Here is a 64,063-nt window from a genome sequence, read left to right as displayed (position 1 = left end):
TTCTTGATGTCCTCTTTTTCCAGATTAGGGATCACCCTACACACAAGCAGTATAAATAAGTGAACATTCAGCATTCACAGAATTATTAACACATCCGTGTCTTGCAGCAAGTTGGTACATAAGCATTTTTAGACTACAAATTGTACAGTAGGTAATATACTTTTCAGGCAGTTTACCTTGCAAATCACATGCAAATGACAGTATCTTGTTAGTTTGTATTACAGGCAGTAATCCAATTAAAGTATTCAGTGTGCCAATCCATTTAATTAATTTAAGCTCCATCCGTTCCAAGGACACATGATTAGTAATGCTGTTAGTGAATGGGGAGCACTGCAATACGCAGCATAACTGTGTTGAATATAAAACTAGAAAGGCTGCAAGATTCCTGTTTAGTGGTTTAATGTGAATGGACAGGTCTACCACCTGTGCCATAGTTCTGACTTAACTTCCAACAGGACTTCCAGAAAGAACCAGAGATTCACACACAAGAGGCAGTTTTAAGCATCTTGCCTGCAATGAATGAATCAGCATAGTGGGTTAACTGTTTCCAACCATGCTCTCCTTCTCAAATGTGAGCGTTTGTTGCATTTCTTTGTTTTCACATCATTGTAAATTGAAGATCTTTTGATTTTTGGATTGAAGAAATAATCAGCAAATTAATCAGTAAGGAAAAATAAGCTTTCGTTGCAATAAATCTTACTGTGCACGTTCAGAAGAATGGATAAAACGACAGTAATGCATTTATTATATTACCAAAAATGCTGTAGAATCTACACCTCAGACCGTGTCTGACAATTAAACATTTCAGAAGCTTCTCAGTGACGATTTTTACTGCAACACTGTTGTATTTGATTGCAGTTCAATGTACAGTTGTGTCAGTGTTTCTCCTTTTCTGCATTCAAATGAAAGAATAGAGTTGATGCCAAATGTTCTTTTGCAGGATGGTGTCGATGTCTTTCCTGTGTCTGAGCTGCTCCTCCATCCTGCTGTTTGTGTCAGTGCCCCTTTAACCTCTCTTGGCTGCAGCAATCCCAATAGCCTGATCCCTCCTTTCTCATAAAGACAAGATTAGCTGGAGGTTACACATCCTATGTTCTCTAAATTTCGTCCATGTCAGCGTGCCACAGAAATCTCTTAATCTCATCAAGGAGCTGTTTGCTAAGGAGCACACACAGAGTGAATGAGGCATCAGAGACAGCTCGCTGCGTCATCTGAGCTACTCACCTCCAACACGAAGCCTCCTCTGACAGTTATTCATCAGTTCAGACTTTGAAACCTCCTGAGATCTATTTTTTCCTTCTCAATACATCTATGAATAGTTGAGAGATTACAGTTTATATTTAACAGTACTGACTAAACAAAATGTTTTTCTGGTTTTCTTAGTCTTTTAGAAACGTAATGTCTTGGCTTTTAGACTGTTGATAACACAAAACGAGGCCTCATCTTAGGAATCTTTCCCTCTTTTCTTAAAAAATAGTTATAGCACCAGTGTAAACAGTCATGAATTGATAAACTTTCGCATATTGAACATGATACAGATATATCAGATGTCCTTCTTGCTCAGAGGACAAAAGAAATTTTCAGTTTTGGTCCTTGAAGGTTTATTTGAATTGGCATTTACATCGAAGATCCCTGTAAGCATGTGAAAAACGGTAGAACGTAATCTGCTGAACTTAACATTTTAACCTGCTGCAGTATCGACCCATTGTAGTGAAATCAAATGCACATATTCTGCAAACATGTTTCTTACCTGTTGTTATGAAGTGAAGTGAGTGTAAAAGTTCCTAATGTTCGAGGATTATTATCCAGTGGAAAAACACCCAGCTCCTCCAGCCTATTAATCAGCCAAAACAGTAAATACAGATACTTCTAATATGTCCTTCCTTATGTTTAATTGGCAGCCACATTAACTGTGTTGATCCCATTCAGCGAATACGAGAGCGAATCCTGTTTGTCGCCCCTGTGCAGGTCCTGAACAGTGACTTCAGTTCACAAGGGACCACCAGTTGCTCTGAGCCAGCGTTAGCTGTCTGCTGTCCCCGGTCAGTTAGTCAGTATTACTTACCAACACCAGGAAAGACCATTAACTACTCCTAATGGCTTAAACTAATCCCATCAGCTCTATAAGCCCTTCTGATTCAGTTTAGAGACAGCTTACAGTATGTATCAGCAGGAGGGCTTTTCCAAAGGGAGATGCTGCTGAAAATCTGACACACAAATGAATAAATAAACAGACCTCCATATCACCTTATAATGTGCAGTTTACATATGTGGTATAAGTGGAAATGCACTGCTAATGTGTCTAAATATTATACATAATTTAGTGCGTCATGTCTGCTAATAATAAGTAATTAAATATATATTTAGTTTTTAGTTTTTTTTTTTAGGTATTTTAATATGTTTAGGTTTTTCGACTTCTAAATTACAAACTTTTCATATTTTAAAATTTATTTATTTTAGTCTATCTTTTTTTTTAAATTTTTGTATTCGTGCTACTTTGTGTAGTTTAATTTGTATGATGGCTTTATTATTTGTATTTATTGCTAGTATGTTGTCTTGTGTGTCCTGTTGCACTGTGAGCTTGCCGTAAAGTTTATTTATTATAAACTGATATTTATCAGAAGTAATTATATTTTAAAATTCAATAGATTATTTTACATAGTTTGGTTTCTTTGGACTTATGGTATCTGTTAGAGCTGCAACAATTAGTTGATTCATCAATCGATCGATCGCTAGAGAGATAATCTGTGACTATATTGATAATTGATACTGATGAAAGGGTTCCGGTAAATTAATTTAAAAAAAATTAAATATCTTATTCTGTGCTCATACCGTTAATATAAACTACACAAAATTTAAACCAGTAAATATCTGGCCCCTCTAACTTCAGTTTCTTAAGGATCAAACTGAGTTGTGTGTTTGTTTGTTTTTTGTACTCTTTAAAGGTACTTATTCCCTTACTGCTCTGTTGTGTGCTATTCTCTCTGTCAACTGTCAAAGTGAATCACATGCAAAGGACAAACAGGAGGCTGGTTTTTCAGTCACAAATCTGAATGTAAGGTCAGTGTGAAGCACAGACTGTGGCACTGAACATGACCAGTCCAAGGAAATCTGTCTGCTGGCTCCAAACACATCAGCTCCTTTAAATGTTTGGGTTTCCTCATGAAATGCTTCCAAATACTGAAATAGATTCTTTGAATTGTGCGATCTGGCTCGAGCTTGTTGTCCTGAATGGCCCCAGACAAACTGGGCTACCCTTCAATTGGATCCCATAAGCAGAACATAAGACAGTGATTGGATGAGGCTTTGGAATGACATGTTCTCCTTGATTAGCTAATTCCATTCTCACTAACCATCCAAATCCTGTTAGTATGGGCAGGGTTAAAGCTGCTGCTCCGTCGAGGAACCGTGTTCAGGTGGCATCGAACTATAACCTTATATAACCCTCAATTCACTTGTGTGCTAAGACTCATTAGACAACTTAAAGCGGCTTTTTTAGCCACAGGCAACAATTTACATTACTGTAGACTGATTGTTCATTCACAGCTATTAAAATGTTCTTTCTATATACGTGTTGGTGAGCGACGCTCACTAAATTACTTTAGTGTTGTTTAGAATTTGTGTAGACATTTCAATGGTGTTATTTTCAGCCACATATGTTAAGAATACCAGGATGTCCTTGGTTAAATATATCCTGGTATTTGTGGATATATATATATATGAAAAAGTTAACTTTAATGGACATTTGTACTTCGAGTGAGTTGTGTTTAGGTGACTACATGTGTCATGTGGTTACAAGAAAGTTGCACGTTAAGAAAAAGTACCGTGAGGTTTGTCAGAGGATAACTCATGCAGTCAGTGTTCAGTTTGAGAGATGTTGATGAAGCAGGTTAATGGAGCCTGTTGTTAAAAGTTAGACATTGTTTTTCCAAGCATTGTGTAATTTGTATTTTAACCATACACATTTCATGATTAAATGTGGGGAGCTGGGACTTTAGTTGAGTGGGACTAGTTGTTTGGTTCAGTGGTGTCTTATGATTGATGAATGATGTCTGTGGCCACACCCCCTTTTGTTTAGGGAATTCTGCCAAAGTGTGAATAAAACAAGGTCAGTTTAGGTAGACATTTTTGCCATGTGGATGATTTGGTAATAGTTAAAGCTTTGTATAATTTGTACAGTGTGTTGGTTTTTGATTAGATGGGGTTCATTTTGGCAGTACAAATGTTGATCTGCATTGTAAGATGAATTATCTGTGCAGATAAAACATGTAATTTGGTTTGATGGACAGTGTTATTTGTAAATCACCTTAGTGTTGGTTAGAGTTTGTGAATGGAGGTTGAGAATGTTTTAGTGATTAAAAGCAATTTTACAATGGTCGTGGCTTGTTGATGTACACAGGTGTTATTAAAACACATTTAAACAGTTCTAGCTTTGGTGTATTTGAGATGATGCAGAACAGAGATATGTTGCAGTCTTTTTTTTACCTGTTTTTCTGAACTTTTTTTTTATATGTACTGTGTTTTTATTGCTGGAGCACAACAGAGCTCTGGTGCATTTTCTACATTTCTACTGTGTTTGTGTGCTCTTTACACATCCAGATCCTTTGCTTTCTCAACAATTAAGAACTATTTCAAATCATATACAATCATGTACATCACCACTTACCCACAGACGTAACGCAAAAATACATAACACATTATAGATTATATGTCATAAATCCACGCTTTGATTCTATAGCAGTAATACCTACATATATGTCATATACATTATTCAAAGTAAGGTTTTCTTTCCTACTTTACAACAGCATTTCCACGAATGCCATATCTCATTCTAACTAGATATGTTGATAACACAATATTTAAGAAATGCTGTTGAAATATAGGTTTTGCTTTACCTTTACCTTTGCATCACTTCAAAAGCAAAAGGCACTGGTTATGGTACACCTAGTACACTAGGGTGGGGTTCAATTCCCTGCAGTGCCCTGCTAATAGATTGATGATGTAAGATCCACACAAAATCCTAAATCTACACAGTTTGTCATGACAACTCCATGTTAACACATCTATGTAGAATGTATTTCCATTATATAGCTAACATGGCACACTGACAAACAGCTCCAAGTAAATGGAGCTCAACTGCACTAATGCCCCCACTATCTTCTCTTCTTTCCAACAGCCCTAATCTCATCTGCTCTCCAGATATACAAAGACATACACATGTACAAAAGACATGTCTTCTCCCCAGTAGGTGCTATATGTGTGTAGCATAATATGAGCATGTCACTGTGTTCTCTTTTGTATGCTGATCAGTTCCTCCCCCTTCATCTGGTCTGCTTTCCAGTGAACTACATGAAAAATACACATAACTACATGAAAAATACACACATTTCCTATTCCCAGTAGTTGGCGCTATTTGTGTATCATGATATCAGTACATCAATCTGTTCTGAATCACATGATCAACATGACTGTAAAGTTTGATCCACACTGGATGAAGTATGTGGGAGATAAAGGCACAAATACATCCATTTCCAGTGTGTTGGCAAAGGGTCAATTTTGTGGTAGCGCCATGGCCAGACCGTGTAACCCAGACCAAAGCTTTTCACAACTTTTAGTCATGAAGACCTTAATGCATGATCGAACCATTCTACAAAGAATGGTGGCATTTTTCCAAAATGGCGGACTTCCTGTACATCGTAGAATTTTCTTCCAAGAGACTTTTTTTTTCGTATGGACGTGGTGCATCAGTGTACAGAATTTCAAGTCCGTGGGTCTTACTTTGAATATTTTCACGCTCTAGTGGGCGCTAGAGAGCCGTTTGGCCACGCTTGATCACACAGAATGTGTATAACTAACTTTCGTTGGGGGCAAAGTTTGGTGAGTTTTTGAGCACGTTCAGGGGGTCAAATTAGCCGACAAAGCTGCAGGAGAAAAATAAAAGAGAGTAATAATAATCCCTACAGTTACAACAAGGCTTCGCACGAATTTTGTGCTTGGGCACTAAGAAAAAAGTCAAAAAATTTTTTGGCCTCAAAATATCATAAAAAACGTCATAGTATAGTAAGGCGTCAAAATCGGACAAAAAAGTCAAAATTTTTTTGACCTCAAAATGTCATAAAAAAAACGTCATAGTATAGTAAGGCGTCAAAATCTGACAAAAAAAGTCAAAAATTTTTTTGACCTCAAAATGTCATAAAAAACGTCATAGTATAGTATGGCGTTTTTTTCGGGCAAAAAAAGTCAAAAATTTTTTTGACCTCAAAATGTCATAAAAAACGTCATAATATAGTATGGCGTATTTTTCAGGCAAAAACAGTCAAAAATTTTTTTGACCTCAAAATGTCATAAAAAACGTCATAGTATAGTAAGGCGTCAAAATCGGACAAAAAAAGTCAAAATTTTTTTTGACCTCAAAAAGTCAGAAAAAACGTCATAGTATAGTATGGCGTTTTTTTTCGGACAAAAAAAGTCAACAATTTTTTTGACCTCAAAAAGTCATAAAAAACGTCATAGTATAGTATGGCGTTTCTTTCGGAGAAAAAAAAGTCAAAATTTTTTTTGACCTCAAAAAGTCATAAAAAACGTCATAGTATAGTATGGCGTTTTTTTTCGGACAAAAAAAGTCAAAAATTTTTTTGACCTCAGAAAGCAATAAAAAACGTCATAGTAAAGTAAGGAGTCAAAATTGGCCAAAAAAAGTCCAAATTTTTTTTGACCTCAAAATGTCATAAAAAACGTCATAGTATAGTATGGCGTTTTTTTCGGGCAAAAAAAGTCAAAAATTTTTTTGACCTCAAAATGTCATAAAAAACGTCATAGTATAGTATGGCGTATTTTTCGGGCAAAAACAGTCAAAAATTTTTTTGACCTCAAAATGTCATAAAAAACGTCATAGTATAGTAAGGTGTCAAAATCGGCCAAAAAAAGTCAAAATTTTTTTTGACCTCAAAAAGTCAGAAAAAACGTCATAGTATAGTATGGCGTTTCTTTCGGACAAAAAAAGTCAAAATTTTTTTTGACCTCAAAAAGTCATAAAAAACGTCATAGTATAGTATGGCGTTTTTTTCGGACAAAAAAAGTCAAAATTTTTTTTGACCTCAAAAAGCCATAAAAAACGTCATAGTAAAGTAAGGAGTCAAAATTGGCCAAAAAAAGTCAAAATTTTTTTTGACCTCAAAAAGTCATAAAAAACGTCATAGTATAGTATGGCGTTTTTTTCGGACAAAAAAAGTCAACAATTTTTTTGACCTCAAAAAGTCATAAAACACGTCATAGTATAGTATGGCGTTTTTTTCGGACAAAAAAAGTCAAAATTTTTTTTGACCTCAAAATGTCATAAAAAACGTCATAGTATAGTATGGCGTTTTTTTCGGGCAAAAAAAGTCAAAAATTTTTTTGACCTCAAAATGTCATAAAAAACGTCATAGTATAGTAAGGCGTCAAAATCGGCCAAAAAAAGTCAAAATTTTTTTTGACCTCAAAAAGTCAGAAAAAACGTCATAGTATAGTATGGCGTTTTTTTCGGGCAAAAAAAGTCAAAAATTTTTTTGACCTCAAAATGTCATAAAAAACGTCATAGTATAGTAAGGCGTCAAAATCGGCCAAAAAAAAGTCAAAAATTTTTTTGACCTCAAAAAGTCATAAAAAACGTCATAGTATAGTAAGGCGTCAAAATCGGCCAAAAAAAGTCAAAATTTTTTTTGACCTCAAAAAGTCATAAAAAACGTCATAGTATAGTATGGCGTTTTTTTCGGGCAAAAAAAGTCAAAAATTTTTTTGACCTCAAAATGTCATAAAAAACATCACAGTATAGTATGGCGTTTTTTTCGGACAAAAAAAGTCAAAGTTTTTTTTCACCTCAAAAAGTCATAAAAAACGTCATAGTATAGTATGGCGTTTTTTTCGGACAAAAAAAGTCTAAATTTTTTTTGACCTCAAAAAGTCAGAAAAAACGTCATAGTATAGTATGGCGTTTTTTTCGGACAAAAAAAGTCAAAAATTTTTTTGACCTCAAAAAGTCATAAAAAACGTCATAGTATAGTAAGGCGTCAAAATCGGAAAAAAAAAGTCAAAAATTTTTTTGACCTCAAAATGTCATAAAAAACGTCATAGTATAGTATGGCGTTGTTTTCGGACAAAAAAAGTCAAAAAATTTTTTGACCTCAAAAAGTAATAAAAAACGTCATAGTATAGTATGGCGTTTTTTTCGGACAAAAAAAGTCCAAATTTTTTTTGACCTCAAAATGTCATAAAAAACGTCATAGTATAGTATGGCGTTTTTTTCGGCCAAAAAAAGTCAAAAATTTTTTTGACCTCAAAAAGTCATAAAAAACGTCATAGTATAGTATGGCGTTTTTTTCGGACAAAAAAAGTCAAAAATTTTTTTGACCTCAAAAAGTCATAAAAAACGTCATAGTATAGTAAGGCGTCAAAATCGGAAAAAAAAAGTCAAAATTTTTTTTTACCTCAAAAAGCTATAAAAAACGTCATAGTATAGTAAGGCGTCAAAATCGGCCAAAAAAGTCAAAAAAATTTTTGACCTCAAAATGTCATAAAAAACGTCATAGTATAGTATGGCGTTTTTTTCAGGCAAAAAAAGTCAAAATTTTTTTTGACCTCAAAAAGTCATAAAAAACGTCATAGTATAGTATGGCGTTTTTTTCGGGCAAAAAAAGTCAAAATTTTTTTTGACCTCAAAATGTCATAAAAAACATCACAGTATAGTATGGCGTTTTTTTTCGGACAAAAAAAGTCAAATTTTTTTTTCACCTCAAAAAGTCATAAAAACATCATAGTATAGTATGGCGTTTTTTTCGGACAAAAAAAGTCTAAATTTTTTTTGACCTCAAAAAGTCATAAAAAACGTCATAGTATAGTATGGCGTTTTTTTCGGACAAAAAAAGTCAAAAAATTTTTTGACCTCAAAAAGTCATAAAAAACGTCATAGTATAGTAAGGTGTCAAAATCGGAAAAAAAAGTCAAAAATTTTTTTGACCTCAAAATGTCATAAAAAACGTCATAGTATAGTATGGCGTTGTTTTCGGACAAAAAAAGTCAAAAAATTTTTTGACCTCAAAAAGTCATAAAAAACATCATAGTATAGTATGGCGTTTTTTTCGGACAAAAAAAGTCAACAATTTTTTTGACCTCAAAAAGTCATAAAAAACGTCATAGTATAGTATGGCGTTTTTTTCGGACAAAAAAAGTCAAAATTTTTTTTGACCTCAAAAAGTCATAAAAAACGTCATAGCATAGTATGGCGTTTTTTTCGGACAAAAAAAGTCAAATTTTTTTTTCACCTCAAAAAGTCATAAAAACATCATAGTATAGTATGGCGTTTTTTTCGGACAAAAAAAGTCTAAATTTTTTTTGACCTCAAAAAGTCATAAAAAACGTCATAGTATAGTATGGCGTTTTTTTCGGACAAAAAAAGTCAAAAAATTTTTTGACCTCAAAAAGTCATAAAAAACGTCATAGTATAGTAAGGTGTCAAAATCGGAAAAAAAAGTCAAAAATTTTTTTGACCTCAAAATGTCATAAAAAACGTCATAGTATAGTATGGCGTTGTTTTCGGACAAAAAAAGTCAAAAAATTTTTTGACCTCAAAAAGTCATAAAAAACATCATAGTATAGTATGGCGTTTTTTTCGGACAAAAAAAGTCAACAATTTTTTTGACCTCAAAAAGTCATAAAAAACGTCATAGTATAGTATGGCGTTTTTTTCGGGCAAAAAAAGTCAAAAATTTTTTTGACCTCAAAATGTCATAAAAAACGTCATAGTATAGTAAGGCGTCAAAATCGGACAAAAAAAGTCAAAATTTTTTTTGACCTCAAAAAGTCATAAAAAACGTCATAGTATAGTATGGAGTTTTTTTCGGACAAAAAAAGTCAAAATTTTTTTTGACCTCAAAAAGTCATAAAAAACGTCATAGCATAGTATGGCGTTTTTTTCGGGCAAAAAAAGTCAAAATTTTTTTTTGCCTCAAACACTCATAAAAAACGTCATAGTATAGTAAGGCGTCAAAATCGGACAAAAAAAGTCCAAAATTTTTTTGACCTCAAAATGTCATAAAAAACGTCATAGTATAGTATGGCGTTTTTTTCGGGCAAAAAAAGTCAAAACATTTTTTTGACCTCAAAAAGTCATAAAAAACGTCATAGTATAGTATGGCGTTTTTTTCGGGCAAAAAAAGTCAAAAATTTTTTTGACCTCAAAAAGCTATAAAAAACGTCATAGTATAGTAAGGCGTCAAAATCGGCCAAAAAAAGTCAAAATTTTTTTTGACCTCAAAAAGTCAGAAAAAACGTCATAGTATAGTATGGCGTTTTTTTCAGACAAAAACAGTCAAATTTTTTTTTGACCTCAAAAAGTCATAAAAAACGTCATAGTATAGTAAGGCGTCAAAATCGGCCAAAAAAAGTCAACATTTTTTTTGACCTCAAAAAGTCATAAAAAACGTCATAGTATAGTAAGGCGTCAAAATCGGACAAAAAAAGTCAAAAATTTTTTTGACCTCAAAATGTCATAAAAAACGTCATAGTATAGTAAGGCGTCAAAATCGGACAAAAAAAGTCAAAAATTTTTTTGACCTCAAAATGTCATAAAAAACGTCATAGTATAGTAAGGCGTCAAAATCGGCCAAAAAAAGTCAAAATTTTTTTTGACCTCAAAAAGTCATAAAAAACGTCATAGTATAGTATGGCGTTTTTTTCGGGCAAAAAAAGTCAAAAAATTTTTTGACCTCAAAAAGTCATAAAAAACATCATAGTATAGTAAGGCGTCAAAATCGGACAAAAAAAGTCAAAATTTTTTTTTACCTCAAAATGTCATAAAAAACATCATAGTATAGTATGGCGTTTTTTTTTCGGACAAAAAAAGTCAAATTTTTTTTTCACCTCAAAAAGTCATAAAAAACGTCATAGTATAGTATGGCGTTTTTTTCGGACAAAAAAAGTTTAAATTTTTTTTGACCTCAAAATGTCATAAAAAACGTCATAGTATAGTATGGCGTTTTTTTCGGGCAAAAAAAGTCAAAAATTTTTTTGACCTCAAAATGTCATAAAAAACGTCATAGTATAGTAAGGCGTCAAAATCGGCCAAAAAAAGTCAAAATTTTTTTTGACCTCAAAAAGTCATAAAAAACGTCATAGTATAGTATGGCGTTTTTTTCGGGCAAAAAAAGTCAAAAAATTTTTTGACCTCAAAAAGTCATAAAAAACGTCATAGTATAGTAAGGCGTCAAAATCGGACAAAAAAAGTCAAAAAATTTTTTTACCTCAAAAAGCTATAAAAAACGTCATAGTATAGTAAGGCGTTTTTTTCGGGCAAAAAAAGTCAAAACATTTTTTTGACCTCAAAAAGTCATAAAAAACGTCATAGTATAGTATGGCGTTTTTTTCGGGCAAAAAAAGTCAAAAATTTTTTTGACCTCAAAAAGCTATAAAAAACGTCATAGTATAGTAAGGCGTCAAAATCGGCCAAAAAAAGTCAAAATTTTTTTTGACCTCAAAAAGTCAGAAAAAACGTCATAGTATAGTATGGCGTTTTTTTCAGACAAAAACAGTCAAATTTTTTTTTGACCTCAAAAAGTCATAAAAAACGTCATAGTATAGTAAGGCGTCAAAATCGGCCAAAAAAAGTCAACATTTTTTTTGACCTCAAAAAGTCATAAAAAACGTCATAGTATAGTAAGGCGTCAAAATCGGACAAAAAAAGTCAAAAATTTTTTTGACCTCAAAATGTCATAAAAAACGTCATAGTATAGTAAGGCGTCAAAATCGGACAAAAAAAGTCAAAAATTTTTTTGACCTCAAAATGTCATAAAAAACGTCATAGTATAGTAAGGCGTCAAAATCGGCCAAAAAAAGTCAAAATTTTTTTTGACCTCAAAAAGTCATAAAAAACGTCATAGTATAGTATGGCGTTTTTTTCGGGCAAAAAAAGTCAAAAAATTTTTTGACCTCAAAAAGTCATAAAAAACATCATAGTATAGTAAGGCGTCAAAATCGGACAAAAAAAGTCAAAATTTTTTTTTACCTCAAAATGTCATAAAAAACATCATAGTATAGTATGGCGTTTTTTTTTCGGACAAAAAAAGTCAAATTTTTTTTTCACCTCAAAAAGTCATAAAAAACGTCATAGTATAGTATGGCGTTTTTTTCGGACAAAAAAAGTTTAAATTTTTTTTGACCTCAAAATGTCATAAAAAACGTCATAGTATAGTATGGCGTTTTTTTCGGGCAAAAAAAGTCAAAAATTTTTTTGACCTCAAAATGTCATAAAAAACGTCATAGTATAGTAAGGCGTCAAAATCGGCCAAAAAAAGTCAAAATTTTTTTTGACCTCAAAAAGTCATAAAAAACGTCATAGTATAGTATGGCGTTTTTTTCGGGCAAAAAAAGTCAAAAAATTTTTTGACCTCAAAAAGTCATAAAAAACGTCATAGTATAGTAAGGCGTCAAAATCGGACAAAAAAAGTCAAAAAATTTTTTTACCTCAAAAAGCTATAAAAAACGTCATAGTATAGTAAGGCGTCAAAATCGGCCAAAAAAAGTCAAAAATTTTTTTGACCTCAAAATGTCATAAAAAACGCCATAGTATAGTATGGCGTTTTTTTCAGGCAAAAAAAGTCAAAATTTTTTTTGACCTCAAAAAGTCATAAAAAACGTCATAGTATAGTATGGTGTTTTTTTCGGGCAAAAAAAGTCAAAAATTTTTTTGACCTCAAAATGTCATAAAAAACATCATAGTATAGTATGGCCTTTTTTTTCTGGACAAAAAAAGTCAAATTTTTTTTCACCTCAAAAAGTCATAAAAAACGTCATAGTATAGTATGGCGTTTTTTTCGGACAAAAAAAGTCTAAATTTTTTTTGACCTCAAAATGTCATAAAAAACGTCATAGTATAGTATGGCGTTTTTTTCGGGCAAAAAAAGTCAAAAATTTTTTTGACCTCAAAATGTCATAAAAAACGTCATAGTATAGTAAGGCGTCAAAATCGGCCAAAAAAAGTCAAAATTTTTTTTGACCTCAAAAAGTCATAAAAAACGTCATAGTATAGTATGGCGTTTTTTTCGGGCAAAAAAAGTCAAAAAATTTTTTGACCTCAAAAAGTCATAAAAAACGTCATAGTATAGTAAGGCGTCAAAATCGGACAAAAAAAGTCAAAAATTTTTTTTACCTCAAAAAGCTATAAAAAACGTCATAGTATAGTAAGGCGACAAAATCGGCCAAAAAAAGTCAAACATTTTATTGACCTCAAAATGTCATAAAAAACGTCATAGTATAGTATGGCGTTTTTTTCGGACAAAAAAAGTCAACAATTTTTTTGACCTCAAAAAGTCATAAAAAACGTCATAGTATAGTATGGCGTTTTTTTAGGACAAAAAAAGTCAAAATTTTTTTGACCTCAAAATGTCAAAAAAAAACGTCATAGTATAGTATGGCGTTTTTTTCGGGCAAAAAAAGTCAAAAAATTTTTTGACCTCAAAATGTCATAAAAAACGTCATAGTATAGTAAGGCGTCAAAATCGGCCAAAAAAAAGTCAAAATTTTTTTTGACCTCAAAAAGTCATAAAAAACGTCATAGTATAGTAAGGCGTCAAAATCGGCCAAAAAAAGTCAAAAATTTTTTTGACCTCAAAAAGTAAGAAAAAACGTCATAGTATAGTATGGCGTTTTTTTCGGACAAAAAAAGTCAAAAAATTTTTTGACCTCAAAAAGTCATAAAAAACGTCATAGTATAGTAAGGCGTCAAAATCGGCCAAAAAAAGTCAAAAATTTTTTTGACCTCAAAATGTCATAAAAAACGTCATAGTATAGTATGGCGTTTTTTTCAGGCAAAAAAAGTCAAAATTTTTTTTGACCTCAAAAAGTCATAAAAAACGTCATAGTATAGTATGGTGTTTTTTTCGGGCAAAAAAAGTCAAAAATTTTTTTGACCTCAAAATGTCATAAAAAACATCATAGTATAGTATGGCATTTTTTTTTCGGACAAAAAAAGTCAAATTTTTTTTCACCTCAAAAAGTCATAAAAAACGTCATAGTATAGTATGGCGTTTTTTTCGGACAAAAAAAGTCTAAATTTTTTTTGACCTCAAAATGTCATAAAAAACGTCATAGTATAGTATGGCGTTTTTTTCGGGCAAAAAAAGTCAAAAATTTTTTTGACCTCAAAATGTCATAAAAAACGTCATAGTATAGTAAGGCGTCAAAATCGGCCAAAAAAAGTCAAAATTTTTTTTGACCTCAAAAAGTCATAAAAAACGTCATAGTATAGTATGGCGTTTTTTTCATAAAAAACGTCATAGTATAGTAAGGCGTCAAAATCGGCCAAAAAAAGTCAAAAATTTTTTTGACCTCAAAAAGTAAGAAAAAACGTCATAGTATAGTATGGCGTTTTTTTCGGACAAAAAAAGTCAAAAAAATTTTTGACCTCAAAAAGTCATAAAAAACGTCATAGTATAGTAAGGCGTCAAAATCGGCCAAAAAAAGTCAAAATTTTTTTTGACCTCAAAAAGTCATAAAAAACGTCATAGTATAGTATGGCGTTTTTTTCGGGCAAAAAAAGTCAAAAATTTTTTTGACCTCAAAATGTCATAAAAAACATCACAGTATAGTATGGCGTTTTTTTCGGACAAAAAAAGTCAAAGTTTTTTTTCACCTCAAAAAGTCATAAAAAACGTCATAGTATAGTATGGCGTTTTTTTCGGACAAAAAAAGTCTAAATTTTTTTTGACCTCAAAAAGTCAGAAAAAACGTCATAGTATAGTATGGCGTTTTTTTCGGACAAAAAAAGTCAAAAATTTTTTTGACCTCAAAAAGTCATAAAAAACGTCATAGTATAGTAAGGCGTCAAAATCGGAAAAAAAAAGTCAAAAATTTTTTTGACCTCAAAATGTCATAAAAAACGTCATAGTATAGTATGGCGTTGTTTTCGGACAAAAAAAGTCAAAAAATTTTTTGACCTCAAAAAGTAATAAAAAACGTCATAGTATAGTATGGCGTTTTTTTCGGACAAAAAAAGTCCAAATTTTTTTTGACCTCAAAATGTCATAAAAAACGTCATAGTATAGTATGGCGTTTTTTTCGGCCAAAAAAAGTCAAAAATTTTTTTGACCTCAAAAAGTCATAAAAAACGTCATAGTATAGTATGGCGTTTTTTTCGGACAAAAAAAGTCAAAAATTTTTTTGACCTCAAAAAGTCATAAAAAACGTCATAGTATAGTAAGGCGTCAAAATCGGAAAAAAAAAGTCAAAATTTTTTTTTACCTCAAAAAGCTATAAAAAACGTCATAGTATAGTAAGGCGTCAAAATCGGCCAAAAAAGTCAAAAAATTTTTTGACCTCAAAATGTCATAAAAAACGTCATAGTATAGTATGGCGTTTTTTTCAGGCAAAAAAAGTCAAAATTTTTTTTGACCTCAAAAAGTCATAAAAAACGTCATAGTATAGTATGGCGTTTTTTTCGGGCAAAAAAAGTCAAAATTTTTTTTGACCTCAAAATGTCATAAAAAACATCACAGTATAGTATGGCGTTTTTTTTCGGACAAAAAAAGTCAATTTTTTTTTTCACCTCAAAAAGTCATAAAAACATCATAGTATAGTATGGCGTTTTTTTCGGACAAAAAAAGTCTAAATTTTTTTTGACCTCAAAAAGTCATAAAAAACGTCATAGTATAGTATGGCGTTTTTTTCGGACAAAAAAAGTCAAAAAATTTTTTGACCTCAAAAAGTCATAAAAAACGTCATAGTATAGTAAGGTGTCAAAATCGGAAAAAAAAGTCAAAAATTTTTTTGACCTCAAAATGTCATAAAAAACGTCATAGTATAGTATGGCGTTGTTTTTCGGACAAAAAAAGTCAAAAAATTTTTTGACCTCAAAAAGTCATAAAAAACATCATAGTATAGTATGGCGTTTTTTTCGGACAAAAAAAGTCAACAATTTTTTTGACCTCAAAAAGTCATAAAAAACGTCATAGTATAGTATGGCGTTTTTTTCGGGCAAAAAAAGTCAAAAATTTTTTTGACCTCAAAATGTCATAAAAAACGTCATAGTATAGTAAGGCGTCAAAATCGGACAAAAAAAGTCAAAATTTTTTTTGACCTCAAAAAGTCATAAAAAACGTCATAGTATAGTATGGAGTTTTTTTCGGACAAAAAAAGTCAAAATTTTTTTTGACCTCAAAAAGTCATAAAAAACGTCATAGCATAGTATGGCGTTTTTTTCGGGCAAAAAAAGTCAAAATTTTTTTTTGCCTCAAACACTCATAAAAAACGTCATAGTATAGTAAGGCGTCAAAATCGGACAAAAAAAGTCCAAAATTTTTTTGACCTCAAAAAGTCATAAAAAACGTCATAGTATAGTAAGGCGTCAAAATCGGACAAAAAAAGTCAAAAATTTTTTTTACCTCAAAATGTCATAAAAAACATCATAGTATAGTATGGCGTTTTTTTTTCGGACAAAAAAAGTCAAATTTTTTTTTCACCTCAAAAAGTCATAAAAAACGTCATAGTATAGTATGGCGTTTTTTTCGGACAAAAAAAGTTTAAATTTTTTTTGACCTCAAAATGTCATAAAAAACGTCATAGTATAGTATGGCGTTTTTTTCGGGCAAAAAAAGTCAAAAATTTTTTTGACCTCAAAATGTCATAAAAAACGTCATAGTATAGTAAGGCGTCAAAATCGGCCAAAAAAAGTCAAAATTTTTTTTGACCTCAAAATGTCATAAAAAACGTCATAGTATAGTATGGCGTTTTTTTCGGGCAAAAAAAGTCAAAAATTTTTTTGACCTCAAAATGTCATAAAAAACGTCATAGTATAGTAAGGCGTCAAAATCGGCCAAAAAAAGTCAAAATTTTTTTTGACCTCAAAAAGTCATAAAAAACGTCATAGTATAGTATGGCGTTTTTTTCGGGCAAAAAAAGTCAAAAAATTTTTTGACCTCAAAAAGTCATAAAAAACGTCATAGTATAGTAAGGCGTCAAAATCGGCCAAAAAAAGTCAAAATTTTTTTTGACCTCAAAAAGTCAGAAAAAACGTCATAGTATAGTATGGCGTTTTTTTCGGACAAAAAAAGTCAACAATTTTTTTGACCTCAAAAAGTCATAAAAAACGTCATAGTATAGTATGGCGTTTTTTTAGGACAAAAAAAGTCAAAATTTTTTTGACCTCAAAATGTCAAAAAAAAACGTCATAGTATAGTATGGCGTTTTTTTCGGGCAAAAAAAGTCAAAAATTTTTTTGACCTCAAAATGTCATAAAAAACGTCATAGTATAGTAAGGCGTCAAAATCGGCCAAAAAAAAGTCAAAATTTTTTTTGACCTCAAAAAGTCATAAAAAACGTCATAGTATAGTAAGGCGTCAAAATCGGCCAAAAAAAGTCAAAAATTTTTTTGACCTCAAAAAGTAAGAAAAAACGTCATAGTATAGTATGGCGTTTTTTTCGGACAAAAAAAGTCAAAAAAATTTTTGACCTCAAAAAGTCATAAAAAACGTCATAGTATAGTAAGGCGTCAAAATCGGCCAAAAAAAGTCAAAATTTTTTTTGACCTCAAAAAGTCATAAAAAACGTCATAGTATAGTATGGCGTTTTTTTCGGGCAAAAAAAGTCAAAAATTTTTTTGACCTCAAAATGTCATAAAAAACATCACAGTATAGTATGGCGTTTTTTTCGGACAAAAAAAGTCAAAGTTTTTTTTCACCTCAAAAAGTCATAAAAAACGTCATAGTATAGTATGGCGTTTTTTTCGGACAAAAAAAGTCTAAATTTTTTTTGACCTCAAAAAGTCAGAAAAAACGTCATAGTATAGTATGGCGTTTTTTTCGGACAAAAAATGTCAAAAATTTTTTTGACCTCAAAAAGTCATAAAAAACGTCATAGTATAGTAAGGCGTCAAAATCGGAAAAAAAAAGTCAAAAATTTTTTTGACCTCAAAATGTCATAAAAAACGTCATAGTATAGTATGGCGTTGTTTTCGGACAAAAAAAGTCAAAAAATTTTTTGACCTCAAAAAGTAATAAAAAACGTCATAGTATAGTATGGCGTTTTTTTCGGACAAAAAAAGTCCAAATTTTTTTTGACCTCAAAATGTCATAAAAAACGTCATAGTATAGTATGGCGTTTTTTTCGGCCAAAAAAAGTCAAAATTTTTTTGACCTCAAAAAGTCATAAAAAACGTCATAGTATAGTATGGCGTTTTTTTCGGACAAAAAAAGTCAAAAATTTTTTTGACCTCAAAAAGTCATAAAAAACGTCATAGTATAGTATGGCGTTTTTTTTCGGACAAAAAAAGTCAATTTTTTTTTTCACCTCAAAAAGTCATAAAAACATCATAGTATAGTATGGCGTTTTTTTCGGACAAAAAAAGTCTAAATTTTTTTTGACCTCAAAAAGTCATAAAAAACGTCATAGTATAGTATGGCGTTTTTTTCGGACAAAAAAAGTCAAAAAATTTTTTGACCTCAAAAAGTCATAAAAAACGTCATAGTATAGTAAGGCGTCAAAATCGGACAAAAAAAGTCAAAAATTTTTTTTACCTCAAAAAGCTATAAAAAACGTCATAGTATAGTAAGGCGTCAAAATCGGCCAAAAAAAGTCAAACATTTTATTGACCTCAAAATGTCATAAAAAACGTCATAGTATAGTATGGCGTTTTTTTCGGACAAAAAAAGTCAACAATTTTTTTGACCTCAAAAAGTCATAAAAAACGTCATAGTATAGTATGGCGTTTTTTTAGGACAAAAAAAGTCAAAATTTTTTTGACCTCAAAATGTCAAAAAAAAACGTCATAGTATAGTATGGCGTTTTTTTCGGGCAAAAAAAGTCAAAAATTTTTTTGACCTCAAAATGTCATAAAAAACGTCATAGTATAGTAAGGCGTCAAAATCGGCCAAAAAAAAGTCAAAATTTTTTTTGACCTCAAAAAGTCATAAAAAACGTCATAGTATAGTAAGGCGTCAAAATCGGCCAAAAAAAGTCAAAAATTTTTTTGACCTCAAAAAGTAAGAAAAAACGTCATAGTATAGTATGGCGTTTTTTTCGGACAAAAAAAGTCAAAAAATTTTTTGACCTCAAAAAGTCATAAAAAACGTCATAGTATAGTAAGGCGTCAAAATCGGCCAAAAAAAGTCAAAAATTTTTTTGACCTCAAAATGTCATAAAAAACGTCATAGTATAGTATGGCGTTTTTTTCAGGCAAAAAAAGTCAAAATTTTTTTTGACCTCAAAAAGTCATAAAAAACGTCATAGTATAGTATGGTGTTTTTTTCGGGCAAAAAAAGTCAAAAATTTTTTTGACCTCAAAAAGTCATAAAAAACGTCATAGTATAGTAAGGCGTCAAAATCGGCCAAAAAAAGTCAAAAATTTTTTTGACCTCAAAAAGTAAGAAAAAACGTCATAGTATAGTATGGCGTCAAAATCGGCCAAAAAAAGTCAAAATTTTTTTTGACCTCAAAAAGTCATAAAAAACGTCATAGTATAGTATGGCGTTTTTTTCGGGCAAAAAAAGTCAAAAATTTTTTTGACCTCAAAATGTCATAAAAAACATCACAGTATAGTATGGCGTTTTTTTCGGACAAAAAAAGTCAAAGTTTTTTTTCACCTCAAAAAGTCATAAAAAACGTCATAGTATAGTATGGCGTTTTTTTCGGACAAAAAAAGTCTAAATTTTTTTTGACCTCAAAAAGTCAGAAAAAACGTCATAGTATAGTATGGCGTTTTTTTCGGACAAAAAAAGTCAAAAATTTTTTTGACCTCAAAAAGTCATAAAAAACGTCATAGTATAGTAAGGCGTCAAAATCGGAAAAAAAAAGTCAAAAATTTTTTTGACCTCAAAATGTCATAAAAAACGTCATAGTATAGTATGGCGTTGTTTTCGGACAAAAAAAGTCAAAAAATTTTTTGACCTCAAAAAGTAATAAAAAACGTCATAGTATAGTATGGCGTTTTTTTCGGACAAAAAAAGTCCAAATTTTTTTTGACCTCAAAATGTCATAAAAAACGTCATAGTATAGTATGGCGTTTTTTTCGGCCAAAAAAAGTCAAAATTTTTTTGACCTCAAAAAGTCATAAAAAACGTCATAGTATAGTATGGCGTTTTTTTCGGACAAAAAAAGTCAAAAATTTTTTTGACCTCAAAAAGTCATAAAAAACGTCATAGTATAGTAAGGCGTCAAAATCGGAAAAAAAAAGTCAAAATTTTTTTTTACCTCAAAAAGCTATAAAAAACGTCATAGTATAGTATGGCGTTTTTTTCGGACAAAAAAAGTCAACAATTTTTTTGACCTCAAAATGTCATAAAAAACGTCATAGTATAGTATGGCGTTTTTTTCAGGCAAAAAAAGTCAAAATTTTTTTTGACCTCAAAAAGTCATAAAAAACGTCATAGTATAGTATGGCGTTTTTTTCGGGCAAAAAAAGTCAAAATTTTTTTTGACCTCAAAATGTCATAAAAAACATCACAGTATAGTATGGCGTTTTTTTTCGGACAAAAAAAGTCAATTTTTTTTTTCACCTCAAAAAGTCATAAAAACATCATAGTATAGTATGGCGTTTTTTTCGGACAAAAAAAGTCTAAATTTTTTTTGACCTCAAAAAGTCATAAAAAACGTCATAGTATAGTATGGCGTTTTTTTCGGACAAAAAAAGTCAAAAAAATTTTTGACCTCAAAAAGTCATAAAAAACGTCATAGTATAGTAAGGCGTCAAAATCGGACAAAAAAAGTCAAAAATTTTTTTTACCTCAAAAAGCTATAAAAAACGTCATAGTATAGTAAGGCGTCAAAATCGGCCAAAAAAAGTCAAACATTTTATTGACCTCAAAATGTCATAAAAAACGTCATAGTATAGTATGGCGTTTTTTTCGGACAAAAAAAGTCAACAATTTTTTTGACCTCAAAAAGTCATAAAAAACGTCATAGTATAGTATGGCGTTTTTTTAGGACAAAAAAAGTCAAAATTTTTTTGACCTCAAAATGTCAAAAAAAAAACGTCATAGTATAGTATGGCGTTTTTTTCGGGCAAAAAAAGTCAAAAATTTTTTTGACCTCAAAATGTCATAAAAAACGTCATAGTATAGTAAGGCGTCAAAATCGGCCAAAAAAAAGTCAAAATTTTTTTTGACCTCAAAAAGTCATAAAAAACGTCATAGTATAGTAAGGCGTCAAAATCGGCCAAAAAAAGTCAAAAATTTTTTTGACCTCAAAAAGTAAGAAAAAACGTCATAGTATAGTATGGCGTTTTTTTCGGACAAAAAAAGTCAAAAAATTTTTTGACCTCAAAAAGTCATAAAAAACGTCATAGTATAGTAAGGCGTCAAAATCGGCCAAAAAAAGTCAAAAATTTTTTTGACCTCAAAATGTCATAAAAAACGTCATAGTATAGTATGGCGTTTTTTTCAGGCAAAAAAAGTCAAAATTTTTTTTGACCTCAAAAAGTCATAAAAAACGTCATAGTATAGTATGGTGTTTTTTTCGGGCAAAAAAAGTCAAAAATTTTTTTGACCTCAAAATGTCATAAAAAACATCATAGTATAGTATGGCATTTTTTTTTTCGGACAAAAAAAGTCAAATTTTTTTTCACCTCAAAAAGTCATAAAAAACGTCATAGTATAGTATGGCGTTTTTTTCGGACAAAAAAAGTCTAAATTTTTTTTGACCTCAAAATGTCATAAAAAACGTCATAGTATAGTATGGCGTTTTTTTCGGGCAAAAAAAGTCAAAAATTTTTTTGACCTCAAAATGTCATAAAAAACGTCATAGTATAGTAAGGCGTCAAAATCGGCCAAAAAAAGTCAAAATTTTTTTTGACCTCAAAAAGTCATAAAAAACGTCATAGTATAGTATGGCGTTTTTTTCGGGCAAAAAAAGTCAAAAAATTTTTTGACCTCAAAAAGTCATAAAAAACGTCATAGTATAGTAAGGCGTCAAAATCGGCCAAAAAAAGTCAAAATTTTTTTTGACCTCAAAAAGTCAGAAAAAACGTCATAGTATAGTATGGCGTTTTTTTCGGACAAAAAAAGTCAACAATTTTTTTGACCTCAAAAAGTCATAAAAAACGTCATAGTATAGTATGGCGTTTTTTTAGGACAAAAAAAGTCAAAATTTTTTTGACCTCAAAATGTCAAAAAAAAACGTCATAGTATAGTATGGCGTTTTTTTCGGGCAAAAAAAGTCAAAAATTTTTTTGACCTCAAAATGTCATAAAAAACGTCATAGTATAGTAAGGCGTCAAAATCGGCCAAAAAAAAGTCAAAATTTTTTTTGACCTCAAAAAGTCATAAAAAACGTCATAGTATAGTAAGGCGTCAAAATCGGCCAAAAAAAGTCAAAAATTTTTTTGACCTCAAAAAGTAAGAAAAAACGTCATAGTATAGTATGGCGTTTTTTTCGGACAAAAAAAGTCAAAAAAATTTTTGACCTCAAAAAGTCATAAAAAACGTCATAGTATAGTAAGGCGTCAAAATCGGCCAAAAAAAGTCAAAATTTTTTTTGACCTCAAAAAGTCATAAAAAACGTCATAGTATAGTATGGCGTTTTTTTCGGGCAAAAAAAGTCAAAAATTTTTTTGACCTCAAAATGTCATAAAAAACATCACAGTATAGTATGGCGTTTTTTTCGGACAAAAAAAGTCAAAGTTTTTTTTCACCTCAAAAAGTCATAAAAAACGTCATAGTATAGTATGGCGTTTTTTTCGGACAAAAAAAGTCAAAAATTTTTTTGACCTCAAAAAGTCATAAAAAACGTCATAGTATAGTATGGCGTTTTTTTCGGACAAAAAAAGTCAAAAATTTTTTTGACCTCAAAAAGTCATAAAAAACGTCATAGTATAGTAAGGCGTCAAAATCGGAAAAAAAAAGTCAAAATTTTTTTTTACCTCAAAAAGCTATAAAAAACGTCATAGTATAGTAAGGCGTCAAAATCGGCCAAAAAAGTCAAAAAATTTTTTGACCTCAAAATGTCATAAAAAACGTCATAGTATAGTATGGCGTTTTTTTCAGGCAAAAAAAGTCAAAATTTTTTTTGACCTCAAAAAGTCATAAAAAACGTCATAGTATAGTATGGCGTTTTTTTCGGGCAAAAAAAGTCAAAATTTTTTTTGACCTCAAAATGTCATAAAAAACATCACAGTATAGTATGGCGTTTTTTTTCGGACAAAAAAAGTCAATTTTTTTTTTCACCTCAAAAAGTCATAAAAACATCATAGTATAGTATGGCGTTTTTTTCGGACAAAAAAAGTCTAAATTTTTTTTGACCTCAAAAAGTCATAAAAAACGTCATAGTATAGTATGGCGTTTTTTTCGGACAAAAAAAGTCAAAAAATTTTTTGACCTCAAAAAGTCATAAAAAACGTCATAGTATAGTAAGGTGTCAAAATCGGAAAAAAAAGTCAAAAATTTTTTTGACCTCAAAATGTCATAAAAAACGTCATAGTATAGTATGGCGTTGTTTTTCGGACAAAAAAAGTCAAAAAATTTTTTGACCTCAAAAAGTCATAAAAAACATCATAGTATAGTATGGCGTTTTTTTCGGACAAAAAAAGTCAACAATTTTTTTGACCTCAAAAAGTCATAAAAAACGTCATAGTATAGTATGGCGTTTTTTTCGGGCAAAAAAAGTCAAAAATTTTTTTGACCTCAAAATGTCATAAAAAACGTCATAGTATAGTAAGGCGTCAAAATCGGACAAAAAAAGTCAAAATTTTTTTTGACCTCAAAAAGTCATAAAAAACGTCATAGTATAGTATGGAGTTTTTTTCGGACAAAAAAAGTCAAAATTTTTTTTGACCTCAAAAAGTCATAAAAAACGTCATAGCATAGTATGGCGTTTTTTTCGGGCAAAAAAAGTCAAAATTTTTTTTTGCCTCAAACACTCATAAAAAACGTCATAGTATAGTAAGGCGTCAAAATCGGACAAAAAAAGTCCAAAATTTTTTTGACCTCAAAAAGTCATAAAAAACGTCATAGTATAGTAAGGCGTCAAAATCGGACAAAAAAAGTCAAAAATTTTTTTTACCTCAAAATGTCATAAAAAACATCATAGTATAGTATGGCGTTTTTTTTTCGGACAAAAAAAGTCAAATTTTTTTTTCACCTCAAAAAGTCATAAAAAACGTCATAGTATAGTATGGCGTTTTTTTCGGACAAAAAAAGTTTAAATTTTTTTTGACCTCAAAATGTCATAAAAAACGTCATAGTATAGTATGGCGTTTTTTTCGGGCAAAAAAAGTCAAAAATTTTTTTGACCTCAAAATGTCATAAAAAACGTCATAGTATAGTAAGGCGTCAAAATCGGCCAAAAAAAGTCAAAATTTTTTTTGACCTCAAAAAGTCATAAAAAACGTCATAGTATAGTATGGCGTTTTTTTCGGGCAAAAAAAGTCAAAAAATTTTTTGACCTCAAAAAGTCATAAAAAACGTCATAGTATAGTAAGGCGTCAAAATCGGACAAAAAAAGTCAAAAAATTTTTTTACCTCAAAAAGCTATAAAAAACGTCATAGTATAGTAAGGCGTCAAAATCGGCCAAAAAAAGTCAAAAATTTTTTTGACCTCAAAATGTCATAAAAAACGTCATAGTATAGTATGGCGTTTTTTTCAGGCAAAAAAAGTCAAAATTTTTTTTTACCTCAAAAAGTCATAAAAAACGTCATAGTATAGTATGGTGTTTTTTTCGGGCAAAAAAAGTCAAAAATTTTTTTGACCTCAAAATGTCATAAAAAACATCATAGTATAGTATGGCGTTTTTTTTTCGGACAAAAAAAGTCAAATTTTTTTTTCACCTCAAAAAGTCATAAAAAACGTCATAGTATAGTATGGCGTTTTTTTCGGACAAAAAAAGTCTAAATTTTTTTTGACCTCAAAATGTCATAAAAAACGTCATAGTATAGTATGGCGTTTTTTTCGGGCAAAAAAAGTCAAAAATTTTTTTGACCTCAAAATGTCATAAAAAACGTCATAGTATAGTAAGGCGTCAAAATCGGCCAAAAAAAGTCAAAATTTTTTTTGACCTCAAAAAGTCATAAAAAACGTCATAGTATAGTATGGCGTTTTTTTCGGGCAAAAAAAGTCAAAAAATTTTTTGACCTCAAAAAGTCATAAAAAACGTCATAGTATAGTAAGGCGTCAAAATCGGACAAAAAAAGTCAAAAAATTTTTTTACCTCAAAAAGCTATAAAAAACGTCATAGTATAGTAAGGCGTCAAAATCGGCCAAAAAAAGTCAAACATTTTTTTGACCTCAAAATGTCATAAAAAACGTCATAGTATAGTATGGCGTTTTTTTCAGGCAAAAAAAGTCCAAATTTTTTTTGACCTCAAAATGTCATAAAAAACGTCATAGTATAGTATGGCGTTTTTTTCGGGCAAAAAAAGTCAAAAATTTTTTTGACCTCAAAATGTCATAAAAAACGTCATAGTATAGTAAGGCGTCAAAATCGGCCAAAAAAAGTCCAAATTTTTTTTTACCTCAAAAAGTCATAAAAAACGTCATAGTATAGTAAGGTGTCAAAATTGGAAAAAAAAAGTCAAAAATTTTTTTGACCTCAAAATGTCATAAAAAACGTCATAGTATAGTATGGCGTTGTTTTCGGACAAAAAAAGTCAAAAATTTTTTTGACCTCAAAAAGTCATAAAAAACGTCATAGTATAGTAAGGCGTCAAAATCGGAAAAAAAAGTCAAAAATTTTTTTGACCTCAAAAAGTCATAAAAAACGTCATAGTATAGTATGGCGTTTTTTTTCGGACAAAAAAAGTCAAAAATTTTTTTGACCTCAAAATGTCATAAAAAACGTCATAGTATAGTATGGCGTTTTTTTTCGGGCAAAAAAGGTCAAAAAATTTTTTGGCCTCAAAAAGTCATAAAAAACGTCATAGTATAGTATGGCGTTTTTTTCGGGCAAAAAAAGTCAAAAATTTTTTTGACCTCAAAATGTCATAAAAAACGTCATAGTATAGTAAGGCGTCAAAATCGGCCAAAAAAAGTCCAAATTTTTTTTGACCTCAAAAAGTCATAAAAAACGTCATAGTATAGTATGGCGTTTTTTTCGGACAAAAAAAGTCAAAAATTTTTTTGACCTCAAAATGTCATAAAAAACGTCATAGTATAGTAAGGCGTTTTTTTCGGACAAAAAAAGTCAAAATTTTTTTTGACCTCAAAAAGTCATAAAAAACGTCATAGTATAGTATGGCGTTTTTTTCGGGCAAAAAAAGTCAAAATTTTTTTTGACCTCAAAATGTCATAAAAAACGTCATAGTATAGTATGGCGTTTTTTTCGGGCAAAAAAAGTCAAAAAAATTTTTGACCTCAAAAAGTCATAAAAAACGTCATAGTATAGTAAGGCGTCAAAATTGGAAAAAAAAAGTCAAAAATTTTTTTGACCTCAAAATGTCATAAAAAACGTCATAGTATAGTATGGCGTTTTTTTCGGACAAAAAAAGTCTAAATTTTTTTTGACCTCAAAAAGTCATAAAAAACGTCATAGTATAGTATGGCGTTTTTTTCGGACAAAATAAGTCAAAAAATTTTTTGACCTCAAAAAGTCATAAAAAACGTCATAGTATAGTAAGGTGTCAAAATCGGAAAAAAAAGTCAAAAATTTTTTTGACCTCAAAATGTCATAAAAAACGTCATAGTATAGTATGGCGTTGTTTTCGGACAAAAAAAGTCAAAAATTTTTTTGACCTCAAAAAGTCATAAAAAACGTCATAGTATAGTATGGCGTTTTTTTCGGACAAAAAAAGTCAAAAATTTTTTTGACCTCAAAATGTCATAAAAAACATCACAGTATAGTATGGCGTTTTTTTTTTCGGACAAAAAAAGTCAAATTTTTTTTTCACCTCAAAAAGTCATAAAAAACGTCATAGTATAGTATGGCGTTTTTTTCGGACAAAAAAAGTCTAAATTTTTTTTGACCTCAAAAAGTCATAAAAAACGTCATAGTATAGTATGCCGTTTTTTTTCTGACAAAAAAGTCAAAAAAATTTTTGACCTCAAAAAGTCATAAAAAACGTCATAGTATAGTAAGGTGTCAAAATCGGAAAAAAAAGTCAAAAATTTTTTTGACCTCAAAATGTCATAAAAAACGTCATAGTATAGTATGGCGTTGTTTTCGGACAAAAAAAGTCAAAAATTTTTTTGACCTCAAAAAGTCATAAAAAACGTCATAGTATAGTATGGCGTTTTTTTTCGGACAAAAAAAGTCAAAATTTTTTTTGACCTCAAAAAGTCATAAAAAACGTCATAGTATAGTATGGCGCTTTTTTCGGGCAAAAAAAGTCAAAATTTTTTTTTACCTCAAAATGTCATAAAAAACGTCATAGTATAGTATGGCGTTTTTTTTCGGGCAAAAAAAGTCAAAAAATTTTTTGACCTCAAAAAGTCATAAAAAACGTCATAGTATAGTAAGGCGTCAAAATCGGAAAAAAAAAGTCAAAAATTTTTTTGACCTCAAAATGTCATAAAAAACGTCATAGTATAGTATGGCGTTGTTTTCGGACAAAAAAAGTCAAAAAATTTTTTGACCTCAAAAAGTCATAAAAAACATCATAGTATAGTATGGCGTTTTTTTCGGACAAAAAAAGTCAAAAATTTTTTTGACCTCAAAATGTCATAAAAAACGTCATAGTATAGTATGGCGTTTTTTTCGGGCAAAAAAGGTCAAAAAATTTTTTGACCTCAAAAAGTCATAAAAAACGTCATAGTATAGTATGGCGTTTTTTTCGGGCAAAAAAAGTCAAAAATTTTTTTGACCTCAAAATGTCATAAAAAACGTCATAGTATAGTAAGGCGTCAAAATCGGCCAAAAAAAGTCAAAAATTTTTTTTTACCTCAAAAAGTCATAAAAAACGTCATAGTATAGTATGGCGTTTTTTTTCGGACAAAAAAAGTCAAAAATTTTTTTGACCTCAAAAAGTCATAAAAAACGTCATAGTATAGTAAGGCGTTTTTTTCGGACAAAAAAAGTCAAAATTTTTTTTGACCTCAAAAAGTCATAAAAAACGTCATAGTATAGTATGGCGTTTTTTTCGGGCAAAAAAAGTCAAAATTTTTTTTGACCTCAAAAAGTCATAAAAAACGTCATAGTATAGTATGGCGTTTTTTTCGGGCAAAAAAAGTCAAAATTTTTTTTTACCTCAAAATGTCATAAAAAACGTCATAGTATAGTATGGCGTTTTTTTCGGGCAAAAAAAGTCAAAAAATTTTTTGACCTCAAAAAGTCATAAAAAACGTCATAGTATAGTAAGGCGTCAAAATCGGGAAAAAAAAGTCAAAAATTTTTTTGACCTCAAAATGTCATAAAAAACGTCATAGTATAGTATGGCGTTGTTTTCGGACAAAAAAAGTCAAAAATTTTTTTGACCTCAAAAAGTCATAAAAAACATCATAGTATAGTATGGCGTTTTTTTCGGACAAAAAAAGTCAAAAATTTTTTTGACCTCAAAATGTCATAAAAAACGTCATAGTATAGTATGGCGTTTTTTTTCGGGCAAAAAAGGTCAAAAAATTTTTTGACCTCAAAAAGTCATAAAAAACGTCATAGTATAGTATGGCGTTTTTTTCGGGCAAAAAAAGTCAAAAATTTTTTTGACCTCAAAATGTCATAAAAAACGTCATAGTATAGTAAGGCGTCAAAATCGGCCAAAAAAAGTCCAAATTTTTTTTTACCTCAAAAAGTCATAAAAAACGTCATAGTATAGTATGGCGTTTTTTTCGGACAAAAAAAGTCAAAAATTTTTTTGACCTCAAAAAGTCATAAAAAACATCATAGTATAGTATGGCGTTTTTTTCGGACAAAAAAAGTCAAAAATTTTTTTGACCTCAAAATGTCATAAAAAACGTCATAGTATAGTATGGCGTTTTTTTCGGGCAAAAAAGGTCAAAAAATTTTTTGACCTCAAAAAGTCATAAAAAACGTCATAGTATAGTATGGCGTTTTTTTCGGGCAAAAAAAGTCAAAAATTTTTTTGACCTCAAAATGTCATAAAAAACGTCATAGTATAGTAAGGTGTCAAAATCGGAAAAAAAAGTCAAAAATTTTTTTGACCTCAAAATGTCATAAAAAACGTCATAGTATAGTATGGCGTTGTTTTCGGACAAAAAAAGTCAAAAATTTTTTTGACCTCAAAAAGTCATAAAAAACGTCATAGTATAGTATGGCGTTTTTTTCGGGCAAAAAAAGTCAAAATTTTTTTTGACCTCAAAAAGTCATAAAAAACGTCATAGTATAGTATGGCGTTTTTTTCGGGCAAAAAAAGTCAAAATTTTTTTTTACCTCAAAATGTCATAAAAAACGTCATAGTATAGTATGGCGTTTTTTTCGGGCAAAAAAAGTCAAAAAATTTTTTGACCTCAAAAAGTCATAAAAAACGTCATAGTATAGTAAGGCGTCAAAATTGGAAAAAAAAAGTCAAAAATTTTTTTGACCTCAAAATGTCATAAAAAACGTCATAGTATAGTATGGCGTTGTTTTCGGACAAAAAAAGTCAAAAATTTTTTTGACCTCAAAAAGTCATAAAAAACGTCATAGTATAGTATGGCGTTTTTTTCGGACAAAAAAAGTCAAAAATTTTTTTGACCTCAAAATGTCATAAAAAACGTCATAGTATAGTATGGCGTTTTTTTTCGGGCAAAAAAGGTCAAAAAATTTTTTGACCTCAAAAAGTCATAAAAAACGTCATAGTATAGTATGGCGTTTTTTTCGGGCAAAAAAAGTCTAAATTTTTTTGACCTCAAAATGTCATAAAAAACGTCATAGTATAGTAAGGCGTCAAAATCGGCCAAAAAAAGTCCAAATTTTTTTTGACCTCAAAAAGTCATAAAAAACGTCATAGTATAGTATGGCGTTTTTTTCGGACAAAAAAAGTCAAAAAATTTTTTGACCTCAAAAAGTCATAAAAAACGTCATAGTATAGTATGGCGTTTTTTTCGGGCAAAAAAAGTCAAAATTTTTTTTGACCTCAAAAAGTCATAAAAAACGTCATAGTATAGTATGGCGTTTTTTTCGGGCAAAAAAAGTCAAAATTTTTTTTTACCTCAAAATGTCATAAAAAACGTCATAGTATAGTATGGCGTTTTTTTCGGGCAAAAAAAGTCAAAAAATTTTTTGACCTCAAAAAGTCATAAAAAACGTCATAGTATAGTAAGGCGTCAAAATTGGGAAAAAAAAGTCAAAAATTTTTTTGACCTCAAAATGTCATAAAAAACGTCATAGTATAGTATGGCGTTGTTTTCGGACAAAAAAAGTCAAAAATTTTTTTGACCTCAAAAAGTCATAAAAAACGTCATAGTATAGTATGGCGTTTTTTTCGGACAAAAAAAGTCAAAAATTTTTTTGACCTCAAAATGTCATAAAAAACGTCATAGTATAGTATGGCGTTTTTTTCGGGCAAAAAAGGTCAAAAAATTTTTTGACCTCAAAAAGTCATAAAAAACGTCATAGTATAGTATGGCGTTTTTTTCGGGCAAAAAAAGTCTAAATTTTTTTGACCTCAAAATGTCATAAAAAACGTCATAGTATAGTAAGGCGTCAAAATCGGCCAAAAAAAGTCCAAATTTTTTTTGACCTCAAAAAGTCATAAAAAACGTCATAGTATAGTATGGCGTTTTTTTCGGACAAAAAAAGTCAAAAATTTTTTTGACCTCAAAAAGTCATAAAAAACGTCATAGTATAGTAAGGCGTTTTTTTCGGACAAAAAAAGTCAAAATTTTTTTTGACCTCAAAAAGTCATAAAAAACGTCATAGTATAGTATGGCGTTTTTTTCGGGCAAAAAAAGTCAAAATTTTTTTTGACCTCAAAAAGTCATAAAAAACGTCATAGTATAGTATGGCGTTTTTTTCGGGCAAAAAAAGTCAAAATTTTTTTTTACCTCAAAATGTCATAAAAAACGTCATAGTATAGTATGGCGTTTTTTTCGGGCAAAAAAAGTCAAAAAATTTTTTGACCTCAAAAAGTCATAAAAAACATCAGGCGTAACGTAAGGCGTCAAAATCGGGAAAAAAAAGTCAAAAATTTTTTTGACCTCAAAATGTCATAAAAAACGTCATAGTATAGTAAGGTGTCAAAATCGGAAAAAAAAGTCAAAAATTTTTTTGACCTCAAAATGTCATAAAAAACGTCATAGTATAGTATGGCGTTGTTTTCGGACAAAAAAAGTCAAAAATTTTTTTGACCTCAAAAAGTCATAAAAAACGTCATAGTATAGTATGGCGTTTTTTTCGGGCAAAAAAAGTCAAAATTTTTTTTGACCTCAAAAAGTCATAAAAAACGTCATAGTATAGTATGGCATTTTTTTCGGGCAAAAAAAGTCAAAATTTTTTTTTACCTCAAAATGTCATAAAAAACGTCATAGTATAGTATGGCGTTTTTTTCGGGCAAAAAAAGTCAAAAAATTTTTTGACCTCAAAAAGTCATAAAAAACGTCATAGTATAGTAAGGCGTCAAAATTGGAAAAAAAAAGTCAAAAATTTTTTTGACCTCAAAATGTCATAAAAAACGTCATAGTATAGTATGGCGTTGTTTTCGGACAAAAAAAGTCAAAAATTTTTTTGACCTCAAAAAGTCATAAAAAACGTCATAGTATAGTATGGCGTTTTTTTCGGACAAAAAAAGTCAAAAATTTTTTTGACCTCAAAATGTCATAAAAAACGTCATAGTATAGTATGGCGTTTTTTTCGGGCAAAAAAGGTCAAAAAATTTTTTGACCTCAAAAAGTCATAAAAAACGTCATAGTATAGTATGGCGTTTTTTTCGGGCAAAAAAAGTCTAAATTTTTTTGACCTCAAAATGTCATAAAAAACGTCATAGTATAGTAAGGCGTCAAAATCGGCCAAAAAAAGTCCAAATTTTTTTTGACCTCAAAAAGTCATAAAAAACGTCATAGTATAGTATGGCGTTTTTTTCGGACAAAAAAAGTCAAAAATTTTTTTGACCTCAAAAAGTCATAAAAAACGTCATAGTATAGTAAGGCGTTTTTTTCGGACAAAAAAAGTCAAAATTTTTTTTGACCTCAAAAAGTCATAAAAAAACGTCATAGTATAGTATGGCGTTTTTTTCGGGCAAAAAAAGTCAAAATTTTTTTTGACCTCAAAAAGTCATAAAAAACGTCATAGTATAGTATGGCGTTTTTTTCGGGCAAAAAAAGTCAAAATTTTTTTTTACCTCAAAATGTCATAAAAAACGTCATAGTATAGTATGGCGTTTTTTTCGGGCAAAAAAAGTCAAAAAATTTTTTGACCTCAAAAAGTCATAAAAAACATCAGGCGTAACGTAAGGCGTCAAAATCGGGAAAAAAAAGTCAAAAATTTTTTTGACCTCAAAATGTCATAAAAAACGTCATAGTATAGTATGGCGTTGTTTTCGGGCAAAAAAAGTCAAAAAATTTTTTGACCTCAAAAAGTCATAAAAAACATCATAGTATAGTATGGCGTTTTTTTCGGACAAAAAAAGTCAAAAATTTTTTTTACCTCAAAAAGCTATAAAAAACGTCATAGTATAGTAAGGCGTCAAAATCGGCCAAAAAAAGTCAAAAATTTTTTTGACCTCAAAATGTCATAAAAAACGTCATAGTATAGTATGGCGTTTTTTTCAGGCAAAAAAAGTCAAAATTTTTTTTGACCTCAAAAAGTCATAAAAAACATCATAGTATAGTATGGCGTTTTTTTCGGGAAAAAAAAGTCAAAATTTTTTTTGACCTCAAAATGTCATAAAAAACATCACAGTATAGTATGGCGTTTTTTTTTTCGGACAAAAAAAGTCAAATTTTTTTTTCACCTCAAAAAGTCATAAAAAACGTCATAGTATAGTATGGCGTTTTTTTCGGACAAAAAAAGTCTAAATTTTTTTTGACCTCAAAAAGTCATAAAAAACGTCATAGTATAGTATGCCGTTTTTTTCGGACAAAAAAGTCAAAAAATTTTTTGACCTCAAAAAGTCATAAAAAACGTCATAGTATAGTAAGGTGTCAAAATCGGAAAAAAAAGTCAAAAATTTTTTTGACCTCAAAATGTCATAAAAAACGTCATAGTATAGTATGGCGTTGTTTTCGGACAAAAAAAGTCAAAAATTTTTTTGACCTCAAAAAGTCATAAAAAACGTCATAGTATAGTATGGCGTTTTTTTCGGACAAAAAAAGTCAAAATTTTTTTTGACCTCAAAAAGTCATAAAAAACGTCATAGTATAGTATGGCGTTTTTTTCGGGCAAAAAAAGTCAAAATTTTTTTTTACCTCAAAATGTCATAAAAAACGTCATAGTATAGTATGGCGTTTTTTTCGGGCAAAAAAAGTCAAAAATTTTTTTGACCTCAAAAAGTCATAAAAAACGTCATAGTATAGTAAGGCGTTTTTTTCGGACAAAAAAAGTCAAAAATTTTTTTTGGCCTCAAAATGTCATAAAAAACGTCATAGTATAGTATGGCGTTTTTTTCGGGCAAAAAAGGTCAAAAAATTTTTTGACCTCAAAAAGTCATAAAAAACGTCATAGTATAGTATGGCGTTTTTTTCGGGCAAAAAAAGTCAAAAATTTTTTTGACCTCAAAATGTCATAAAAAACGTCATAGTATAGTATGCCGTTTTTTTCGGGCAAAAAAAGTCAAAAATTTTTTTGACCTCAAAAAGTCATAAAAAACGTCATAGTATAGTATGGCGTTTTTTTCGGGCAAAAAAAGTCAAAAATTTTTTTTACCTCAAAATGTCATAAAAAACATCATAGTATAGTATGGCGTTTTTTTTTCGGACAAAAAAAGTCAATTTTTTTTTTCACCTCAAAAAGTCATAAAAAAACGTCATAGTATAGTATGGCGTTTTTTTCGGACAAAAAAAGTCTAAATTTTTTTTGACCTCAAAAAGTCATAAAAAACGTCATAGTATAGTATGGCGTTTTTTTTCGGAAAAAAAAAGTCAAAATTTTTTTTGACCTCAAAATGTCATAAAAAACGTCATAGTATAGTATGGCGTCTTTTTCGGGCAAAAAAAGTCAAAAATTTTTTTGACCTCAAAATGTCATAAAAAACGTCATAGTATAGTAAGGCGTCAAAATCGGCCAAAAAAAGTCAAAAATTTTTTTGACCTCAAAAAGTCATAAAAAACGTCATAGTATAGTATGGCGTTTTTTTCGGGCAAAAAAAGTCAAAAAATTTTTTGACCTCAAAAAGTCATAAAAAACGTCATAGTATAGTAAGGCGTCAAAATCGGACAAAAAAAGTCAAAAAAAATTTTTACCTCAAAAAGCTATAAAAAACGTCATAGTATAGTAAGGCGTCAAAATCGGCCAAAAAAAGTCCAATTTTTTTTTACCTCAAAAAGTCATAAAAAACGTCATAGTATAGTATGGCGTTTTTTTTCGGACAAAAAAAGTCAAAATTTTTTTTGACCTCAAAAAGTCATAAAAAACGTCATAGTATAGTATGGCGTTTTGTTTCGGGCAAAAAAAGTCAAAAATTTTTTTGACCTCAAAATGTCATAAAAAACGTCATAGTATAGTATGGCGTTGTTTTCGGACAAAAAAAGTCAAAAATTTTTTTGACCTCAAAAAGTCATAAAAAACGTCATAGTATAGTATGGCGTTTTTTTCGGCCAAAAAAAGTCAAAAATTTTTTTGACCTCAAAATGTCATAAAAAACGTCATAGTATAGTATGGCGTTTTTTTCAGGCAAAAAAAGTCAAAAATTTTTTTGACCTCAAAAAGTCAGAAAAAACGTCATAGTATAGTATGGCGTTTTTTTCGGACAAAAAAAGTCAAAAATTTTTTTGACCTCAAAAAGTCATAAAAACGTCATAGTATAGTATGGCGTTTTTCTCGGGCAAAAAAAGTCAAAAATTTTTTTCACCTCAAAAAGTCATAAAAAACGTCATAGTATAGTATGGCGTTTTTTTCGGACAAAAAAAGTCTAAATTTTTTTTGACCTCAAAAAGTCATAAAAAACGTCATAGTATAGTATGGCGTTTTTTTCGGGCAAAAAAAGTCAAAAAAAATTTTGACCTCAAAAAGTCATAAAAAACGTCATAGTATAGTAAGGCGTCAAAATCGGACAAAAAAAGTCAAAATTTTTTTTGACCTCAAAAAGCTATAAAAAACGTCATAGTATAGTAAGGTGTCAAAATCGGCCAAAAAAAGTCAAAATTTTTTTTGACCTCAAAAAGTCAGAAAAAACGTCATAGTATAGTATGGCGTATTTTTCGGGCAAAAAAAGTCAAAATTTTTTTTGACCTCAAAAAGCCATAAAAAACGTCATAGTATAGTATGACTTATTTTTCGGGCAAAAAAAGTCAAAATTTTTTTTGACCTCAAAAAGTCATAAAAAACGTCATAGTATAGTATGGCGTTTTTTTTTCGGACAAAAAAAGTCTAAATTTTTTTTGACCTCAAAAAGTCATAAAAAACGTCATAGTATAGTATGTCGTTTTTTTCGGACAAAAAAAGCCAAAAAATTTTGTTGACCTCAAAATGTCATAAAAAACGTCATAGTATAGTAAGGCGTCAAAATCGGACAAAAAAAGTCAAAAATTTTTTTGACCTCAAAAAGTAAGAAAAAACGTCATAGTATAGTATGGCGTATTTTTCAGGCAAAAAAAGTCAAAATTTTTTTTGACCTCAAAAAGTCATAAAAAACGTCATAGTATAGTAAGGCGTTTTTTTCGGACAAAAAAAGTCAAAAATTTTTTTGACCTCAAAAAGTCATAAAAAACGTCATAGTATAGTATGGCGTTTTTTTCGGACAAAAAAAGTCTAAATTTTTTTTGACCTCAAAAAGTCATAAAAAACGTCATAGTATAGTATGGCGTTTTTTTCGGACAAAAAAAGTCAAAAATTTTTTTGACCTCAAAAAGTCATAAAAAATGTCATAGTATAGTAAGGCGTCAAAATCGGAAAAAAAAAGTCAAAAATTTTTTTGACCTCAAAATGTCATAAAAAACGTCATAGTATAGTATGGCGTTGTTTTCGGACAAAAAAAGTCAAAAATTTTTTTGACCTCAAAAAGTCATAAAAAACGTCATAGTATAGTATGGCGTCTTTTTCGGACAAAAAAAGTCAAAAACTTTTTTGCATAGTATAGTATGCCGTCAAAATCGGCCAAAAAAAGTCAAAATTTTTTTGACCTCAAAATGTCATAAAAAACATCATACAGTATATACATATGTTGTAAATTTAAATATAAAATAATTTACAATATTTCCCTGTGAATCATAGTAAAGAAGAAGTATAACAGCATAAAATGGAAATACTCATTATGGGAACAGGATGCTGTTCTCAGAGCTTGACCTTATCCTTTGATGTATTTTCTTTTTAAACACGTCTTTTAAAAAGTGTTTTCTTCCAAAACAATCCCAACACTTTTTAAAAAAGTTCACAAAAACAAAGATGATAAGGTAGACGCACTTTATTCCTAAAACAGAAGCTGCACCATCAGTAGCGGCACACAATTATATGTACACATATACACACACACACACAATTACCTAAATCTGTTATATAAAATATATAATCTGACAATGTACCTTTTAATTCCTCTTCAGAGCTCATTGAGTTACTGTGCGAGAGACTCTGGAGCTAAAGCAGACAGAGAGGTAAGTCTCATCCACTCATTGGGTGGGACGCAAATGCCCAGGCCAGCTTTTACTTCATTTTTACAGCATGGCAATAAAAAGGTCTGTACCCTTTGAAAAAATAATATTCTAAAAGCAATCTACAGCAAATTCACTTGAACAGGTTTTTCCATGTTGTAATTGAGAAAATTACACTTTTTAAACCAATTCCTTTACAGTGAGATGTACACACCCTCTAGGATTTGTAATATATAAAAGATATTAAGCATTAAAAATTCCACATTTAAAAACTTACAATAAATAATATATGCAGGCATTTCATTAAGATAAAATTTCATAGATTGCAATCTACAGTCATTAAAAAGACAATTTATTCTCCTTTATGAAACGTCCCTTGATCTTCCAAAATGCTAAAATGGATTCTTGGCATCTGATTGATTGATTGGTTGATTGGAAACCTCCAGTCAGTCAGTGTTGTGTAAGATACATCAGGGAGGAGGAGGAGGGATGCTTCCTCCATGTTTGCCCTGATGGAGTGTGAGGTCCTTTGAGCGTTGAGGATCCACATTTTGACTGAGCGAGCCGTCCGATCAGATCTCAGCAGTTTGATCCCGTTAGAGTTCAGAGCATGTTCATGATAAAGTTGTACATCTGGGTGAGCACCACAAAGTGAACAGGCAGACAGGAGCGCCGGTCCTGGGTCGCAGGGTCACAGGTCAGCCAGGAGAGGGCGTTGTATTGCTCTAGAACAAATCTGTCATGCAGAGGGCAAACACAAAGATGTTAATACATGTCATTCTCCCTATTTTAACACATACAGGTCTCACACTGTACAGACTCTCCTGATGTGAGCAGCGTACCTGAGCACGTCGGAGGTGTGGTTAGAGTCCAGCGGATGGGAGTGTTTACTGTGCAGAAGCTCGTCTGATTGGACTGAAGACACGTGCAGGTGCAGAGAGGCCTGGGTAAAAGGAAAGATGGAGATTCAAATGCATCTAAAGACTTGGATTTCATTTGTAACATCCCCTGTGGTCTGAGTACTAAGTGCTTTTCAGACATACAGACCTAACACAGACAACATTTAAATAATTATCAGTCATTGTCTTAGCAGTGCAAAATGAACGTCTTTAGGTTCTGACTGTCGGTCAGATAAAAACAAGACATTCTTAGACAACACATTTGGTTTTAGGAAAGTTTTCATTATTCAGAAATAGCCAGTGATCCTATGATGAAAATAAGCATTAGCTGTAGCTGCAGACAGCCCAAAGTGTTTTTGTACTCCAACAAACTGATTTAAAAAAAAAACAAAGTTTCTAGAGTATATGTACCTTGAGGAAGAGTGGGCACTGGTTCTGGGCTTGAGGGCAGGCCGACCAGAACCAGTCGGGCAGTGGTCCAGCCTTTGCTGTGGAGACGAAGTAGCCCAGAGCCATCGGCTGCTGCAGGATGTTCAGAGCCTCCTCGTGGGACTCCATACGATCTGCACTCTGGCCCTGCAGGACAACATCGATGAAATAAATATACAGAGCAAGAACACGAGTTGTGGATTTAAATAGTCTATTTTATGCTATTGCTATCCTGTTTTTGAATGGAACGACTTGAACTTTGCTACCAATTCTTCTTGTGCTGGTCTGGTAGTATAACTGATCACAAAACCCATAAGAGTCACTGTAAGGTCACGATAGAGTGAGCTCAGGAAGAGAACAGAATTTATTTTTATCTTTATCCAGAAGCAGTAGCCTCATTATCTGAGCACATCAGCACACACTGAGGTGAGTCTTTATTGTTGTATCAAGCTTCAGGCTTCATGTATGAGCAAAATGTAATTCAGTTTTATTACATTCTGCTCCACCTGAGACTTAATGTGTCGCATTAACATTCTGAAGCTGATTTATCACGGTAGGCGATGGAATAAAGACAATGACATTTATGTGACACTAAATTTAAAAGTACTTCTTTACAAATTTGACAGTAGAAAAAAAGAAAGTTAAAACTCCACAGTTCTGAGAAATTGATGAGATAGTTTAAGTGCTGATCAGGTCGACTGTGTAAAACCTCATTACAGCAGTCATGCAGGCATTAGTCTATAAAAAAAAAAAAAAAAAAAAGAAGGTGACTGACCTTGCTTCCGTCTCCCCCCTGGTGGTAGTGGGAGCCAGGAGAGTGAACAGGGGAGGTTGTGGGGGAGTTGGGCAGGATGTTGATGATGTCTGGATCCACCATGTCATTGTCAAACAGGTCAAAGATGCCCATTCCATCAGATCCATCTGCAGAAGGAGAAAACACACAGAGAGCTCAGGGTTTGACTGGGGATCAAATTAAGCAATGTGCACCATTCACAATTCAGAATCTCTTGATGTTAAGCAAGAAGATATTGAAGTGATCTATTGCTTCTGAGGCCTTTTCTCCTACGAAACATACCTGGATTTATGGGATTGAAGTTGATGTCAATGGGCTCTGAAGTGTTAGTGTTGACCTGCACCATGGCTGAGGTGGGGAACACCAGGATATGCGTGCACGATGTGTCCTGAGGAGTGCTCAGCTGCGATGTTTGCATGTTCAGTGTGGTGCTGCGACCAAACACTGAACCCGTTGAGACCGAGTCTGCAGAAACAAGATGGAGAAGAGACCATTATAACTTCCAAACTTAACTCAGCTTTGATTAAAAAAAAAAAAAAAGTCTTATTAACCTTTTTGCTTTTATATCTTACCTGGCATGATGACAAAGGAACCCTGGGGTTCCATGGCAACCAGACAGGCGCTAAGGATGCTGGGAGTGTCAGCAGCAGAGATGCCACACATCCTACATGTCTCCTTCAGACGCTTACTGAGGGACTGTAAGTTCCTCCTGCTCAGCAGAATACTCCAGTCTGAAACATGGACAAGATAAGAGTACATTAATGCACATGCATGTTATTAAGTTTACTGCACACTCTAAAAACACTGCAGGAGTGTGTGTGTGTACCTCTCAGTTCGCCGTGTCCCATCCTTCCAAGCCGTCCAATAACCACCCTCCATGGCAGCGATGTCAACTGCACCAGGCCGAGACACCACTCCCACAGCTTCTGCAAACCCACTCGCCTGGCTGAGCCCTTTTTCCTGCGAGCCCTGTGAAAACAACACACATAGTTTAAATACAGATGCACATTCATCAGTAACTAAACTAGTGATCCTTTTTTTCTGTATGTGAGTGCACAAACCTGTTGGGTACATCAATGCTAATGATGCAGGTCTCCAGCAGTTCTCCGTGTTGGTCGGTGCAGGAGGCCAGCAGCCAGCGCTGGTCATGGGACAGACAGTAGCCGACAAACAGGACGTTGTATTTCTGGGATGCTTCGCCAAAAGTCTCCCCGAGCTCCGTCTGCTTGTCTTTCACCGGAGCCAAAATGAAGGGTGGCGTATACAGGCGCAGACACTCAGGCCTCTGCACAAAAAAAAATAAAAAAAAGACTTGTTAGTTTAAAAGAGAAACAAGAGAAAACACAACAACACGATAAACTGTGCGCTGGCCAGAAACCTTCACCAGACACCACAGCAGTTTCACATAATGCAACCAGAACGGCAGTTACCTCTGGGTTCTTGAGTGCCATGTCAATGGCGAGACCGGGGCCAAAGCCCGTCAGAGCCTTGAAGTTGGTGGAGTTGGGCAGAGGCCGACGACACTGTGTGAACACAGAGAAGGCCAGCGACTTGAGGTGCTGGCCATAGACGTGGCGCTCACCGCTGTGCACTGGCTGCAGCAGATACTGACAGGGAACAATCTGAGAAGGAAAAAAAAAAAAAAACAGTTATACAGACACGGTTGTGACATTATGTGTGCATGGTTTTCAGTCTCCGGTCACGTATTTTCACTTGCAAATGATTAGTTAACATTTATAGTCAAGAGGGTGGTGGAAAACGTTCTCTAGTTCACTCTGAATAAAAAGATGCAATTTAATGTTTGTGAACATACCATTAAAAAATTAATCTCAACTGGCTGGAGTTAAGATTTTTAAGAACGTGAAAAATCTCAGGGCTGTATAATCAGTATTTTGTCCAGATAAGATGCTGTTTAAACCAAAGCAGCAACAACAACGCTGTCACACTGAAATCAACTGAAGAGGAAGAGGGAAAAAATAATGGCAAATATCTAAGAAGCATACATAGTTCTTTTTAACTGTATCACTACATGCACAATATTTTAGCTGTGTCACTCTGTTCTGATATTAAATACAGAAAAGCATCATTTGCAGTGAACAGGTGCCCTAATTCTGCCAATCATGTCCTAAAGACTTATAGCGAAACCATTAGCGCATTTACACCTCTTGTATTTCAATATTCCCTCCGGCATGTTGACGCAACCTCGTGTCACCATATCCCAGGTGTGGCAGTTACCACCTCTATTAGCGCCTGCTAATGAGTCCCCTGCTCCTTCTCACCTCTCTTTGTGCCTGCTGGTGAGCAGCTCTACTGTGAGTAAACTGCCAAAGACAGGTGATAAGTTGACTAAAGATGACAACTAAAGATGACACCAATCACAGCTCAGCAGCAGATTTAGTTGAGTCTGATAACACTGTCATCCACTTTTATTGGAATATTTCTTTTAAATTCCTTTCCTCAAATATTTATTCTCGACTTTCATCCGACTCAGGTAAGGAAACGAGGAACCATCAAATCTCTGTCTGTACTGAGTACTGAGACACCTGTACTGTACCTGTACTGAGACAGCGTTTCTGATGGGAGCAGGCAGGAACTGCAGCATCTCCATGTAGCAGCGCAGCAGGCCCAGTGTGTAGGTGCTGGAGTGGACCTCTCTGTCTGCGTCTTCGTAGCTGAAGGGGTCGACGATATACACCACGATGGCGGGCGGGTAAGACACAGCGTGGGACTCTCCGTCTGTCGGCTTACCCACTTTGTCTCTCTCCATTGTGCTGTTAAGAAGAGTCAGATTAATAATCAGCAGGTCAATAAATTGTCTTATCTAAAGCTGTTAAACATGTTCATATTATTATACACACTGACACTGTGCATACTTTAATATTAACCACTGAGCCAGTTGTCACAACAACAGAAACACCTACCAGCAGGAGAAATTTCCAAACAGTATAACGGGCATAGCAACAGGTAGTTCAAACAGATGTATTTTAGGAGCCTGTGTTGAACAATTTCATGATAAAATATGTTTTTAGAATAACCAGTCTGTGCTGGTACATACATGCCAGCTCTGGATAATATTAAGGGTGAGTTTAATGAGATATCGAATGTTTTCCTAAACGTAATCTCTCTGGCAATGACTTTTTTCAAAACAGAACAACTATGCGTGCTTGTCATGAGTTGCAAAAAAAAAAAAAGAAAAGAAGACAAACATTAGGCTGCAGCAGTTATGAAAGCAGTGGTAACCTACCTCTCTGGCGTCTCAGTGGGCCCTTGGGGCTGGTTGGCTGAGGTTCCATTTTCTGCCAGCGCCCCTGCACCCTGTGGATTTGACTGGGGTCCATTCTGAGACGTGCCGCCCTGCAAGCCAGCTGTCCCAAATGGCGAGTATGAGCTTGGCTTGGCTGAGGCCATTCCCCCGATAGTCTGGGAGCCTGAGGAGGAAGATGGAGGGGTGCTGTTGACCTGGGCAGGCTGGGCAGAGCTGGTGCTGGAGCTGGTAGTGTTGGTGCTCTGGGGTCCTGAGGAGGTGCTGGAAGAGCTGGAGGTCTGGGAGGAGGAGGAGGAGGAGGAGGCCACGGTTGGGCTGCGCTGGGACAACAGAGAGCTATCCAAAGACTGCTCTGCCAGGTATGGAGCTGAAAGAGGTCACAAAGTAAAAACAAAATGATCAGTCATTATCTTTACAAACCACGAGACCTTACCAACTTTTGGTTTTAGCGTTAAGAACAAACAAGGTACCTAGATCATAGCGGCACACTTGAGCAAAGAGTTTGAGCTTATTAAAGGCTTCGTTGTTTCCATCTCTGGCAGCCATCTTAATGAACCAGTCACTAAGGGGCTGCTCTGTCATGCTCCTGCCTTCTGACACGCCGACTTTCAAAACGCCCTCTTGGTGACTCTTACAGATGGGCCTGTGTTGCCCAAGCTGGCATGCCTGTTGAGAAAAAAGGAGTGAAAATGAAACAGTGTGAGTCATTTCTTTAGAGTGTTTTTGTGGGCATGTCAATACAAGAAGGATGAGTTTTACAAACTGCCAGGTGCGTACCTCATACATAGCACTCAGATCTTTGAAGAAGGTCTTTGCCCCGCGGAGCAGAGCCTCATTTTCCGGGCAGACGACGACATATCCCACATCTCTCTGGGAGCCAAAGGGATCCAGGAGAAGCTTCTCCCAGTAGGGCAAGCCAAAAGGAGACAGCACCACAAAGTCATACTCATAACCGACCAAAAAGGTTGGGATGGGCAGAGGCTCAGGAGACTCATCTGTGCCTGTGGCGGAAAGAGGGCAAAGGTTTATCAAACACCAAAATATTCCAAACCCAATCTCTAATCACTTAGACATCAGACTTCCACGCACCATAAGATCCCCTCCCAGCCATTTTGTGGAACTGCTGCCACGTGAGCGGTCCCTGAACACCCCAGGAGCGAACACTCCTCTTCTTCTGAATGGTGTCCTGCAGCACAGGCTGGAGGGACAATAACACCCGCAGGACGTCCTGAGAGAATAGCTTGCTCATATCTGTTGCTACAAAAGGAAAAACAAAAGAGAAAAGAGGTCTTAACTTTACTTCGTTTGAAGTTAGGAATGAATAAGGGGAAAATAATCTTGTAGCAGGAAGACTAAGTAATCCACAAATACGTACTTTTGCATTTTGGCCACTGATGAAGACAGGTGCTTTTCACTAGTGTTTCATCTACTTTGCCACCTGACATATTGTCCATGAACTGCCTGCCATGCTCCAGCGCCATGTAGCAGTCATTGTAACAGTCTCTCTCTTCGACCCTCAGGAATGAACTGGGGGCTGAGCTCGGCTTGGGGTACTCCACACCTGCCATCGGGGCGAACGGGTTGGTGCACTGGTCCTGCAGCAGCAGGATTAACTCATCTGGAGATTTCTCCTTCAGGCTGCCAGACTTGTGTGTTGTGGAAGCTCGGAGCTCTTCGAAACACCGCTCTGTGTCCCGACTTGCGTCTGAGCCCCGTCCCACAACATCCAGTTCGTCCTCCAGAAAGAGCCCGGCTGACTGGCCAAAGCGCCGATTGGTGACGGCGCTGAAGCCACAGGTGCAGGGGTACTGGGCCTCGCCGTTGTCCTTGAGGTACACTCCTACATCCGCCCCCCGGATGTTCATGTTGCAGACGCACACGCAGCAACTGTCGAAGTTGCAGTCCTTGTAGAGGTTCATGACTGACTCTGAGAGAATGAGGGTGACATAGAGGCTGTGAGCTTCGGGGATAGACGGCACGGTGGCCGGCTCGACGGAGCTGAGGGGTCGGCAGGTGGAGGGCGTGGAGGCAGGGGAGTAAAGGTCAGAGTTGTCATACTTGAGCGAGCCCTGGACGCTGGATGGCCCGCGGGGAGTCCGTGGAGTGCGTGGTGTGCGAGGGGTGGGCACGGAGAAGCGTGGCGTGGCTGGAGAGGGCAGGATGCCAGTGCCGCTGTTACTGGGAGGAGCGCTGCTGGACATGAAGGGTGTGTGGGTCTGAGGGGTGTAGGTCTGGCTGTAATCTGGCTCCACGCTGGGCACGTTACTGTTGCAGAGAGATAAACAGTGATCTCAGATTCTGAAGGTTTCCACATATTTTATAATTTTTAAAACTCCATGCCATCTCTAGACTTTGATATCTTACTTACTTGGTAAATATGATACATAATGGGTAGTTAACATATCACTATGTGAGGCCATATCATTGAGGAACATTCTTCTATAGTTGTAATCATTATGACACTATTTCCAGTGGATGATACAAACCCATTTACCATTACCAATGGGTCAGAGCTTTACCTGTCTTTGGTGAGGAGATTGACATTTGTCACTGGGGGCATCAGGTCCATTTTGCCCAGGGTCCAGCTTCGTGTGTACACACAGTCTTCTGGCAGTTTGACAGGCAACATACACTGGCTGGGTAGCGTCTTCAGGGGTGCGTACATGGAACAGCCGATGAAGGGCTGACACGTCTCCGGCTTGTATACAAAGGAGAAGTCCTGAAAGCAGAGGCATTAGTCACTTAGTAAGATAAATTAAAACGGAGAAAAATATTTAATGTTACAAAATTTTCCACTTGATCCACAGCTGGCAGGTGTGTGATGTGTGGTACCTTTATTTCAGATGGCTTCGGGCTGCAGAATCCCTCCTCCACCTCCATCTTGAAGTGATTGTTGAGCTGGCTGCCGTCCAACAGGGTGAGGCCCGCCCCTGCTTCCAGGCTATCCTTGCTCCCGGAGTTCATGGGAGAGTAACCCTGCTGCTCCAGGGAGGGCGGGGTTGGAAACATCTGGTGCAGGTCTGCTGAGCCTAGAGAAATAAGACATTGTTACTCCTCATGAAACAACATGTCTATAAAAGCTACCGCATACAACTTATGATTAACTGATTCTTAGTCTCCTTACTTATGCAAGACAGGGGGTCCAACGTGGCTGGTTTAGTTTCTTTACAGCCAACCTTGTCCTCTGCTCCAGCTCCAGCTCTTTTGGATCCAGGCTGTGCAGACAGGGAACAAACAAAATTATATCTTCAATATATCTTCCATATTAATGTTTCAACAGGCTTTACAGGCCCACATTAGTGGTATATCGGAGCACTGAAGTGTAAGAAGTACAACACAGATGCACTTACTGTCAGCTCATCTTCATCCGAATTGAAGATTTGATCCAGGTCGCTGAAGGACACAGCCAAGCCGTCCACATGGAAGAGGCTGGCCGAGGCTGAGGGTTTGCTGCCCGACGGACCTTGACCATCTGCACCGCAAAAAAATTGGAGAGGAGGCCTTGAATAAGACACCAAACTCCAGACATTTTATCTCATCACATGTCAAAACCTGGGGGCCTAATGGACAAAGAGAGGGTATTCTCACCGTCTGCTGAGGTTCCAGTTCCTTCGTCCACCTGGATCAAAAAAGAAAATGACCACAGGAATTATTGTAAAGTTGTGGTAGACCATTATTTAATTCTAGTCAACATTCAAACCTGGTCAGGAACACACCTTGTGTTTCTTGTTGCCCTCTCTCTCAGCTCCAGGCTTGTCCTTCTTCTCGGTGAAGCTGAACTCCTCGTCTCCCTCTACGAATGCGTAAGGGTCTGGCTCCTCGCTGTGCTCTCCGTCTGCTGTGGCAGAGGCAAGATGGCTGTTTCTCCGCTGGGTGTAAGCCTTGACCAACTCCTGGGACACCTTGAGGGGGTTTGTGGAGCCTGACATCAACCTACGAGGAGAGAAATTGTGCAGAGATGCTCAGAAGGATACGGGCATGTTGATTAAATGAACAGCTACATTTGGTTTAATGCAGGTGAGGATGAGTAATTAAATACTTACTCAGTTACAGACACTACAGTGTCTGTCCCTCCACCTCCCCCAGAATCATCTCGCATTTTATCCACAGGTAGCTGGGGTGTCACGAAGTTGGTGGCCTTCTTCCTGGGCAGGTTGAAATATTTCCAGGGGTTGTGGGTGGAGTCTTCATTGGGGTTGATGGCTGATCCTACATAGACAGTGGGTTCCAAGGTTTCGTTGTAGGCTGGGGGGAAGGGCAGAGGCATAGGCATGTTCTCCAGCTGAGGCTCCTCAGATGAGCCTTTCTGAGGAAGCAGACATGGCTCCACTGAGGGTGGGTAGAACGGTTGGTGGATGGGAGTGGACGAGTTCTTCGTGCCACCTGGAGTCATGTCACCTTCGACGTGATCACAGGGATGCGGACTGAGAGGAGGGGGCGGTGGGGATCCGACAAGGTCTGCAGAGGGGCCGTGGGTGTGCAGCGTAGGGGCTTTGGAGGGCGCCGTGTCCACGTGGTGCAGGCTGGGATACGAGCCCTCCTCCTGCGATCTCAGACAAAGCCTCTGGGTCTGTGGCTCCAAGGGCTGCTCCTCGCTCACGAAGTTGCGGTGGTGAAAAGGCGTCTGCGGCCTTTTCTGCTGCTTCTCGCCCTTCTCCAGCTTCTCCCCCAGCTTGTGCTTGGGCGCCGGCTGGGCAGGCTGGCCTGATGAAGGCAGGTGTCCTGAGGTGCTGCTGGATCGCTGTTTCTGATTCTTATGTCTATATGAAAAAATAGATAATGCTTACTATATTTATTCCTTTTAACTGTTAACAAAAAACACTGGTCTTTGCATTTCACTCAACTTACCTTGAGCAATTGCAATGCGGCCTGTGAGTTGACTCCACAAAATCCCAAAGTCCGGTCTTGTCCGACTCCTCCTCACAGGTCCCATTTGTCAAGGTAGTAAACTTCCTCCTATTAAAAAAGGGCAGACATTTTATTGGTCAACCATGGAGGCAGTTCTTTGACTGGCAATGCTAATTTTGAGGAAGAGATGACTAAACATACTTGTTCCCTGTACGGTTTATGTTATATTCCTGCCATACAGACTCCACCATCTGGCTGGCCAGCCTGCGGGGGATTTTACCCCCGTGAAGAGTGTTGTTAGAGCTGTAGCCATCGGACGCAGACGACAACTTGAGCCACCTCTGGGCAGGCTGAAAATCTATGAGACAAGGCAAGACAAAAAAAAAAAGTGCCATACTGTTAGTATGCAGAATCTCACAGAAATGAGGGCTGATAAATGTGGAAGTGAACGTGCAGCTCCAATTCGTACCAGTCTGAGCCTCCTCTGGTGACGTTGGAGGAGTCAGAGTGACAGAGGACATGGCAGGATCTCTGTGAGCAGCCTGGCCCTGCTGAGCACCACACAGGCTTCCTGAGGTGTTGGCTGAGCCCTGGAGGACCACAGTAGGGATGTCCGACAGGGGGAGAAGCACCAGGCAGGAAGGGTAAACCATCCTTACGCCCGCTGGAACCAAACACATTACTCATTTATTTATTTCAAAAAGGGCACACCAAATGCTCAGAAATTATTTGTTTGCTTTTTTTTTTTTTGCAGTGCTGAAACATAAACCAAACAATCTTAATTTCTAAAGCCAGTGATGATGATGCTGAATCATTCATTCATTCACAAACCCCCAGAGAAAACCAATTTTTAAGTCTTTCTTTCAAAACTTTACCACACCGTCTCTGCCCCTCAGACCCAAGAAATACATATATATCACCAAACGTTTCGTTATTGAAATATCCTGAAGCCTTACCAACAAGGACCTCCACAGCTGCCAGAGAGTCGTCCTCCCAGTCCGCATCCTCCATTTTGTCTTCCTGGACCTCCTTAGGAGTGGGGCTGATGGGATAAAACTGCCTCCACTCTTCAATGAGCTTCTGAGTGGGGTGGTCTGACATCTTAAAAGCCTGGCCGGTGAGGGTCCCATTTAAGCCGTATGGGCTCAGGATGACTGGAGGGCAGAGAAGAATCAGAGCACTTATGTAGCACGACGCCTCTAATAAACCCAACAGAAATGTAATAAGACATACACCAGTTCCATGTAAAACATCACTGCTGTGCAAAACATTTGTGATCCTACCTTGCAAGGGGCTGGAGCTCTGCTGGGCGAGGCTGAGATGCTCCTCGCCCAGCCGCTGAAGAGGCTGATGTTGAGCAATCTCCACACTCGTGCACACGTTGCTGTCGCCGTGCACGAAGAAGGTGAATGCACAAGAGAGGTGCTCGCTGCAAAGTGAGTCAAAGAAAAAAAAAGAGGGATTGTTATGTTTAGAGGGATTAGTCCACAAGTTTAACCACATCATTAAGTTAAAAAAAAACACAACGCGAGCTTCACTTTTCAGTCAGCACCTGAAAGGTAATGTAAACCCCTGCAGGCTATTCAGGTCATCAGTGTGTTTTCCATCACTTATTGTTCAAGTGTGACTCAAGAGGGTAGAAGCAGACTGAAAAGGGTGGAGATGATGTGAGAAACACGATTCTTTGCATATCCGGCAGTGCACTGTGATCCACTTCATGCTTTTAGATGACAACTGTTGCTTCCACAGACATTGGGCAGAGACATGAAGGCCTGCTAATACCACTAATCAGATGGTGCGCATAACACACACTCAAATTTTCATGCAACACACAGGCAAAAGTATGAGCCAAAAATAAACATGGGGGATTATTATAGCCCTGAAATGTTAAAACAATATCCATCTTTATTTTCTGACTACTTCTGGAAGACCAGGCTGCTAAATGCACTAAAATAGTGCTTGTTGACATGGTTGCTGTAAAACCACAGTGCACACTCAGCACTTTCCAAAGACTACCCTGTTTACCAGCCAGAGAGGGCAGGCGACAGCGAGACTGCCAGACTCTTCTGTTATAGGTGCTGCCTCAAAACACACTCGTAGACATCTTTATGTAAAAACAGAAGCTCAACACCAGTGAGCAAGAAAAATCCACTCCTGTTCTAGGCAACAACTCTTTTATATAGCTGCTAAAACTCTCTGGAACCATTGACAAAGCTGCCAGAGGGAACTGAGCCAAAGGGCTGTGCATCAAACGCAAGTCAGCTTGGACCAACACAGCCAAAAAGCTGAGACTCAAATTAGCTTGTCAGGGAACTCCAGGATTCCCCAGCCCCTTCGTTTAAGAGCAAGGGGGGGGGGGGGGGGGGGGGGCGCTAAATCTATGTCACCACCGTTATGCACAAGAGGTAAGGAAACACAGCGGCGCAGGAGCCCACTCCGAACCAGACAGACGGATATTTCTGTGCTGCTGCTGGAGCACCTCAAGCGTGCATTTCTGCAATAACAATAACAACAACACAGACCAGTTTTACCTTGCAGCTGGGATAAGCGAAGGTGTGGGCATTAAACATTACCCTGGAAGCGTTGCTCTAATACTTCATTATGTAATGTGCTGCAAGACTATTATATCATGCGTTTCACACGTGAAACCACATGAAAAATGTGTCATGCTGATAATGTAATTGGAAAATTATAATAATACTGATGTACTCCATCAAATTATTATATCTGATTTAATTCTGAGAATCAAAATTCTGAAAACTGCAGGATCTCAGTGACTCAAAGCAACATGGACAATTATTTATTATTAGTTTAAACTGACCTGAGTGTACCTACTGTGTATAAAACACAGGAGTCAAATCAGAGCAGCAGGTGCTGTATTGCAGTCAGCTGTCTAGTGTCATGGTTACACCATGTGTATTTGTTCACGCTACTTTTCTTATAATATGATGTCTCACCCGCCCCCTAGAGCTGTGTCGATAAAATCGATTCTCCTATTCTCAAACAATGAACATGGACCTGTAATTTAGTAATGCCCAAGTTTGCACTTTTTTATTTTTAACGTTAACTAAGCATTGCTTACTGTCCGACGATGTTCACTGTTTGGTAGCTTCACACCACGCGCGCGTGCGTGAGTTTGATGACGCAAATTTGTACGTGAGCACGTAGGAATCGATCTTTACAAAATAAAATGAGAATAGGAGAATCGATTTTATCGACACAGCTCTACCGCCCCCCAACAAAAAAAAAAAGCTATCTTATAGCTTAGCTTAAAACAACATAGTTGAAACAATACAGCTGCAAGCACAATTTCTCCAGTTGAAATCCCAAATGGGAATTTTAATGATTAAAGGCCGTCAGAGACCAGGAATTATTATGGGAACTTTAAAGCACAACTTTCATAACAATGAGGACATCTGCCCACTGAAGCTTTCTCCACTGCAGTACACACATGCATAATACACAGTCATCGGTCTTTAACATGTCTTTAAGGTCTTCAAGGTCTGTTTGGTGGCTCTGCATAATATGCTGCACGCATGCTTCAAACATTGCTCCCAGCCAATGTCACAGTAAATCCAGCTCTTTATGCGCAAAAACAACCGTAGCATCCAACCCCCACATGCTGCAAATTTTGACCAATACTCCAATATCAAATACTGACTAATGGTCAGCCCTTCAGCACAAAAAGTACACGACATCTTGCTCTGCTACCATATTTATCTTGTGCGATTGTGCTGCTTCTTCTGTGTTACAACGACATTGCCTTGAAGTACGTGTATGCTGGACTTCTATGATGTAAATGGACAGGACCTTCACTGTTGCTACAGAACATTGCTGTCACTTATTTAGCTGATCAATACTCTTTTCTGGCTTCTGAATAGTTTCTCTTGATTTCTGAGCTGAAACCTTTCAGGGTGTCTAGGCAGAATAGTCTCCTCCTTTTTATTGTAGACCAAAAAGAAAAAAAAAAAAAAGTCTGAGATTCACTAACAGCAGCGACCCTAACCCAACAGTGACAAATGTAGAATCAGACAAGGTTAAACTCAGTCAGTGAAGGAGAAGAATATTTCTGTTAAAAAGAAATAGTCCATGCAACAGATGGCTGAGTATGGCAATATATCGTATATTATCGACACAACATGTATTTAACGTACATATACATGTAAATCTTGGCAATCTGAAAAGAAAGTACCCCAGCTATAACTTGTGACCTGACCATTAGTTGGGCAACAGCTTTAATCTAAGAATTTAAGGCATGCCGTATAACTTTTCTGCGGGGACGTACCTTTTATTAATGGTCTTCTCCTCCTTCTGGTACGGCTTAACAAACCACTTTCCGATACGAACAAAGCCACGGTTCATGAGACAGCGCTCCAACAGATTGTGGATGGCTTTGAACAGGAGCGTTCGACACTCGTAGGACAGGCCACTCTCCCACTCACCATCCTCCTCACCTGAAACAAGGCAGATACGTTAAAGCGTTTACTTTTTCAAATAACGAACCTCTCTTCTTCCCGATAAAGAAAACTGCCTCATATTAATGGTAAATTGTGGTGTGCTTGATGGATATGAGACTTTGTTTGTAAACAGCTGACTACAGTAACAGCTGAAGAGAGCCACCTGAATAGACAAAAAAAAATCTGATTTCAACATTCATTTTTATGATTGTAAGAATAAAATGATTTTGAGACAGGAGACAGAACACCTGGTCAGTGTGGCAGCCCCGGAGGGGAAATTGTTTTTTCTCACCAGACGTCAATATTAACAAAGTGGAACGAACCCTTCATCCAAAAATCAAGACTGCATCAGGTGACTCCGATGCACAACAGCTTGTTTTAATGCTCCTATACACGACTGTGCCTCTGTGGCTGAGTGCCAATGGATTCCACATGGCTTCGGAGACCTTAAAAGACCTGTTAGCCACAAATGAGTCTGGCTATCATAACTTATTATCATCAGACTATGTATCACTAAAAATGCATTACAATTCTTTGCCACAGCTTAGAACGGCTGGCATTGCTGGCATCGTCATCAAACACCAAACGTGTTTAAACATGAACAAAGTTCCCACAAATTGACTAATTTTGCCTTTCAATTCTCTTTCACCACAGCAGCTCTAGAAAGTATCTTATGGTAACATGAACCATTATGCTCCTGAATTTGTGTATTTTAACATTTAGAATAGGTGTGCCAATTCCAAAGCACTGAACTGCCTCCCTAGATTACCTGCGAATACATTTATTCATAATTTATGGTAGACGGACTAATCCCGTTGCCATTTACACTGGTGGGTTAAATATATTTTAGTATATGATATTGTGAGAATCACAAATCCTCATTTTTGGTATGTCTAAAAAAATGGAGATGTTGCAATCACTTACTTGAGAGCTCATTATGTATAAGTTCGGCGAAACTGGGGTCATCCCCCCACCAGAAAAGCCAGAGCTCTCTGCGTCCTGGGGTGTGGTGCCTTCTCCACACACTCAGCACATCTGCCGCCAGGCATCGGCTGAAACTACACAAGATAGGGTCCTCCTCAGTCACAGGGAAAAGGATGGGCGAAGAGGTGGGTCCTTGCCACACAAAACGCCTCCATTTTATTCCAGTCAAATCAGCCTAAAGAGAAGGAGAAAAGCAATGTGAGAATCAACACACAGCATAGCCACACAGCATTAAGCCAATCATCTGTTGTTGACTCAGTGAGCGTAACGCAGTGAACGTTTCTTCCTGTACATACACAGTTACAGGGAAGCTTTTCCGGTCATACAGAATATCACTTCCAATGAAAAAAGTTAAAAACTGAGGCTTGCTGACGTCTTGGAAAGTTTCGCAATACTTTGCACATGTGACACCACAATCATACGTGAAAATATAACTGTCATGCAGTCATTCACTCAGCAGTCATTAACAACTAGTGACTGACTACTGCAAGAAAGTCTTGTATAAGATTAGCTGGTTTAATTTATGACATTAAGAACGGGGCTTAAGTTCATATATATATATTTATATTTATATATATAATTTATAACATTTAAAGTGTAACTTAAATTAAGGAAAGATCTCATGTGTTTACAAGGTTTGAGTCCAGAAATTCGCCTGTTGGCCTGACCTGTTACCACCATGTAACTATCGGTAGTGCTAACTGAATAATTTTGTAATCAGTGCATTGTAAACACACGATCATGACATATTCGTGTGCAACTCTCCAATATAGCTTCCCTGCAGTATGCGCTGTCCCTGTTATGAAAGTTAGCTAGATCACGATCATGCAAGTTGCAGGCCCGATGCCTTCACGTCAATCTGCAACTGACGTTACAAAGCTTGTTGCCTGATTAGCCAAAATGGCTTTCTGGCCTCTCAGTATCAGAGCTAACGCTAGCTAGCGCAGAGAGTCTCACCAGGCAGAAGAGGTTGGAGTGGCAGTCCTCCAAACTGGCCCCGTTTGGTACAAAGCACGAACTCATCCTTTCACTGCGTGGCTGTAACGTTGAAGTCCATTGTCTCAATCACCATCGGGGGGGCAACGGCTGATTTAGTTAATGCTGGCGAAGCGATGTTCAGTTGTAGTTATCCCGTTAAAGCAATGACCAACTTGCTAGCTACACCTAGCTACCGCTAGTCAAACAGACAACTTCTAACCGGCGCTAGCCACCACTAGCCTGGTGGCTAAGCTAACGTTAGACAGGCAGCCTGATAGCGTCAACTGTAAGCTTCTAGCTACTGGATTCATCAATCCTATTTGAAATGTATTGTCTGATCTGGTTAGCCGCAAGCTTGCTGCTACGTTACCTTAACATCAAAAAGTCAACGCTTACATGACCTGGACAGCCTAACGTTAAATCAAACACCAGAAAAGTTATATGCGCAATGAAAAATACGAGCTTCAAAACTAAAAACTTCACCCCAAAAGCTTAGTGCCTGGTGTGCTAATGCTAATGCCAGCTAGCTGATCTGAAACAATTTCAAAGCAAAGGAACTCTCCCCTCCCCCTGATCTCTCCTAGCCTGCTAGCACACAAGCTAACATACCAGAGCTCCAACGCTAGCTTGTTAGCTACATAAAACAATTAGCTACACCGCCCTCCTTTTCACTAAAACCACCACAGTGCTCCGTCATAGTAAAACTACTCTTAAAACGGACGAAATGCCAAGTTAGCGAGGCTACTCATCGGCTACTCTCCTCTGCCTGATCCATGGGTCCTGCAGATTTCCATTATTTCAGTTCATGGATTGAATTCTTTAATGGCGGCCAGGAGGACAACTCTGCCTCTCACCTCCTATTGGCCAATTTGTGGTAATGGGGGCGTCATCCGGCCTCAAGTAGCTCCATGACTTCACAGTTTACAAGATGAAAGCTCCGGTGCATCTGTCATACACTCAGTGGTCACTCCTCAGTGATGTCTGTTACTAAACATGTTTCACTGTGCAACATCTGCTGCATGCAACTTGGCCAAGAAAGTGAGGAAAATTGTGACTTTATTGGGGGCAGAACATGTTTTGTTGCACAGAAATTGAATTATTAGAGATGTGAATGTCAGTAAGAGGGCACTTCTATTGTTTGATTGTGCCTTTTGCTTTGTGCATTGAATTATAATGCAGATATGAAGTTATCTAGGTCAACTTGTGCAGACAAAGATGGGTACGTCACTGTTCCCAACGGTATTTATTTGACTAATGTGAATCTCAGATGAAATGTGCATGGGCAACTTTTGTCCTCCACTATTTCACAGTGCTAAAATTAGCTTTCGGCAGTTAATAACTTTTACATCCACACCGCAAAGCGCAAATTACTGCAATTTTGAAGGGGTTTGTAACGGATATATATAAACCAAATGCTTTCAGGCGCACTTCAACACCATCCTGTCATATCCAAACCAAACCACAGGGCGGAGACTTTACACAAGCAATCCTCCTGTGCGTCCCTCCCAGAAAGGCGGGGCTTCGGATGCATCGAGAAAATGTCAACAACATGCCGGAGTCTTCCAGAGAAACAGAAACTGAAGCAGGAGTGAGGGACAGACAACAAAGAGAACCAGGAAACCAGTCGTCTCACAACGTCGTGTCTGTGATATCACAGTTCGCAGACGATAATTTAACATTTGTGCGGGTAGGAGCCTCCCCCCTGAGCAAACAGTGAACTGCAAGAGACTGCTGATGCATGAGCATGAACGTACAATATGGTCACTTTATGGACATAATGTACCTGAGCCACTTACACCTACGTTTAATCTTTCAGTTGTCGGTAGTCTGTTTATTTGTAAAAGAGGGTAAATAACAAATCTGGACTCAATAAGGAGCATTCAGGACCAACAGTTCAGCACATTGACCAGATATACTGTCAAGCATCACTAGTTTTTCTCATGTTAGCGTCTATCACTTGTTTAGCTTAGTCTTATCACTGTCATCCTGTCAACTCTATACCTCTTGTCTCTAACAGAACATAAGCACTGGGCTGGCGATTGCTGGTGTTCTCATAATAGCAAGGAGTATCAAACTGGTAAGAGAGAAAGCCACACACTAATGGATTTCTCAGCTAAATCCTACAGGTGCACATTTAGGTTTTAAAGCATTTGCGGTTGCTCATTCCATAATTAAAATAATAGCTTTCCTACTTAATTTCAGACTAAATTTAAACACTAATACTCCTCAATACAGAGAAAATTTGATAGATTTTTGCAGGCGAACCGCTTGAGTAAGACCAAAAGGCCCCTTCTGTTGATCCAGTTAATTCCAAATCTCTGTGTTTTATAATTTCACAGTTGAGGGATGTTAATGGGTTGTAGTTTCAGATATTTTACCCACGAGTCATTAAACGTTGCCACTCACTTGTCTCATTCCACCTCTTCAGATCACCAAGTTTCAAGCTGCGTCTGAGATCCCCGCTCGTTTTATTGAGAGGAACGTCAGCCTTCGTGGGAAAGTTAATTCGATCACAGAGAAGGGACTTGAAGTGGAGCATATCCCAATTTATCTGCCGGTCCTCTCACCATTACTATCAAAGCACAAGGGTAAAGCGGGATATCAATTTTGTGAAATCATGAAGTCATGTAGATAAATTCAGAGCCAGTATTTTATGACTGCATTGTATGCTAACATTGACAGGTTCTGTCTGTTACCTGGAGTCTGTCCTTCTCTAGAAAAATTGATTAAGAGTCTGACAAATGAGGAGTTTGTGCCAAAACTCAAATTCCACCTGCTGCTTCTCTCATCAGTTCAACAGCGTAGTAATTTACTAGAGGTGCACCTTTTTATCTTGTTACACCAAAAATGTCATTGTGATATTTTTACTTCGTAAAGTCTGACTCAGATGCATTTTATCATCTTGTCATGAGTGAGAGTGACGGGTAAGCTTATTACCCGTTATATCAAATTATAGCACTCTCTGAGCCATAGAATCAGGGAGCTTATGCTGTATACAGAGTGCTTCATCAGCAACTTCAGCGTAAAGGTCTCACATGAACAGACCAGTGTCATTTAGCAATTTCAAATATTGTCTTTGTCCCATTTGACCTACCACCTTTCAGAGCTGCTTAGACGTATTATTTGGGACCAAAATCTGGCGTCTGGTTAGATTTGTTGTCTTCTTCGCTCTACCTACAGTATTCTTTGATCACCCAATATTCTATGCCAGCTGTAATGTAAATAATTACCAATCATGACAGCTTTTCGCTTCTGTGCTCTGTTTCCTATCGTAACTGTAATCTGCTGAACACACAGTATCCACTAACTCTTCTGTAATTTGAATGCTGGCCCTCTAACATCATCCACTTCTAACCCTGTTTGTATCATGTTTTATGTGCTGCATGTCCTTCTCCTCCTATCCTCCATTTCCCAGCTGTCCTATCTTCCTCCTTTTCCTCCTTTCACCCAGCCCGGCCATCGGTAAGAGGGTCCCCCATATGAGCCAAGGTTTCTTCCTGTTAAAAAAATCAAATGGCTCTTTTATGTCCTCTTCAGGTGCGTCCATGTCTCCATTGCTGGTGCATCTTGCAGGCGTGGAGCTGACACCGGAGGGGAGGGTATGGCTTCAGAAGAACCTGGTTCCCACCCAAACCGTTTGGCTAAAACTGATCAGCCGTGAGGACGACATACTGCACTGTCTGGTGTCTCAAAACAGGGTGAGGCATTCAGTAACAGTTAATGTGTCATAAGTTAATACTTCATTTGAAACTGATAGGAATTTGTCTTCTATACTTACTTCCTTGTCTTTCCTCTCTTGTCCAGCAGGGGTCAATGTGGAGCTACAGTATGAATGAAGAGGTCCTCCTGCTGGGTCTGGCTCGCACTGCACCCATTGCAGTAAAGCCTGACTCTCACCTTTACTGGCGTCTCCACAAACGGCTGCACAGGGCAGAGGTCAAAGCCGAGAAGAAGGGGAGGGGTCTGTGGAAGGAGGACAGCCTATGGGAAAGAGTGTCTAAGGCCGCCAAGGACAGCGCTTTATACACACTGATGAGGAGGATCTTTAAAAGGACTTGACTGACTGATCCAAGGCAGAATCCAAAAAAGTTTGTTGTCTTTAAGTTTTGAAAAAAAAGTGGCATCAGTTTCCATAATTTATGGACACATATTTATTTTATGAGATGGAGTTCCTGTACTGTACACATCTGGTGTAGAAAGGGAGTTTTGAAAGCTTTATGCTGAAAAATTGTCCCATGCTTTACTCTGCTGTCCTGTGGCACAGATCCACTTCTCAGGCAACGAAAACATTTTAATTTGCCTGATGTTACTTTACATTCCTTATTATACCTGTGTCAAAAAGTTGATGGTTCTGACTGTGTTTTCCAGTCTTTCAGAGTTTTCTAAATGGTTATCCTGAAATCCTGATACTAATCCCTCAGCTTTCACTTACCCCATTAAACCACAACTAAGCACAGCCTCTGCTGTTGGTGTGTGTGTGTATGTGTGTGTGCGTGGGGGGGGCACTAAACACAAGATGGGGGCGGGGTATGTTAATGGTGTTCAAAATGGAGAGGGGGCTCCACTTGTCCCTCTCTGAAATTACTGTTGCTATAGAAACACCAAATGTGAAATACAAAGCGAATCAAAGGGCTAAACTCTATGTTGGCCTCCCCAAACCCCATGGGAGCCTTACATGTAGTGTGTGTGTGTGGTGGGGTCTTTAAGCACCCTAAAAGAGGGCCCTTTTAGGTGTAATGTGACCAAGACATTAGAGTATTTAAGCACTGACATAAAAGAGAAGAGACCAAACTTCCAAACTGCCACTGATTTCATAGAATTGTATGTTATTATTGTAGAAAGTAAGGAAAAACACACAACAGTGGAATAAATAATGATGCATACATAAAAACCCGCAGAAGAATGAGCCTCAAAGCAAATGCCCAGGATGACGCTCATGTGAGTGTATTGTTCTTTGCAGTACAAGCTCACAGCCAAAATTACACCTTGCTTCCGTGTGCTGTGGATTTTATTTATGCTTCATCCAAGCAAGGCAAAGGATGTGGGGGGAATCTGCAAATGAGGCCAGGCTGTGATGTGTGTCCTGTGGGGTGCAGGGTGAGGGGGTCTCAGTGTAGGGAGAGGTAGTACTGAAGCAGTCAATCCAATGGGCACAAGGAGATTAGTACACAGAGGGGAGGAGGGTCACAAGGGTGGAGGGGGATTTTGGGTCCGAGCACAAAAGCAGAAGAGGAGGAGTCACAGTGGAAAGAGAGTGAAGGAGGGGGGTGATGAATCAGCTAGTCTCCCTTTTGTTGTGCAAATGTTACTAGCGACTGTTACGGGCCAAAGCGGCTCGTGATTGGTGGGCTGGTTTAAATTGTAAGGTGCATTTCAGGCTGATGGCTGTTGAAGCCAGACTTTGAACTGTCACTGAGGGAGGAGTGAGAGGGAAACCACGGCTGAGACAGACAACAGGGGGGAAGGCAGAGTGAAGTTTCTTAAGCCAGTGACCACGTGGAAAGTGCAATGTTCAGTGAGGAGTTTTAAATATTTTAGTTGACAGTGCACTTTTTGATGTAACAGCATTTTTTTTTTGAAATCTAAACTTACTGATGATTATTTTATGTTTGTGCTGGTAGGAACTTGCAATCAGTGACCAGTTTTTGGCCGGAACCATACAGACATCCATGTAGGGCGGGCATGGTCACCTGCCGTAATTTACATTACTCAGCACTGAAGTTGCTTTTTTAATGATTCACAGGAGCGAGAAGATAATTTAAACAATCTGATATTTGTTGGAACTTTAAATGAGAGTTTAAGACTGCTTGATTCATTGTCATCTTTTCAACGCTAATGGGCAAAATGATGACTGTTAAAATGACAACAAAATAATTACACTGTCACATATAGTATAATTAACATTTCATCCAGTTAACACTCGTAAAAAAGGGTAGAACAGATTTCGGATCAGAGCATTTAAAGTCACTCTTCCTCAATTCTGATGAATTTTAATTAGTCTTAGATTTCTCCTTTTTCTTCCTCATTTAGATGGAAGGACTGAGTGAATAAGCAAACCATGTGTTTGGTCTCTTGTGGAGAAGCAGTCCACTCCGAAATCCACTCCAGGCTTTCTCAAATCCACTGGTCCCACACCAGTAGTAGTCATTTGAAAAGGCACTGTGTTTGATATAGTGGTGGGTACTTGCCCACACCAGTGAAGTTGTTGGCACCTTCGCTCTCTGACACCAAACCACTGGAACTATCGCTGACTTGTATTACATCTCTTCTGTGCCTCATGCCATGGAAGTTCAGTGTGTGAAGGACAGCTGTTCTGGTGAAAGTGGGAGGATTTTGTGAGGAAGCTGACAACGTGGTCTCGAAATCTGAAACTGAAGGGACAGAAGAAGGTAAGCGTGTGATGCTTTGTGAGATACATGACAGCAGTTAACCAACGTTTAAAAAACACAACAGCATGCGTCATATCTACTAAGTTTTTATATTAATAACTCAGAATGTTTCTTTAAATGTATCTGTGTACTTATTTGACTATGACAATTTTCACACTGTTAGCTGTCACTTTAAATTCACTGTTGATAGGATACTGTATACAGTATCCAAGCAGATGTGCACCTGTTAAACCTGGGTGCCTGGACACGCAGGCTCTGTAAAATAAATACATGTAATAAAGACATGTTAGTCCCGATCTTTGTCATATCACTCCAGGTAGGCCACAGGCAATCAATCTTCATCATTTTTTGTTATTGGATCCCTGTGACAAGCACAAATTGTTTGAGCTGATGTGATCACCTACATTTTTGTCATGTACTTCTGACTTGTTTGCTAGTAGAATCAATAATTCATCTGTGTGATTGAAAAGGTATTTTCTGCTGCATGCATTTCACTCCTTGCCACTGTGCTTTAACAACAGAGATTTGCAGCAGGGCAGCATAACAAAGGCCTTTATTACACTCAGCCGGTAGCCATCCCAGAGAGAAAGAGATGGGGCACTCCCCCATCCAAGAGCAGAGTCCTTGGGGATTTTTTGATTTGATTTGAGTGGGTTGTGGGTAGTTGGTCGGGTGTGAAAGACAAAGAGATTTAAAGAGACAGAGAGCCGGTGTGACACTCACTGAAATGCACCCCAAAAACACAAAAGTAATTCTCTGTGCTCGCTCCTGCATGATAAACCTTACAGTGTGGTGTCAACATCTGATACAAGGAGCGTCTTTGTCAGGCAGGGTTGGTAAAGCTTGTGTGTAAACTGATACAGGCGGATGGGCCTCAAATCCAAATCCAGCCACTTTTAATGTGTAGTTTGCCCTTGTTAATTGAAATTTTCTTTTAAACGAGTTGTTTCACCTGCTGTCACAATGAACACTCACTGGTGAGCAGCTATAACATCGGGCAGCTATTCCACCACACACACCCACATGCACTGTGGAGGCTGTGTGTGTGTGTGTGTGTGAAGGAATGCATCAGCCGTAAAGTGACTCCCTACTCATTATGTGACTTGAAGTATTGTGAACAGTGTATCAGCTTGCTGGTGTTGGTTTGTAGGAGTGGATACACGAGTCTTTGTGGGTGCTGTGATCCCTCATGAATAATTGAAGTTGCTTGGTGGAAATGGAGGCAGGAGGACAGAGGGTGGACAGTTTGGGATTGAATGAACCAAACTCTGAATGTGTTTATGTCAAATGTGTAGGTAAAAGACAAATAAAAGCCGAGTGACTTCCTGACACAAGTAAATTATTTTATAACGTGAACAAACTGTCACGTTGTACTACTGTATGTCAGAGGTCAACCATGCACTTGCTTATATCCATTTACAAAAACTGAAATGTGTGTTCATCACTCACTCTATACTAACTTCTCTCACTTCAGCAGAAAATGAACAATTCTTCCTTGTCAGTGAGGACATTAAGCAGAACGTGCAGACAGTTTGAGTCTAAAAACCTTGCAGTAAAAGTAAAGGATAGGAACAGGAGGGAGAGTTGGGGGTGTCTCTGCTTGAAATAGATCTGAGGGTTTTGACTTATGACTTTACCCACCCCTCAATTTCATGGTAAAGCAAGACGACTCCACCACACACGTTCTACCGCTCACACGTGCACACATGAAGGTCAAAATAAGATTGAACTCTTAAAGTTTTCAAAAAACATGCCCTATAATGGAGACTCGAGTCTTCAAGACAGACAAAAGGACAAAAGTGCTCAACCACTGTGTGTATGTAACACTGAAGTACATGCAGTATAGTCAGTAGCATCTTTTTGATTAAAATAATAATCTTTTTATTTTAAGTGTTTCGTTTTCAAACACCATGATATCAGTATTCCAGCCTTGCAGATGAGCAGGGTACACAGCACTTTTGCAGATGAGATTCCTCCATTCGCACTGTTTTTGTTTTTACAACTCCATAATGTTACTGTTGACATGCTCAGATAGCCTCACTGCCTGTTCTGCCCCTCTGTAACCCAATGCTGACCCTTCAGTAACCTCACTGCCTCAAGGTTCGTGCTGTCTCCTTATCAGGTCAAAGGCTCACTCAAACAGCACTGACTAAAATGCTACAACTTAGGTGGTCTGAGGAGCAAAACTGTCAAAAAAACAAAAAACAAAAGCAAAAAACCCTAGTTCTTGGCTCTCAAATGTGAAGATTTGCAGCTTTCTTTGGTTATACATACTGTAATTATAAATTAAAAACCTTTGGACTTTCACCACTCTCAGATATTTTGTAGACCAATCAATCAATTAATCAAGACAACAACTGCAGACATAATTAAGAATGAAATTATTAGTTGCAGTCCTGATTCTTTGATGATACCATATGTTTGTGATCTTAAACCTCAAGAAAAAAACATGACCTCTGAAGTATTAAAAAAAAAAGGATCTTCAGAACAATATGGAGCCAGACAATAAATAGATAATTCTGTTTCATTAATTGTTAGAAGGAATACAAACTGTACTGATGCACAAAACACTGCAAATATTTTATGTGCTTTCTGTGAGTCTTTGATGAGAAAAGTAAAGTCTGACCCTTAATCTTTAATCTGCAAACATGCACACACCCAGAACACAAACACATGAAACAGAAACTTTGTTTTACAGAAAACATAACCAAGTTTGCAACTATGCATTGTAAAAATGCCAATATTCTTATACGAAGTTCTGAACACAAATTAAAGTGTCTCTTATTTTCCATGTTGCCTATACAGCTATACAACTTTTGTATATGTCAGGCAGCATGCATTCTGAAGCCATCTGTCCAGCCATCAGCATACCAAAGCTGTTTACTCTCTGCTCTGATAACTGCTTAACAAGCAATTACAAGCTACTCATTGACTCTGTACAACACTGAAGTGGTTTACAGGCTCTGTGCTAACAGGATCTTAAGCCTTCCCAAATGATTTTAAGTTCAGGAAGATACTTTGAGAGTAACATAACTGTGTTGCGTCTGAGCCTGTGCTTCTGCTTGTGTTAACTGAGATGATTTTATCGAAGTGTATTTACAGGTTTCAGGAGGGTATGTGGTTGTTGTCGAGCAGTGTGATATCAAAGATTGGAAATAAAACCCACAACACATGTATGAATACACACTATGTGTTCAAGATGTCAGCTGGTCACATCAAATAAAACAGGCCAGCCATTGTATATCTAATTATTCATGTCCAAGTAGAGTGCTCTTTGGCATGTGCCAGTATGGAGTGACAGATGCTGCTCTCTTTGTGTCTGCATGTCATGAGAAGGCCATTGTTAAATGCGCTCATACAGTATATGGGAGGTGATTCATGCCACTGCATGCGGCATGCAAACTGAACAGCTCCTTAAATGATAATTCTAGATTATTACAACTTGGGCCATCATTTTTATCAGTGATTATACGAGCTTTAAATTTCTGCCTCAGTCTGGTTAATCAGACTATTATATGGCTTTAACTCTTGTCTTTGTTTCTAGGTGATATTTCAATATAGAATTTACTATTGTTTGTGTTCCTAAATTCAGATAATCACAGAAACACAATTATCTTTAAAAAAAATAATAAAAATGTACTGTTATGATCTCAACTTACAGGCATATACTCCATTTTAGCCCACAATCCTGATTTGGTAAGCATCTGCATGTTGTTGGTCCTAATAATTCACACATTTATCTCAAACCTTCTTTAAATACTATAAACCTTTAACTATGGCAAAACAACTTGTCCTTAGTTGAACCAAGTCCTTTAAACTCTTGGAGGACGCTTAAAAACCCAAAACGTGGTATGACAAACAGAAGCAGTCATCTTATCAAAAGCGTTGTAAAGGAGATGGTTGGCAGATTATCTAAAACACTTTGGTTGTAAAAACCGAAAGTTGAAGCGCTCGAAAGTAAAGGACTGGACATCTTCCTTTTTTTTTTTTGGAACATCCACAGTACAAAAGGCCCACATGCTCTCTAATGTTATGTTTGGACTTTAAAGACATAGTATCACAGTCAGAGGGTGAGACATACCACTGGCAATTCAGTCAGATAAGAACAGGAACGTCCTGCATTAACACTGCACGGACATCTACGAGCTACATGGAACTAATGCGTCCGTATGCTGTCAGATGAAATGTGTGTTGTACAGGCAGGACAGACAGGAATAGTGGAAGTACTAAAATTCTGCATTCACATGTCTCATATGGTATGACTTCCGTTTGATTTAAACATCTTCTTCAGCAAAGACCTTTAACATGCGGGCATCCTCGACCCAGTTCCCGTCAGGGCCTGCGATAAAGCGGCTCATCAGGCAGTTTGACGGTGAAACATTTATTTTTAAGCTGCGTTCTCTCTCAGCAGTATGACAGGAACGAACAGACTGTATTCCCCTGGGGTTTGGGCACTCCTATAG

General features: G+C 35.9%; 2 protein-coding genes across 4 annotated transcripts; one reads left to right on the top strand and one right to left on the bottom strand.

Annotated features, from left to right (window-relative positions):
* Nucleotides 1-36,365: 36,365 nt before the first annotated feature.
* LOC121187071 (mediator of RNA polymerase II transcription subunit 13-like) lies at nucleotides 36,366-54,033 on the bottom strand. The gene is made up of 30 exons (XM_041046164.1): nucleotides 53,191-54,033; nucleotides 52,174-52,408; nucleotides 51,078-51,246; nucleotides 48,076-48,221; nucleotides 47,749-47,946; nucleotides 47,262-47,456; nucleotides 46,994-47,150; nucleotides 46,793-46,900; nucleotides 45,988-46,704; nucleotides 45,661-45,877; nucleotides 45,533-45,563; nucleotides 45,295-45,416; nucleotides 45,069-45,159; nucleotides 44,777-44,973; nucleotides 44,464-44,663; nucleotides 43,320-44,209; nucleotides 43,034-43,201; nucleotides 42,722-42,945; nucleotides 42,415-42,610; nucleotides 41,924-42,311; nucleotides 41,234-41,450; nucleotides 40,110-40,301; nucleotides 39,741-39,964; nucleotides 39,506-39,648; nucleotides 39,252-39,410; nucleotides 38,962-39,144; nucleotides 38,662-38,807; nucleotides 37,869-38,033; nucleotides 37,401-37,501; nucleotides 36,366-37,294 (listed from the first exon to the last, which is right to left on the bottom strand). The coding sequence occupies exons 1-30, from the start codon at nucleotides 53,254-53,256 to the stop codon at nucleotides 37,162-37,164; spliced, it is 6,378 nt and encodes a 2,125-aa protein (XP_040902098.1). The 5' UTR covers nucleotides 53,257-54,033; the 3' UTR covers nucleotides 36,366-37,161.
* A 702-nt stretch (nucleotides 54,034-54,735) lies between these two features.
* Nucleotides 54,736-57,660, top strand: c18h3orf33 (c18h3orf33 homolog (H. sapiens)). Of its 3 annotated transcripts, none has more exons than XM_041046584.1 (5): nucleotides 54,736-54,898; nucleotides 55,229-55,288; nucleotides 55,640-55,799; nucleotides 56,785-56,909; nucleotides 57,016-57,660. In XM_041046584.1, the coding sequence occupies exons 1-5, from the start codon at nucleotides 54,737-54,739 to the stop codon at nucleotides 57,268-57,270; spliced, it is 762 nt and encodes a 253-aa protein (XP_040902518.1). In that variant the 5' UTR covers nucleotide 54,736; the 3' UTR covers nucleotides 57,271-57,660. The 3 variants fall into 3 exon arrangements, with proteins under 3 accessions (XP_040902518.1, XP_040902517.1, XP_040902516.1); XM_041046583.1 differs by having other exon boundaries at nucleotides 56,749-56,909; nucleotides 57,019-57,660; XM_041046582.1 differs by having other exon boundaries at nucleotides 56,749-56,909.
* Nucleotides 57,661-64,063: the final 6,403 nt, after the last annotated feature.

This window comes from Toxotes jaculatrix, chromosome 9, assembly GCF_017976425.1.
Source record: "Toxotes jaculatrix isolate fToxJac2 chromosome 9, fToxJac2.pri, whole genome shotgun sequence".
In the NCBI taxonomy this organism is placed as follows: Eukaryota; Metazoa; Chordata; class Actinopteri; family Toxotidae; genus Toxotes; species Toxotes jaculatrix.
Note: the sequence above shows the minus strand (reverse complement) of the source record. Positions and strands in the feature narration are given on the sequence as shown.

What these genes read in the sequence shown, in the direction of transcription:
- c18h3orf33 (XM_041046582.1), top strand. Translation starts at nt 54,737, where the DNA reads ATGCATCGAGAAAATGTCAACAACATGCCGGAGTCTTCCAGAGAAACA. An exon ending in TAGCAAGGAGTATCAAACTG is followed by an intron (nt 55,289 to 55,639) that starts GTAAGAGAGAAA and finishes CCACCTCTTCAG; the next exon opens with ATCACCAAGTTTCAAGCTGC. An exon ending in GTCTGGTGTCTCAAAACAGG is followed by an intron (nt 56,910 to 57,015) that starts GTGAGGCATTCA and finishes TCTCTTGTCCAG; the next exon opens with CAGGGGTCAATGTGGAGCTA.
- LOC121187071 (XM_041046164.1), bottom strand. Translation starts at nt 53,256, where the DNA reads ATGAGTTCGTGCTTTGTACCAAACGGGGCCAGTTTGGAGGACTGCCAC. An exon ending in GGGACACGGCGAACTGAGAG is followed by an intron (nt 39,411 to 39,505) that starts GTACACACACAC and finishes TCCATGTTTCAG; the next exon opens with ACTGGAGTATTCTGCTGAGC. An exon ending in AGTGCCCACTCTTCCTCAAG is followed by an intron (nt 37,502 to 37,868) that starts GTACATATACTC and finishes CCTTTTACCCAG; the next exon opens with GCCTCTCTGCACCTGCACGT.